The 72089-nt window shown below is 38.4% G+C and overlaps 1 long non-coding RNA gene across 1 annotated transcript; it reads right to left on the reverse strand.

Annotated features, from left to right (window-relative positions):
- Positions 1–17935: 17935 nt before the first annotated feature.
- On the reverse strand, positions 17936–29605 carry LOC309879969. Its single transcript, XR_014317875.1, has 3 exons — positions 29432–29605; positions 28791–29169; positions 17936–28444 (listed from the first exon to the last, which is right to left on the reverse strand). It is a non-coding gene; the product is annotated as an uncharacterized lncRNA (long non-coding RNA).
- Between the last annotated feature and the right edge of the window lie 42484 nt (positions 29606–72089).

Raw genomic sequence — 72089 nt, forward strand, 5'->3', positions numbered from 1 at the left:
CCTCTTTGGAACAATTATAACATGGCCTTTAAATTATGGCATCACAAAAGCTGACACTAGAATTATTTAAGAATAGAAAGTGTGAACAGATTAAGTGGAGCATTAAAAAAGAGAACAATCTGATCTGTCAAAGTACAATGACAAATTCTATGTTTAGGAACAATAAGCATATTATAGATGTGCTACACATTTGTTTGACTGTGCATGGTTTATATAAACATTCTTAGCTCATTTAAATAGAAGTTCTAGCTTTGTCTGCATGACACTTTTGTTTCTGACAGCCTAAAAAGAGACCATTAAATAAAGCAGAAATTAAAAGGGAAAACCATGACCTTGATTGTGATATAATTTGGTAGACAGTTAATTGGTAATTGAAGACTGGGTTTGACTTAGTCAGAGTTTCTTATTTCTTAATATTTATCTGATAGTAGGTATTTGACCAGCTGCTTAGAAAGAAGAAACACTTTCAAAAGTACTGAGTGTTCTTGGAGGCAGAAGTGGGAGTAAAATAGAACTTCTGTATTTTGATATTTCATCCCTTGTTTTATTCTATTTTGGGACAAAATACCCTAAAGTGCAAATGCTCTGTTATGGAAAAAAAATTGTTTAAATTATATATTAACATATCAGTTTTGAGATCAGAATAAAATAAGTTTTGAGATCAGAATAGCATCTCTGGACAGCGAATCTCTACCGAGATATGTAATTGAGATCCTGTATTTCCCTGTAACTTTGCTATCCAGCTGTGCTATAGATCCTTTATAAACTATTTGGTCTTCACATATTGTTGAGACACTGCAGCACCTCATGAAAACTGATTTATTTGATTTTTTTTGCCCTGATCTTAAAATGTTGTCAATTAATTCAGAAATCTTGCAGATTCTCATAACAAAAATCAGTCTTTTATCTTATTTGTCCAGGTAGTCTATGTTGTGTTTGCAGCTTGAATTCACGACACATTTTTGAACTGCAATAACTTTTTAAACCTACCTGTAGAGATGAAAAGTAGGAATAAAATGATATTTTGTAGAAATTTAATATATATAATTTATATATTTATGCATAAATATAAGTGGGGACATACTCAGGAACATGCAAGCAGTATGCTGTGCTCTTCCAGCCTGGAAAGGGATGGAGCTCATGTCCCACCCACATCCAGACTACTGCTGCAGATAGGATGGTGGGACCTGCACATCCTTCCCTCCCACTGCAGGGTCTGATCCTGCACTAACTCAGCAGCAAGGCTTTCACACGCTGCAGTGGGTGTGGAGCCAAGCGGTGTCTGTGCCATTAAACCATGCCATGATTTGCCCCTGAACACCCAAGTTTGTTTAATTTCTAGCTTTTCTGTGTTCTGAGTCCTACTTTTGTTCAGCTTCTCCGTTGTTCTGGCAGGAAGAGCGTTGCTCTGTGAGGGTCCTACCCGCTGGCTGGGGAGCTCTTGTGGGTCATTTTACACATTAACTTTGAGTTTGGCTGTGGAAAGTTAGACAGCTTTTGTATTTAAAGAAGTGAACGTCCTGATGTCTGACCGCTCACTGGGATGGAAAACCTGGTGCTGCAGAAATGTCATCCTGCTTTTTATTGGTTTATTTATTTAATTTTTCACTCTTTGCAGAGATAACTTTTCTCTTTCCCAAAATGAGAAGTAGGAAACATTTACTTATTTGCCATCTGTTCTGGCTGAGGGATAGAGAGTGACCTGTTCAGTCAAGTTTTAACAGGATAGGTAACAGTGATATCTACAGGTTATGGAGAAAGTCATCAAAATAGATGGAAAGACGGAGAAAACACAAATGTAGGCTATACCAGTACTGAGAGACATTGATGTTGTAGCTGACATGATCTGACATGTTTGCAGTGCCATTTTTTGTTTGAATTGTTGCTTTTCTTCCTGAAAGTATTTTCTTTTCTTTTGTAACATGTTCACAACAGCACACATTAAAAAAAAACACAGACCAACTGTAGAAATTGCTGCTGGGCTGTGGACCTGTGGCTCTTTGAAATACTGAGGCACTAACATATTTCTGAACCTAGACATTCAATCTTAGATCTGCAATTCATTTTTGGCATACCATGCGATAAAGTGAACTTGATCTGATTAGAGGAAGATTGGTCATCATGCTGAGGCTGAGCTCTCCCATGTTCTTGTGAGCTGAGGTTCACGTTTGGAGCAGGTCCAAGCAAAGCCATCATGCCTCAGTGAGTCTGTAGATCTCACCAGACTGCCTATCTATTATGAACCTTGTCTTTGAAAAATATTGGGCGTGGTGGAAAACATTTTGATGTGTAGTTAAATTCTCATTGTAGAGTCACTCAAAAATATGCTACTTCTTGTGAATAAGAAAAGGAGGATTAGACCTGCAGTCATGGCCTGTACAGCACTAATATTAGTGCAAGAGTAGATGGGATAGCATAGAATACAAGATAGATTTGAGAAATCTGGTATCATTGAAAAACAGGTTCCTGCTGTGTTTTTACCTTTTAATTTCAGTACTACAGCAATGCCAGGTAGTTAAGAACAGAAACGTGGTGTAGAAGCAAAAATTTATATACACCTGGAGTGTGGGGTTATGGAAGAAATGGCTTGTGTTTCAAAATTGAATTCAGTTCGGTATACATGATATACATATGGTATCTGTTTGTTTGAGAGTACCAAGTTCCCTGTCATTTGGTCTTTGGCTGCTCTTTTTATTGTTTCTTGTAATGATAAGGAAATGGATCGTCTCAGAATAAATGAATGCCATATGTACTGAATGTACATGAAAATGTCAGCTTTTGTGTTGCATATTGTTAAAACCCCAATATGAATCCATGTTTGAGAAGCTCAGAGATTTTCTTCATATTAGCCAGCAGCTACTCTCCAGCCTCTGTACCAACAGTAGTCAAACCTCCTTTGCTGAAGCAAAAGTTTCTGTGACTCAGTGACAGAGCCTGCACTGAATGCGCACCACTGTTTTATTGGTTACAGAAAAATAAGTGAACGGATCATTAAGTTTCCAGGGTATGCTATTTCTGTTTGGACTGAAACTGCTTGGATGTGCTTTAAAGCAAGTAATGGAGCATTAATCTTTCTATTTCCCGTATATTTTTTCTGTGCATTTTGTTGCTAGGTAACATTAGATTTTTTATTTTATTTTTTATTTTTTTATTTTTTCCCGTCATGTTTCCATGTTGATATGCCATGTATTTTTTTGAAATATATGTTAGAGTGTAAGGTATGGATCTTACTGATTCTTTTTTCAAATGTCAGCACGGGAATTGGTTGTAATTAAATACAGTTAGTAATTCAAACTAAAAAAAAATTACTGAAAAATTAAAATCTAATGAATATATAATTTAAAGTATGTATTATTGTCACTTTACAGTTTATGCTATTAGGCACCCCCCAGAAATGAATTTAATTATGAATTTAATTAACAGTGCAATGTGGATACAGTTTTCTTCAAATGTTGACAAAGAAGAGATTTCAGATGGTCTATGGACTTGGGAAACGGTGTTGTAATTTTGAATAATGATTAAATATAAGAACTTTTTAAACCAACTGCAAAGATGGAGTAGGTGGATTATTATCTAACCTTATGTGAAAATCACTTTCTCAGCTTTCTCACAGGTAAAATAAGATAATGATTAAAGACGTTGAAGGGATTTTTAAGGACTTTTAGATGCTTAACTCCAAATGAGTTGAGGCATTTCTTCAAGCTTCAAAAAATCCTGGACTCTGAATGCACCTTTAACTCCAGTCCTAAGTAAACTTTTGCTATTTCAGTACCCCTTGCTGATGTCTGTTTCCTGTCTTGTATCATGAATCACATCTTATACCTCAGCTGAATATGAAAGGTACTACACTGCAGTAATGATTAGAAATTGTTGAAAAATTGAAGCTGAAAAAAAAAAACGAAAAGGAAAGTTTAACTCCTTTAGCAATACTGGTAACTACTTTAAAGCTCTCACTGATTTTGTACTCACGGATTTTATGGTAGCATCCCAACTTCATTGTGCCAGAAGCTGAATAAACATAACCAAAAGATGGCTGTGCCCCAAAGTGATTATCTTCTATTCAGAGAGGTGATTATGTCTTTCATACTTCTCACCTGTGCCAAGAGACAGCTATCTTTAACCTCAGCTCTGCAAAGCAGTTGTGCCTGCACCATCCTGGTCCTTCCCCTTTGCAGCCTTCTGCTCTGTCCCATCCCTGCTTGGGGTCACTGTGTTACAAGGTGATTCTGTGATTTTAGAAATGAAACAAACATATCCAGAGAGGATAGGCTGAGATGTTGAAATATCTGTATTAACCCAAATAGCATGCTCTAGATTTACATGCAGTTGAAGCTCAAATGAAAAATTCCTAATAAATATGGCATACATTAAACCAACAAGGCTGTACAGATATTTAATAGGGTTATGTCTACATTGCTTTGTAAGCCTCCAGGATTTAGCAGAGAGGGGTCATCTTTTCAGAAGAATTTTAGAACCATGCACTAGGATAACGCATCCTTTTGTACTGCCGTGCAAAATTATTAAAATTTTGCTCTTTGTTGTTAAATACCTCAGGATGTTTCTCTGCAGGAAGAACAGCTCTGCCTCTCTGTACATCTTGCAGATATCTTATCTGTAGGAACAAAGGTTCCCTAGAATTTGTATATGTTCTTTGAGAAACTGTGCCACCACTTTTCAGAGAGAGCACCAGGGCTTTGTGTGTTTCATTGCACGAGGGCTTTGCCAGCTTGTTTACCAGAGAGGTTACAGCAGCAGATGCTGTAAACAGGCATACATTTTCCAGAACAGGAAGAAGAAACCCAGAAGGAAATCAAGATTACACTAGAATACTGTAAGTAATTTTAGAAAGCTGAATGAACGTCCAAAGCCTGACGAGCATTAGACCTTTATTTTCACAAAGCTTTTAAGCACAGGCCTAATTATAAACACATGCTTATATATGTTGCTAACCAACAAAGTACTTGCACGAAAAAGTAATTTAACAATAATATAATAGCTTCACAATAATAGTATCTTGTGCTTTTCCACTTATAAATCTGTAGCTAATGTAAAAGTAAATAGCACAAAGGAAATGTATATGGCTTTGCCTTTCCATGGCAAAAAGAGCCATAAAATAGCAGAGGTCATGTGGTAAGTGTGATTTACCTGAACTTTAAGTACTTTGAAAATGAAACACCAGGAGCAGCATAATCAGTCAGGAGAGCAATTAGGGACTCCATTACCACTCAAGAGAAGCAGCAGAGACCATAATCACTTGCCCGAGGAAACAGTTTTCACATACACACTGAATTCAGCGTGTTTTCTCTGTGTATCAGCAGTGTGTAAGTAAGGGAGTGTCTTAAGCTCTTGACAAGAGTAAGAATAATACATAGGGAATGGCGCTGTTATTTGGGGAATCTGTCTAGTCGTAATTTATTCGTTCTGCTTCGTATCTGGAAGTAGTTGCTAAATACATCCAAAGTCTGGACTTGCTCAAGGTATGTGGAATGCTACTTTTGCTGACAAGGTTTGCTATGTGTCCAGCAGACAGGGGACACTGAGGAACCTTTTACTCCATTGCACTCTAAACAACAGGAATTGCTATAGTGGTTTGCTTAAAGGACTGCTTCTCTCCCAAACACTCTCTATAAGGGGCAGCAGAAAGACCAACAAGGACAAAGATGACAAACCAGGGATTGTAAAAGCATTTATTTAATGGAAACGTGGTGTGGGAAAACAAAGAGGTGACTCTCGTGTGCCTGATATGAACCCCAATGTGCACACAGGAGATGGTGAATACAGCCTTAACTCCAGGCAAAACATATTGCTCAATGGCAGAACAATATAATAAAATGGCTTGACTTGGAAGAGGATTAAGACTACCCCAAATGCCATTTATAAAAGTGTAAAATGTTTAGAAAGTGTATTCAAGGCTCTGCTTCTTTGTTTACTGTGTATCTCTTGTGTTGACATACAAATTTCCATAGTATTTTAGGCTTCTCTATAAAATTCAGTCCAAATGAAGCATTTTAATAACTAGAATTTGGGGAACAGATTAACAGAACAGAAGGTCAAGATAGGTTTTCTTTTGGCGTACGTTCTGAAGGGCACTTACATAATCTCTGAGAAGAGCCCAACTGTTTTAGGATCATAAAACCAACAGTTAATGGGAATTGTGAAGCTAGATATGTTTTAGGATAGGTTGCATGTGACTGAAGGCAATGTCTGCTTGCAACTGGTGTGTTAGTTTTGTATTTTTATTTACAGAAATGAATGTTAGAGAAAAAATCAACACAAAATAATGATAGTGTTCTGTAACAGCAAAACACTTGAAAAAGGGTCTGTATCTCATGGAGAAATTAGTATGAGTAACAGGAAAAAAACAGCCAAATATGTACAAAGGCAACGACTTTGGTATCTCAAGTTAGGAGGCTTGAATGCTTTCTCTTTTCAACCCTTTTTCATTTTTGATAAAGCAAAATGCCTTTTTAATGCCCATGGGGAAAAAAAAAAAAAGAAAAAAGAAAAAAGAAAAACAAACAAACAAAAAAAACCAAACAACTAAAAATGGCTCAATGCTTGTGCTCTGGTGTGCTGATACTACTCAATATTTAGAGAGGACTTATATGGTAGATAGACTGAGAGCAACTACAGTTCTGTGATTCTCTTAGAATGCCCTGCTTTTTGGCTTATATATATATATATATATATATATATATATATATATATATATTATTTTTTTCACTTTGGATTTTGTGCATTCATCCAAGATATTCAGCCATCTAGTAGTCATACTGTTCCAACAGGGTTTCTGGACATCTGGAAATGTGGACTTGCCAAGTGCATTAGCATACAAGAGCTCCACAGTTCATGCACAGTAAATCTGGACCATGCAGGAAGTCTTTTCTCAGGTCCCATACAGTGATCTGTACATGTGCACAACAGCTGTTTGTGCATCCCTGGCTTCCTGGTAGCTTCCTGGAAATCTCTTGGAGAAATATGAGAAAACTGCATACACCTCACTACAACTGTGGTATAAGAAACTCATTTTGCTGTTGCATGCATGTGTTAAGAGTAGTATATCGCAATTTTCAGGACTGAGTTTATAGTAAAGGAGAGTTAGTTATGCATTTTCTATTTCTGGGCAGCAACAGTTAAAGGAGATTTGAAAGCCAAATTATAACTAGAGCTGACTGCCTGTGTATAAATTTTGAGACTGAGTTTTAATCTAATGGTATTCCTCAGCACAGGCTCAACTGTAAGCTCATAAGTGGTTTCCTTGACAGAGGTAAGCACACATTAAGTCATTCAGCAGCAGGCAAGATTAAGTTAATAAGACTAATTACAGACACCCACACTCTTAAAATTAATCAATATATAAAAATAAATACACACACATATATATTTGAATGGGTGATGTAGTGACTATGTTATTCATTTCTTCTGAAAAATATGATCCAGATTGTTTGTGCTGGTGATGACTGATGAATATTAGCTCCATTGCTTGTTTTATTCATAATGCTTTCAAACTGCATTCATGTTCTTCCAAAACAGCCTTATGTTATGATGGAAGACAATTCCTTTATCTCCATACTTCCAGTGCAATTTTTGTTTACTGATCTTCACAGAATCACAGAATGGTTGAGGTTGAAGTTGGAGCTCTGGATGTCATCTGGTCCAAGCCACCAGCACAAGCAGGGCACTCAGAGCAGCTTGACCAGGAAAAACTGGGAGAAAGAGAAGTATGTGCTAAATATTGATCTGTCCCTTGGGAGAATTACATTTTTGTCATAATTGCAAGACAGGAGAATGTTTCGGGATGACCACACTTAGCGCTTGGGTTAATAATTAAAGCAGTGGGAATGGTGGGGTATTTGCTTTGTGTCCAGCCTTGACCTATTATAAAACAAGGTTCTTTATGGTGCTCATCCTGATTGTACCAGAGTATATCCCTGATAGGGCCCTTTATTTGTCCTTCTATCATGAATGAGTTTGCTCAAAAGGTCCTATTCTAATGTACACATATTATTGTCTGATATATGATATTTTTAATGCACTTCTTGGGTCACTTTTTTTTTTCTTTCTTTCTTTTTTCTTTGTGTTTAGCATGATCTTATTGAATCAAGTTTTGTAACTGGCTCTCAGCAGATTCAATGTGCTGCAGCTTGAAGTGTCAGATTGTGGGTGGTCTGTTTCATTTGAGGCATTTTAAGCCAAATGTGAATAGAAAACAGCTTTTGTTCTGCAATTTTGGACTTTACCCTTAAATACCTACCAGACTGTAATCATCCACACATCACCCACTGCCAATAAATAACCTATTTTATTATCCAAGTCTCTAGATGGAGAGGAACATTTTTCCTGAAATCAGCTAGAGGCAAGTAATGTAGAGGGCCATCTTTTTTTTTTTTTTTTTTTTTTTTTTTTTTTTAATGAAAATGAGTTAGATATTTTATTAGAGTGTCAGTGATGTGATTATTTCTTCTGTTAAATAAGAGCACTGATACTGAAGTTAAGAACAGAAAGGGCAGTTTATTTTTTTTCTATGCTGCACACTGATATAAAAGAGAGCAGAATCTGGCCAACAGAGCTTTTATATGTATGGGGCCAGAATATATGAGCAGCACAGAGGTTAAGAAAGCACCAAGTTTGATAACTGTGATGATATAATTTTACAAGAGCCCTGAGGAATCTTGGTCAAATCTTAGGCTGCGTGGGCAAGGCACAGTAAAGGTGCTAAAAATAGAAAAGCTCCCTAGCTCTCCAAAAGCTCATAATCTAGGTGTCAGGTAAAGTCAAACAGGTGGATAAAAGAGGTAAGCAGTGCAGACAAAGCTGGCAGATGAATTAATGCTGCAACATGCGCAACTTAACAGAAAAGCAGATGCTTTAGACAGATTTTCCCCTAATCAAAGTTCAGCAGGACTAATATATAGGCCATTCTAGCAGAGCTAAGTTTAAGGAAAAAATAAAAAAAGGAGTATAAATGTGAATTTAACCTTCAAGTTTTCCTCTCACCTTGTTCAAATATTTGGAAAGTGCTTGTCTTCCCATCTTCTTGAATTCCCCAAAGGATGCTGACAGGGTTGTGTGCGGTAGCTTGTCCACACTGCTACAACAACAACTGATTTGAAAGGGTTCGACTGGATCCAGTCAAAACTTTTCACTCCCAAGGGGCTTTTCTATTATTTTTATGATACATCAGAGTTATACTTGTGATGCTGTTCCCTTTCACATAATCTCACAGCTATGATTTGTGGCTCCCAAGAGAGTACTTAAAGCACAGATGAAGGGCACTGGGTTAAATCTTGTTTTACTAGGCAACCTGCTTTGTATCATTTTCCTTTTCCTTTTTTTTTTTTTTCTTTTTTCATAGACCAAGAACAATTTTTTGGTGTACTGTATGCAAACAAATTCTGTCTATCAAATAGTTAAAGCAAAGGATTGTGATTCTGTGAGTGATTGAGTCAGCCTCTGGATTCCTTGTTGAGATTTTCTATTGATTTATTTTGTGGCCTCAGACAACTAGCTAATATCTTTGTCTCAGTCGATTCTCCCTCTTACTCGAAAGCCTATCCCAAGAGAACTGCTCTTCCTAAAGGAAAATCCCAGGAAACACAGTTTAAAGCAAATTTCCTGGTTGTGTTAAAGGAGGTTGAAGTCGAGGGTCACTGGACCTGCTGTGTGCCTAGCACTAAGCTGACCTGTGCATCTGCAGAGGTTACAATGTCATATGTTCAGGGTGACCTGGTGGCAGGTACATGCAGTGCTCAGATCCTCATCCACTTAAGACAGCCCTAAAATGAGGTATCTCTGGGTCTGCCCTCTGGGTCACACCTGGTGGCTACCTCTCACAAAAGTGCAGAAATATGCCAGGTCATTCTTCATGCAGATGAGGGGTGATAGATCAACTTGTAGCTCGGGGACAGCTATTAGAAAGCCAGGTTTTCCACTTGCTACAAATCTTTCTGTAGACCCTTTAATTGCAAGACAAAATCATTGCTTTTTGATAGCTACTCTGAACTGATGTGCTGTCAAAATGAAACAAGCCTTTTCAGGCAGACTGCAGGTGTGATTGCTTACCTCAGACTTGTGCATGTAAAAGTAATTTTCATGACCCTTAAGAGCCTTATTTGATTGGCCTTTGAACTAATCTTTCCCCTCTTAGGATATGGATGGCACTGAGCTGTAGGAAACTGAAGGTGTCTTAGAAGTGTTGGCAAGTCTTAGATATGCTGAAGTTGCTGCCTGCTGCAAGGGCTTTCTTCTTCATCAAATCCTGTTGCTTGTTCCTGAGACGTGACACACTGAGCTGTGTCACACTGTTTTGGCCAAATGCTTGAAAGTACATCGAGTTAAGGGCAGTTTTGGCCTAACAGATTTGGGCGAGGGAGGTGCTTCGTCGTTAGAGGAGCCAGATCATGAGGCAATGAGGCAAATCCCCAGTGTCATGCTGCCCCCACAAAGCTGCTCAGAACTGTGTGCGTACAAGCCCCTTGAAGTCAACAGCAGCATGCTCAGTGGCTTCAGCAGGCGTTGTACAAAGTCTGTGAGTCACTGTAAAACTAGTGGAAATATTCTGTCATGGCAACGTTTGCCATTAAAAATACATGACTTTTTTTTTTCTTTTCTTTTCTTTTCTTTTCTTTTTTTTTTCCTCTCCCTAGTTTAATTAAAGTGGTTGTGTGGTAGTAGACACTGACAAAGTCCAAACATTTGGGAACTAATATCAGATAATGCTTTCATGGTCAGGTTAAATGTGCATGTTTTGAGGCTCCACATCTTTCAAAACTGTGTTTCCCATTCAACCCTTGAATCTGAATTAAAATGCAAAATCAGGCAGTGACTAGTGGTTCCTGTCTCAGATTCCACTTGTCTTGCAATTTGAAGGTAATTTCTAAAGCAAAGAGCCTAAAATGCTAAATCACATTTTAAACTTTTATCCTATCCCAAGCATAGCACTTCTAGATAGTTTCTTCTGTAGCTACAAGAATAATAGTGCAATAACTGATCTCCCACTTCACTTAAGAAAACTACATATTGTTTTTCAGAAAACACTAGAGATATATGTTGAATAAATCAAGAGAAATTCATTTCAGTGTTATCTTTAAAAAAGTAATCTGGATAGTTTAAAAGCTATGAATCATTGACTGTGTCAAGAGGTTGATGTTCACAAGTAGTGCCTTAGTTATAGTACTTGGAGAAAATAGCTTTGAGATAAGACTGCGTTATACCATGCACCAAAACCAGCTTTCTTTGAGAGCTACGTACCTAAGTCTGATTTGAGAATTTTCTGTCTTTGCTAAGCCTTAGTGGTTGATACCTTGAAAATATCAATTAAGAGAGAATAGTTTTAAGGAACATGTTAGTTAATAGAAAATTGTTCACATTAAAATGTTGCATTTTGGGGGCATTTTAAAAATGGAAACCTGTTAGATTTATGCAGCTTCAAACTATTTACTATGACACCAGTCTGCTAACTTTAAAAATTCACATTTTTTCCTGTGCAATAAAGATACTGCCTATTCTAAATCATAAAAGCATTTGCCTCTTCAATTTAAAGCCACACCTCTCTCTCACTAAAATCAATATAATTTAAACAAGTACTTAAGCTTTTGATCAATAGTGTTTAAAGACTGAAGGAAGTATTAGTATGCATAGTGTGACCTTATGTACACTACGGATTCGTAAGATTTCTCCATAAGGCAGTAAATTCCTCTTTAGCTAAACGTCTCCAGGAAGGGTATTTCATCTTGATTTGAAGATTTGAAGGCTAGCACTCCCTTCAAAAGCATGCTTCAATTATTATTAATCTGAAGAGTTTGAAATTCATTACTCTCTCATTTTGCGTCTGGGTTCATCTCCCTATTATCACTTTTCCTTATTTTTCTCCCTCATTAAACTAGGAAAAGGATATTTGCTCTTTCTGGCATAAATGCACATTGTAATAAACTAGTCTTGACTTTACCTTTGGTAAGTTAAGCCTGAGTCTCATTTTAAGTACCTGAGCCTGCTGCACAGCTTTTTTTTTCTCTTCCTGTTCACAAGTAAGGATACCTGTTCTTACCAGAGGTCCCATCCTGGGCATGTTGTGGTATAGCAGTCAAAATTGTTGTGGGTAAAGAAAGGATTCCTAGTTAAAGACAAGGAATTGTAAATATCTTGTGCAATAATGCAGCCTTTTGATATTGTTTAAAAGCTTTTTGATAGCTAATAAGCTCTGACTGAAAACCCTCACAGGTTGGTTCTTCTATGGCTATGTATGCTTTTTCCATGCAAACCTATTTGAGTCCCACAGACGCTCCAATAATTGTCAAATAGAGCATTTCCATGTGACTCCTCAGTCCTGGCCAGCCTTCTGTAACCTCATTGCTTGGCTGCGGGTACACTGCATGGTGCGGTGCTGTCCTTCAGTGCTCAACTTCCCTTCCATCTCCCTGCTGTGCAGCACTGCTGTTTTGCTTATGTTCTGAAAATGAACTTTAAGATTGTGAAGAGAACATGCTTACATATAATGGAGTCCAGTTTTAATATTAATATATATATATATTTGAAGCAGAGTTTGTATGCAGAGGAGCAGACAGACTTCACAGTTTGCCTGACAGCACGTCACAGCAGGATGGATCGGGTGGGCCCTTGGGTGTTTTGTTGGCACTCAAACTAGCCCTGTCTGCAGTGTGGATCTTCTGTCATCTGTCATGTGTCGGTCTGAAAGGGCTCCAGTAGGAGGATCAGTGAGATATAAGAGTATTTTGAGAGTACCATTACATGGCACTCCCAAACGCTGGAGCATTACATGGTGACTGATGTCTTGATTAGCCCTGTAGGAAAGCTCTGCCCTTTCTTCCCCCAAGTGGTTCTCCCTCAGAGAGACTCCTTGGGAGGAGAAGGAAGAAAACTAAACATAAACTCTTAAACAGGGAAGTGAACTCAGCTCCATGTCAGGTAATTGGCTTTAATTATGAAAACTGTAAATCAGTGATACACTGAGGGACATATAAAGCATTTTTAATGGTGATGTGTGTGTTCCCCCTGTCCGCCCAGACAAGGTTGTGTAGCAAGCACAGCCAGACTGTACATCTAATCAAAGGAAAGCTGTCTTTGGCTATCAGAAAAGCAAATATTTTTACAGTGGTCCTTCAGCCTATTCTTCAAAACAAGCGTGGAACAACGTGACGGTTCCTGCCTTAATCAGCTTGCAATGAGTGAGATGTTACTCCACAAATCATTTAGCAGAGCTGCATGTGAATAAATCAAGGATCAGTGTGGAGGAGTCATGAGGTGAAAATGAATCCATGAGCATTCTAATGCACAAATATTTATTAGGTGTATCAGGCTGGAAAGAAATCATGGAAGTGCCTAAATTGTGGCTCTGGAAGTTGTCCAGTGTGACCTGTCTCCATTGGAAAGCTCGTGTGCTTGAGTGTGCTTTCAGATTCCTGTATCTAGTCAGGGCTGAGGTTTGCATCTAGTTGATGGGATATCTGCCAGTGATACAAACACTGTTCAGCAGACAGCCATGGAAATGTCTCATGGGGTCTTATTATGAATATTAATGTCATTACAAATTCTGTGGAAAGCTTTCCGAAGTTCACTAACATTTTAAGTGAAGCTGTGCCCAGTTGTGAGCTTGCATAGGTCAAGAAATGTTTCTGTTTTCTGTTCGGTGGCCATTTAATGCAACGTGCAGTAATAGTCCTGGGAGCAGGGATGAGAACCTATTATTCCCTCTGAGGACTGGCCTTACAGATGCAGCCCACTGTCTTTTGTAATAAGGGTTATTTTATTTTTATTTTATTTTATTTTATTTTATTTTATTTTATTTTATTTTATTTTATTTTATTTTATTTTATTTTATTTTATTTTATTTTATTTGTGCAGTCTTAGCTTTATTTTTTTAATAGGATGGAAGAAAAATAGTTGGTAGACAAAATTTTTCCTATCCCATTTCCCACTTCTATATTATACAGAAGAACCACTTTAACATGACAGCCCTAGATACTAGGCAGTAGGGAGCCAGGTCTGGCTTCTATGTGCGAGGTGTGTCCGAGGGTAAATTTTCTGGACTGACCCTTCTATGTCTGGTTAGGGGAACGTACCTACTGGTATATTCCTCTCCTAATTGCATTTGGGAACTAGCCAAGGGGTGGAGGAACACGACTGGCCATGTCCCTGGGCAATATATAGCATGCCTGGAAACACCAGTAAAATAGCAAACATTATTGAAAAAGGAAGAAACTTCTGAAGGTCATATTACCCCAAGAGCAGCTGATTACAAGCTTGTAGGTTTGGATTTAAGATCCTGTGTTCTGTGTAGATTCTATGTGAATTTCAGTCCTATTTTAGAAAGTTCAACTCCAGTGTTACCAGATAAATCTCCTGTGCAATCAATGCTTAAAAGTAAAGAGGGTAATTCCATAGATTTTAGTAACTTTCTGGAAGTTTCAAACCACTTAATTAGCTCTGCTAGAAATTCAGCTTCTCTCTTCTCAAAATTACTCATTTTACCTCACACCTAACTAAAATCTTTTAAAATTCGTTAATCTCATATGTATGCTCAATATCACAAAGTTTCCTCTGTTATAGAGGTACTGTATCCATTTTCCTGATGTCTTTCTCTTCCAAGTGATTAAACACTATTGCTGCAAGTGATAAATGTGAAGCAAATTCTATGGAAAGGGCATCAAACACAATAGTAGCACACTATGTATGAAGTGACAATTTCAGTAGTGTCACAAAATCCCAATTGTCACCCTTAAGCATTCAAAAATCCTAAGACCAGAAAAAAATCTAGAGCAAAACCTGTAAGATTTTTAAACCTGTAAGATTTATTTTATTTTTCTTTCTTTATTCTTTTTGACATTCTTGTAAATTATGTGTATTTGGGTTATTTTCTTTCCCCCCAGTTTCTGAACTTGTAGCATTAGCTTCACATTGCTGAGTTTTCTGAGTGACTATTGTGAAAGCTTACTTTTATAATGGAAGTTAAAAATGGAAATTGCCTGAGATATTATTCAGGCAATCACATGAAATCTGAGAGTATCACAAGGGCTGTGATGGGCAGTGGTTGACAATGGACGTTATCTGCTGAAAGGTGCTGTGATTGGCAGAGCTTTTTCTCTGGCATCAGCATTTCTGTGTCTTCATTTAGAAGGAACCAAATTTAGAAGGAACCAAGAGTGTCCAAAAGATGAGTGAAGCTGAGGCCTCTTTTTCAGATTCGAAAGGAAAAAAAGGAGGAGAGTGTGCAGGAATCCATAACCTCTGTTTTATTCTTTCTACTTTCTCCTCACCTCCCTCTCAGCTGGCTGGGGAAAAGCTGGTCGGCAGTAGAGATGTGCCTGGTCCCTACCAAGAAGCCAACACAGTAACTGAGTGTCTGTAAAGGGAAGCCCTTCTCCAAACCTTGGGCTAGGAAAGTGATTTCCACCTAAGGGGTTGAAACAAAGTCCTGATGATCCCTTTCTCTAAAAACAGACAAAGATACTTTCCATTACAGCTCACAAACAAAACCATCTCCAAAAGTTTGGCATCTGGTTTAGAATGTCCACAGAGCAACACTAACATGACGAGAGCTGAACATCCATGTACACATTCTCCATGCCACACACCTGCTCACTCCGCTTTTCCAATAGGTCTTCACCTCCAACAAACAAAAAGACACCCCCCCACCCAACCCCCATTTTGATATACAAAAACCACTGTGAGAGGTATCCAAGAGTGATAGGAGGGACAAAAGGAAAATGCCCATTAGAATGACTTGTGTGGACTGTATGTACTCAAAAGGTTAAAACATAATCCCTAAAAAAAATGGTCACTTCCAGCAGTTAATGACCTGCTAGTCTGCTAACCATCAGGAAAGGAAGCCAGGAGCAGTTAACACTTTCAGAAACACAGTTGTTGCTAACAATAGTAATGAACCATATCTTGGACTTGTTATGGTACACGGTGTAGGATTAACATAATAAGTGCTTTGGAATGACAGTAAATAATTGAAATATTAAGGCATAGAGGTGAGGAGAGCTACGGATGCGACTCAGGAATGGAAGTGTAGTGCTTACAAGATACACTGGGCAAGCAGAATACTGCCAGTGTAACCCAGGGTTAATTTTAAAGCTGGGGACTGAACGTTTCCTTCCTGCAGTAAACACATGGGAGGGGAAGGAAGAAGGTAGAGGGAATGAAAATGAGTGCTGGCAGTCTCTTTATGGGGTTGCTATTTGCTTGTCCATCTGGCTGTCAGAGCAAAAGCTATGGTGCCCCAGGAAGGCAGGTCACAACAATTTATTCCTCATGAAATTCTCCATCCAGCAGCTCCCCTTTCTCTGCTTCCCGGCTAATAGAAACAGTGACAGAATGCAGGCACTGGGGGTTACTTCCCCAAAAGAGAGAGAGAACATCACCACTATAGAAACACTTGCAGATTTCAGTGGGGAATCTACTGGGTGTTGAGAAAGGATTTTTGGTGGGAGAACAAACAGCATGAGACCCACAAGGCTTCTTGCTGTCACTTGCTGAGCAGGTCTGGCTGATGTTTTTCTGGGAGTTTTATCTCCTTGGGGGTCACTAAGAGATCTACCAGCCAGCACAGCTTGGTGGAAAGCCGATGGTCCTTTGGGAAATCTTGTAGCACATCTGTCCCCATGGGAACAAGTTGTCTTTGGTGTGTGTCAGCTGTATACGGTTGTCAAAACCAATTTATTCTAGCAAGGTAGAGGTTTAAGAGGATTTGGAAACATCATAGAAGGTTAAAACAGTCAGACTTCATAGTCTCCACATGAAAACTGAATTCTGCTTGGAGCAGGCTGTTCAGGATTTTCTGTTGCCTGTTGCTAAAGCGGAGGATGTACTGGAGACACCACTCACCTTGACATAGTGAAGCTTCAGAGCTATTCATGCTCTGCTTTCCTCGGTTATTTGTTTTCTTATTTTATGAAAACAAACATAGGATGCAAAGGGAGTTTCAAAGGATGGCTTTGGGGTTTCTGTGGCTGCTTGTGAAGTTTCAAGGACAGACTCTTCCTTCTTGTTGACAGTTTTTTTGGTCATCTATGTGCAGTGACCTGACCTCTCACTGCTCAGTATTTGTGATTGCAAGCTGAATGTTTTCATACTTTTCAAAAATAGGTCTCTTTGATGACTAAGCTAGGACCTTGAATGCCCTTGTTTCCATTTACCTCTCCTTTCACAAAGTCAATTCAATTTTATTTAAAAACTTAAAATGCAATGTTTTTTAAATCTTGGCATGGAAATTTCTCTGTTTTGCCCTTCCCACACAGCATGATGGCCAACATGAGCCTTATTGCTTTGCTATAACTTCTCTTCCTTTCCCTCTGTCATGTGCCAAAACAACAACAACAAAGCAAAAACAAAGCCAAACAAAAATAAACAGACAAAAAGACTTTTTGCTATTGCATGGTAGATCCATTGTTACCAGCTGCCATTGGGATGGGGACAGCAGGCGCAAGGGGAATCCACTCGAGTTGTTGTGGAGTCCAGCCTGGCCGCATGCAAGTTTTTCTGTACCGAAGCTTCAGAAATTAAAAGTGGTGATTTACAAGCTTTTGACAAATTTCCATCTGCTTTCATTCCCTGTAGTTTTTTTTTCCCCTCAGAGTTCAAAGGCTGTCTGCTGCAGAGCTGTGCTGCCTTTGTGATATATAACTGTCTCTGAGGCTGTCATACATTCTAATTTTAACACTGATGGAGCTCTATGCCTTAATTCAAGACCCACCCTGAATAGCTCCCACAAGCAGGAAATCTATTCTGCAAAAATCCAGCCAGCTGATCAGTTTATGAACTACGATGCCAGACAGCATTTGTGAAAATAAACCTCACAACATTCAGAAAACATTCAGAGATGATTGTTGTTGGAGTTTGGAGAGAAATTAATGCTGATGTCATGTTGTATATTTATTTTTCTCTGACTGCTACCTTCTGCTGCAAAAGGGTTTTATTTTTTTGACTGTGACAATCAGCATTTAGCAAAGAAAAAAGCATGTTTTTTTTTTTTTTTTTTTTTTTTTTTTTCTGACTCCACATTTTTGAGGTTTGTATAAATACATATTCCTCAATTTTTCACTCTTTTATTGTGGAAAGTTACAAATGCAGACATGGAAAAGTAACAGAAGTTAGTAACTTGTTCCACCTTTATTGGCTGAACATTCATTATAGTGGTGATTATATAACACATTAAAAGAAAAGAAAAAGAAACAGCAGATTCTAAAAATCTAATAACAAGACATTAACTAACATTGCTAATGCTGAACCCAGTTCCTCCCTCAATTACAAATATGAAATTCCCAGTGGGACAATAAGGGGCAAATATAGGAAAAAAATCATTGTAGTCAGCCATTAAGCTCAGTTTTCACACCTCTCTAACATTTTAGAAAAATAGCCTGTATTCTTATGTTTTAGGGAAGAAATGTGCATCATTCTGTTAATCCTGCAAATGCATTAAAATACATTTTTAGATTTTTTCAATATTTTTCAAATAAAACCTTATTTCATAGTAAATTACTTTTACTTTTTTTTTTTTTTTTTTTTTTTTTTTTTTTTTTTAAACAAGGATGCACAACAGATACTAGTTATTTTGAAAATGAAGTTTTTATTCTTCATAGCTAGAGAGGAGAAGGGGGCATACAGAAGAAAACAATAAAACCATGTAATGTTATTTCCCTCTTCTCTTCCTCCTTTTTTGCACTCCAACCCCACAATGAATTTTTCTGTTTATGTTTTCCTATGTTTCTGCAGGGGAAAACAACTTCCAAATTGCTGAACAAAAAGCCTTTTCCAAGCCTAGACCAGACTTCACTGGTCTTCAGTCCCACAGGACTGCCAGCTATAATTTCCTTCCCCCCTCTGTTTCTGATGCCTGCTGAGAAAGTCGTTAGCAGCATGTTCTCTTTTAGGTGCAAAATGCAGAAAAGATCTCAAACACACTGACATGTTGTGCAGCCCTGTTTTCCAAGAGGATTGCTCCTACCTTCCTTCTCTTGCCAAGGGATGAATGAAGCCAGGAGAGCAATGTTTAGAAACTGGAAAAAGAGCCAGTCACAAGGTGCATGAAGTGAGAATTTGCAGTTAAACTGAATTGCTCAAAGGGCAGTGATGAGGAAGCAGACCTTTTTGTGAGATAAGTCATGTCAGATATGGAAATACTTTGAACTTTCTGAAGAGAGCATGGGCTGGATGTAAAACGGATGAGGGCTACCAAAGCTGACCTTTTTTGAATTATGACGATCCTAACAGAGAGTGTTAAGTGAAAACTGATGGAGGGAAAGCAGGACTGCAGTTAACTCAAAAAGAGTGCATTTGGTTGTTTGAAGGTCCATATGTAAAAGCAGAAAATTTCAGTGGAGATCCACAAATAATGAGTGGCATAATTTATTTGAGAAACCATCCTTTTAGTTGACAGACACAAGTGTAGTACTGCGGTCTTTCTTTTCCTAAGATAGTCTCTGCTCCTATTTTTTTTTTTCTTTTCTTATTTCTTACTATAACACAGTTTTTTCATTCACAGCTTCATTGTAATATTAGAGCTTCAAAAACCTAATAGAAAAAGTCAGAAGCAAAAAATGAACCCTTCTTTATCCTTCATTTTCATGGCTTTGCATTTCATTTCCAGAAGGTGTTATAGAATTTATCACTGCACTCCCAAGTGCTACTGGGGAGGTTATTACTACAGTTATTCTGACAGCATTGCTTCATAATTATGGTATCAAAAAGATTCAGTTACAATCCTTTTATTATACATATCTTATGAATGAAAAGAGTTTTTATTATCTATGAGTAATACTACAACCAGCAGCTACTTTGAAGGGCAACTTAGAGGCCAAAGGTTAACAACAACAACAAACAAACAGAAAAACAAGGAAAAAAATCAAGTGAGATTCCTAAAAGATTCCCAACAGCAGCTGAAATTATTTTATATTTTAACGCTTGTTTGTTACCTAAAACAGCAGGAGTCAGCTTTAAATTAAAAGCTGCTTAATGCTTTTTAATTGCCTATTAAACAGTGCATTTTTTTACTAACACGACTAAATGTTTTTACTAAGTGTTTCACAAAATGATATTCTGACCATCTGAAATACTTTATTTAATAAGGTTCCACTGATTTTCTCTTTTATATGCTGCAAACAAAGTGCTCTGCTGCTAAGCTGGACAGAATTATGCACAAGCTCTACAGAATTCCAGAATTAGTTCCACTGCACGACATATGTTTTCAGAAATGGAAAAGCACAGCATGCAACAACATGCATGTGATTTCTAGGAAACTCAGAAAAGACTTGAGAAAGTTTGGATTGCAGTCATTATTCACATAGTTCTAGCTTCTGCCGGAGAGAAAGCTTTTGTGAAAGAATTTTTATGTACAGCCTGTCAGTTTTAGTACATCTAAATAATTTATAAAACTCTAGGAGGTAATCTCTGTCCAGGCTTAGCCATTAGAGCGATCATAATATTCTGGAGCAGGTCAGGTTTCCATATTGTAAAGGGAGACCTGATTTGTCAGACGTTAGTTCTTCAAGACCAGACTTTGCCTATGAACTTCAAGTGTGTTGTAATTTATTGCTTGCCCGATGCAGCTAATACAAGTCTTCTCTATTTTGACTCAAGGCCGATATTAGGCTAACGAGCAAGGGCTTTGCCCATCTGCCCTTGTGCTTATGTATATTAACTTCCTTATCCTTGCAAGTGTTCAAGGAGTTTTATTGGGAAAAGGCAAATGTCAAAAGTGTAAAGTTACTTTAATAAAACTGACCGAGATCAAGTTTCCTTGCTGGCTGCCTGCCACTGAAAATCCCTTTGTTAGCTTTTTAAAATTTCCTGTGACAAATAGAACCCTTTTCATTCTTTGGATCAGACTGAACTTATTTAATTAAAATATGAAAAAAAAATCATTAAAAAATTTCATAGTATAGAAACCTTGGGGGTTTCTCTTGAACCTGCCTGGTTTTGGGGTTACCATTATTTCAAGAACAGCTTCACAACACATGGATGTGTGAAACATTAACTAACTATATTACTGTATTTTAGAGTGATCGTATGCTCTCATTTTCTATGGGTTGCTTACAGAAATTGCATGAAAAAAAAATCACAAAAAACAAATAGCACAAATTGCTGGGGGGGAGAAGGAGAAGAAATATGGTAAACGTGAACACAATGAAATGATTAAAGTAAATGAAAGCATTACTGTGCAGCTGGAACAAACGATTGATATACTGTGCACTGGACTGATAGTTGTAGGAAACATTCATTGTGCCCATAGCTGCTTTGATTGGCAATATTAAAGTTAGCATTAGGAGCTAGCAAGATCAAATGTAGCGGACAAAAAAATGTTCCAGAATTTGACTGGGAAAAAATAGCAGTTATGGTTTTGGAAATCAACTGTTTCAATTGAAGTGGGTTACTATGACTTGGCATGAACTTGGCAAATACTGGGCATGAACAACTACTTTTTACTGAAATAATTAGTCTTCATTAGGAAGGTTGTCTTTTAAAATGGTTGACGTACTTTAATATTTTGTGCACAAAAAGAGATGTGATGAGGAGAGTAAATACAATTTTGGAATCATATACAAATTAGAAATGTATTTATATATTATAAATGAATATTTTATAATACAAAATCTTAAAGTGCATGTCAAATTTCAGAGAAAAATTACTTTCCTTCTGGAAAGAAGGCAGTGTGTTTAATTTCACTTAATAATGTAGTGCATAGAAAGGCAGGCTGTAGAAATCCTGAGAGGGCTGACATGAGGTCTCCTTAGCTTACATCCTGAATTTTTCTGTTCAGTTGACAAGTATTGCACAGTCACATTTCAAAAGGAGCACAACTGCCAGATAAAACTTGTTCTGGCATCCCCGTCGTCTTGATAATGGTCAGCACTCTCATGTGTTCTTCATTTTTGACTGGTTGAACCTATTCACAGTGGCTCCCTGTGCTCAGGAAGAATAGATCAGTGGTGAAAATGATGCCTGGTCTCAGTGCTGTCATTATGTCAGATAAGAACTGAGGCCCCAGAGTGATAAGGTACTTTACAAATCGTACCTCAAGAAGTAGGAGATAGAGGCAAGCTGAACACCAGCAAGAGTGGACTCATTCCAAACATACTTTCTTTTTATCCTCTAATCACCCTTATTTGATTCTCTTTGTTCCTCTCTCCTCCAAGGAAACAAAATGTCAGTGTGGTCCTTTCCAAACTAGGAACAAATAAGGTTCAATTGAATGTTTTGCCAGAACCAATAAACAGCAGTGACAGAAGCTGTGTTAAAATCCTATCTTTTTTAAAAACACAAAAGGAGAATTAGTATGGCCTAGCTTATGGTGAAATCTGTTAATTTTCTGAAGTATGGTGTCATGAAAAATTTTAGAAGGATCCCAGGAGTTGATACAAACCATCTGAGCTCAGAGCTGCAGATTTACAAAGGCATTCCACTGTCTCTGATGAAAGGAATTAACAGTATGGAGATGGAAAGAACAATAATGTGGGTAATAGAAATAAATCTGTTGCAAGTACAAGTAGAACCAGAGATTTTTCCCAATTTAGTGAGTATTTTTACCCTACAAAAGAGACAAACTCCTATCCACTGCTCAAAACATAAAGAAAGAAACCAGGGCAGATGCTGATGAGAAAACTTCAGTGATGATTTACTTGTTTTTGAATCCTAAAGCATTTGTAACTCAAAGTATCTTGAAGCTTGAGAACAGCTGTACTTGGAAAAAAAAATGGTCATAGGTGAGTCAAAGAGATTTTAATGTGATTTCTGCCTTTGGTTTTAAAAAGGTGAGGTCTAGGTGAGGTCTAAGGTCAAAAAGTTGCTGGTACTTTGAAACGAGCAGCCACCCAATGTGAATCACCGGCTCTTGCATGGAAAAATTGTGATGATAGGGGATGTGGGCATCAGATTAAATACATTGCTCAGTTCCATCTCTAGGTTTAACAGGTTTTGCTATGACCTCCCAATTAAAATCAAATAAACAGGTGTATCTCTTTAGTGTAAGCAACAGACCAAAGTCCTGAATTACACAGAAATGGAAAATAGGCTAAAAACATACTTTGTTTTGGCAACACTATTTTTTATGTTATATACAGCAAGGCAAAATAAAGTATTCATGTGAATCAGACTTGCTTTGAAAACAGTGGTGTTTTTAATGTAGATGCCTAAAATAAGATTGTTCAAAGCAGATTGGATGCCTCAATATTTTACTTCGTTTAACCCATGGGAGACCTGCCAAATAAATGTGGCTTTCTCCATGTTTATTTTTCCTGGCTTATTTGGTGTACAGGTCTAATAGGTATTTTGTATTTATTTTCCCTTATCTGTGCCAACTTACACTCTTGCCTCTCCTTTTTGTTCTTTACAGAGAAGTCCAGACCAATTACTCCTAGCTGATGCAAAAAACAGAATATAGGAAAAAGCCTTCTCACATTTTTATCTGATAATGAAATAATTGCAAGTAGTGAGAAGGAGCCTAAAATGTAAAAGTTGTATGACTGGATGTGGAACATATGGGTCAATTTGTGAACAAAGAGCAGAAATTCTACAAAACAAACAAACAAAACAACAATAACGACAATACATAACAAACAAAAACCACATCATGTTGATGTTCTGCATAGTAAGAAAACTCTAAGGCTGCTGTATAATACAAATCGTTCAAATCATTACAAACAGATTTATGTAGATTTCCAGTACAAGAGGCAGTATATCTTCAACATTCTTTTTTTTTTTTTTTTTTCTATTTTTTTTTCTTTTTATGGATATTCAATAAAATTCACAGAGAAGCTGAATGCAAATGAATGGATGGGAATTGATGTGAATCTGAGTGTTGGCAAAGCAGATTAAGTTATTCTCAAACCACCAGTGAGGCATACACTTGTACTTTTAGCCCTGAGGATCTCCAGTAAGTGTGACAACATTTTTGGGGGAATTATAGTTCTCTTCATTCTTGGAAGAACCTGGTCTTTGGGTCCAATCAAACAAAACAGCTATAATATTGTGGGGCTTCCCTAAGTGCAAGGGTATTTCAATAGATATGGGATGCGGGATAAATCCTGCAGGGGCTCCTAAAGTTATGAACCTTATTATCAGTCTTCTGTCCAGCAACATGGCCATACCTCTGCCAGATTTAGCTTAGTCCCCCATGACAAGAGGCTAACATAGGTAAAAACACAACTCCAGCAAAGGATTTGATTTTCCAGCTACAAATCATGTGTCCTCAACAAATAATCAAAAAAATGTAATCCTATTTTTAAACTTTTTAACCACTGCAATGTTTTTGCTTGCTTTGAAATGAAGTTATCTCAAAAGGTCATACTATTTCCAAGCCTACTGTGAACTCTGGAAATAGATCCAGAATCAGAAAGTATGGATATGTCAGGTCTCATCCTTTTATGATTATAACATTCTAAGAGTAAGTGAAGTTTAGCAAAATTTGGAATCTAGTCAAAATACATTATAACTTTAGCCCAAACTTAATTTAAAGACCAGCATTTTATATTCCCTCTTGGGAATCTAACTATCAATTACTTTCATTGGGTGATTTTTCAAGGCTCTCTTCTCTCTGGTGACTGGTGGTGATAGGACCCAATGGAATGGCATGAAGCTGTGTCAGGGGAGGTTCAGCCTGGATATTAGAAGGTTCTTCACTGAGAGGGGTGGTCGGGCACTGGAATAAGCTCCCCCGGGTATGTGGTCATGGCACTGAGACCACAGGAGTTCAGGAAGTGTTTGGACAACACTCTCAAATGCATGGTTTGATTTTTAGGTAGTCCTGTGGGGAGTGAGGAATTGGACCCTGTGATCCTTGTGGATCCTTTCCAACTTGATATATTTTATATTTCTATGAAAGTACTGTTCTCTGTGTTCTGTGGATGTTAAACAAATGAAGTTCTACCTTTAGCTGCAATGTCACTGAATATATCCAAGGATATCACTCTGTCTTAGATATTTAAAAAATAAAATAGATATGTATTGAGTTCAGGAATATATTCCTAGATAGGATATTGCTGCTACTTTTACAACAATTTAATTCACAATTTCTTTTTAAACTACCTCTATTATTTCATTACAGATGAAAATCATAAAAGTAGGATAAGTAGAAGGTATTTTTTCTCTGTTATGTGAGAAAAATCTCAATAATTTTCTTCAGACAGGAAAGAGGGAGAGAACTATGTGCAAATAATATCGTGTTTAATTTTAACTAAGTTAGGGCAAGCTTCACCATCTCAGTTAAAATTAAGAATGAAACACCCTATGTGTACACAGAGTGTTTCACCTTCAAGAATCTCAGAACACTTTAAATAAACTGAAAACTCTTCACCCCATGTAGTCGCAGTGCTGCTCAAAGATACAATGAAGCTGTTGTTCAGCTGCATGTAGAAACGCTACATACCAGGGGAGGGTAGGAAGTTAAGAATAATACAGTATATTCAAATATAACTTTTAGGAGTATTTAGGTAGGCTGAATGTAGCTACCTGGAATTTGGCCACAAAACTCAGCTTAACAGCCCTGCTCTTGTGAAAAGTGGAATAAGATCTTTAATTTTTCCATTCCATTTCCATTAATCACCCCAAGTGGTCATGAGGTTTTCCATCTCAGCCAGCAGTCAAGCTTTCCAGCAGCATGCTTCCTTTTGACAATACACATTACCAGGGTGCTAGATCAATGCTGCTTCAGTTCACAGTGCCTCCTACTGTATCCCTAACCCAATTTCCCTTCAAGTCATGACTCTCCGTCTAAATATTGACCAGCTCTCCTGACCACCTAGACGATGATCTAAGGGTCCAAAAAATGATGATACGAGCTGAGAGCCTGTATCATCTTAGAGAGGCCTTTAATTCATCTTCAGGAAATCTTTTAGAAAGATTTTACTTTTCTGACAAGCTAGGTTTGACATAAAACAACAACTACCCCAATATATAGTAATTTACTATTTGAAACATGCAGCAAATTTAGATAATAGAGAAGAGCTGAAACTAGGAAGGCTGATGTTCTTTTACCAAAAGACCCTAGGTTCTTGGGGGTCTTTGCTGGGTTCTGAATCCAATTAGTGTCTGTACATAAAGAAAAAAAAAAGCCAAAGAAAAGTGATAAAGTCCTCTAATTACTTAACCAAAAATAGCTAGTGCATAGTATACAGAGGCAAGAAGACAAAAAATTGATGGTATATGGCATAATAGGGGAAGAGTTCTGTAGTTGAAGGCACAAAGATATATTGAGAGAAATATGGAAATATGTTGCTGTGAAATTAAAATTCATGCTATCTAAATATCTTCCTTGTCCAATAATACATTGATACAGGTTAAACTTTTTTTTTTTTTTTTTAATTAAGTAAGTAATTAGAGGCCAATATTTACATTTCTGTTCAGAGACTGATGTTTCAAAATATTCGGAATAGTTGCGTGTGCCTGATTTAAGGCATGTTCCTAATTGGACAGTCATGTACTCTTGGTTAAAAAATTATCTTTTGTATCTTGCATTTGTTTCAGTCACAGGATGTTATGGTCCCTGTGTATCCTAAACTGGCATTTGTTTAAGTGTCATCTCTTCAGGCTGCTTTACTTTGTAGCAACACACACAAGTGAAATCCCATATTTACAACCAGATACTTTGCATCTGGAACTAGAAAGGGGCACTGTAAGAACTGTGCAAATACAACATTTTGCAGATAAAGATTAATTTCATACAATTCATAATAGCTTATACTTGTAAAAAAAAGTTTTGTTTTTTTTATTTTTTTTTTATTTTTTATTTTCAGTAATTCTAAGCAATTTACTATCGGTCTTTGCATCACTTGGAAAAGAAAAAGAAGAAATCCAACTTTTCATTTCTGAAAGAGGCTCTTATTCAGGTTTTTTCCTCCCCCATCTCTATTTATATTTGAATAGTATCTTGACATCTACCATAAGAACAGGACTTTGTTCACTAACCGTTACACATACTTAAACTCAGGAAAACTTTAAAAACCTCAGCTAAGCTTGGTAAAATTCAGTTTTGATGCAAATTCACTGCTCTGAGACTGAGGCTATTGCTGCCTGGTATTGGAATACACTAGCCTGTGCGGAGCCCCGTGGACTTTTGTTTCTTGTATATAAGGCTGGGAGTTAATAATAAGTAACACAAACTTGAGACAACTTGAAATTTTCCTGAGTTGGAATTTCTTCTACATTTTTTGAGCATCTCAAGAGAGATGGAAGAATGGCAATGATTTACTCTTCAAGGAGAGTTGACTTCAATGGATATTTGCCTCCAACATCCCAGAATGCTTGGCTTTAGGGTATGATAAATCCAAGACAAACATTAAAAGTGATGGGTAAGCCTGCCTGGCATTTCTCTTTTCTAAAGGCACTTCAGTAATAAAGTTTATTGGTAAACAGTGTTAGTAATAAAGTTTTCAAGTCAAAGTCCACGTTTGCTTCATTCTGTAAAAAAGAATATGTAACAAGCCACCTTGAAACAAGGAACACTAATGTCACTTTTTCTGGACACTTTATAAAAATATGAACAGATGGAGTTACTAAGGCTGGACAGAACTTAACCACTTAACCACCCTTTAACCACTGGAGAAAATGACTGCTCACCTTTCTGTTACATGATTTCTTTATGTGGTTTAATGCAGTTTAATGTAGTTCATGTAGTCTAATTCATCTGCATTTGTTCATGGAAGAGCAGACTTTCACTCTGATGAAGGCTATCTATGCATGTATTTAAATGATTAAAACAAACATTTTCAAGCTATAGTGCCAGGAATGAACCTCAGTAGACCATGTGAGAGCTCAGCTCACTGTCTTAATGCCTAGCACTTCTGAAGATGAAATATTTATGCTGAATATGGATTACAAACAGCTGTGGTTGGGAAGTTCAAAAATGTGCGCACAAAATTTCGCTTCTAGTCTGTACTTTTTTGGAAGTCCCAGTATATTTGCCATCTGATCCTACCTCTTGGAGGTCAGTGGAAATGTTCTTGTTGACCTTTGTGGGCACTCTTGAGTTACCTACCAAGCAATCATTTAAAATAATCATCTAAAAATATTCTGCTTCATCAAATGTTTTTTTCCAAATAATTTCCCATCCATTAATAATAGTTTTCAAGCTCTTCTTTCATTGGGCCACTTTTATGTTGCTGAGTCATAACACTCAAGCTTTCCTCTTTATGGCTGCATTTCCTTAAAGCATACTCGTGGTGACATTTGTGCCAAGAGGCAAAAAGGTCTGTGACAGGATCTGACCTTATGTAAATACCCGGAAGAGCCACTTCCCTTGAGGCAAATACTGAAGTGCACTTAAATAAGACTTGAAAAAGATGTTTTCCATCTGATGTAGCTCAACACAAGTATTTAGTGGTAGCCAGCTCAGATGAACTCTTTACATAGACCTGTAGCTCATGTCTCAGCATGGGTTTGTAGTTTCTTGTCCCATTAACATCATCCTGGTGTACATGCCTTTTTCAACGGTTTCCTGGGAAGAAAAATATTCAAACAGATGTAGCCAGGAAACCAACTACTAGCAAAGGTAGAGACCAGTGCCTACTCCTCCTTCTGCTACACCTTCCCCACCAACAGGAGGGAAGATGGGGCAGCTTAACCTCAGCTGGAGAGCAAGGTGAGGAAAAAGCTCTTGCACAGGCAGACACTGGCTGCATCTGTGCTACTGGAGATCATGTTCCAGCAGAGACCATCACTTCTCCATTGTGGCTCAATGTGTAACAGGTTATTATCAACAATAATGATGTATAAAGGGTTACCTGCTCAAGGATACATAAGTCTGTTACCTTACTCACACTGCAGCGAACTTAGGCTCATACCTTGTGCACTCCGAAGTAACACGTGCCTCTTATAAAATCATGTTCTCTGTCACAGGTGCTCAAATTCACTTTTCTCTGTTTCAAGGGCACCAGTGGTAGGAAATCAAAACTTTGCAGAAGTGTGTTTTTCCCAGTTCTCTGTTATTCCCAGAAGTTACCGTCTTCCTTCTGTTGTGTCTAACTTAAAGAAGCAGGTTGATCACTGCACAAGCATAGACTTGTAACAGGAAAAAGAGTCAGTGCAATGCCTTATCTCCCACATTATCTTGCAGCAAGCTGCTCTCAAAGGGCAGTCAGCCTGAACAGCTCGCTTTGTTGTCCGCAGAACAGAATCACTCTTCGTTCCACTGTCTGCATGCAAAGATGAGGCTTCCAATTGCTTTGACAGTTTGGAGAAGATAAAAAAAATAAAATAAAATAAAGGAAAACCAGAAAAAAGTAAAGAGTATATATTTCTGATGACTGGGGCATTAGTAAAAAGAAGATGAAGTATGTTCAAAATTTTCCTTGAAACATTGAGACACTACTGAATATTCTTCTTTTATAAAAAGGCAAAAGAAAAACAAAAAAACAAACCCCCCACAACCAGTATCATTAGGTGATGGTTTAAATTTGAGACACTATTCTATAGCTGTTCTTACCTGCTGTGCTCTTAAAGTGTCTGAATCTCCACTGCTGTTCTTTGGTTAAAGGGAATAAAATAATTTCAAACCTGGGTAATTGTTAGTTCCATTTAAGACATGGTTGTCAAAGCATCAGTTGCTTTTCTTGGAGCACCACAGACTTTTAAACTGAATCCAAGGTTCTGCCCATATCAGGCCGTTTACGTAGCTGTGTGAGACATTTGCAGTGAACCCTTGAACCAGTTGAGGCTTAGCTCAGGGTCAGTGCTTGCTGTGAATGTGAACGTCAGCCTGGGCTGGCATGGTACCCGAGCACAGGCTAGGGTTTTTCTTCAGGTGTATGCACAGGCTTCTTATGTGTATGCCAAACATGTCCTGTAGGTTGTGTGGGTCCCTAGGGCTTGTTAATACCCTGGGGGATTGGAGTCTTTGACACCTTGGGTTTTTTTTCCATTTTTAAGGCAAAGTGTACTTTTCTGTATGTTATCCCAGACAAATATTGTTAATGCCAGAGAGGGAGAAAGAAGGGATCCTTGCCAGTTTCTTCACTGTTGAATTTCTTGCATATCAGCATGTAGTTTCAGAGGCAGACAAGTGGGAATATGTACATACCTAGAATATGTATATATGCTATTTTCATTTACAGTCTCACCTGGCTGCCGCAGCTTCTGGAGTTTCACCTCTCATTGTGCTGGGTGCAAAAACTGTGGTGAGAGAGACACCACATAGACCTAAAGTGCTAAGGACCAAACTTGAGCTCAGATTTTAATTTCTCCACTTCCTCTAGCCTTGAAACCAATTACCTGTCTGTTTTTAGGGCCAAAAGTATCCTGGCTGATCCCTAGTGCAAGTCCATTGGTTTTAATAACTAAGGTCATCGTAAATACTTTTGCAAAGTTCCTGGTGTCATCTGCTGCATCTATCAGTGCTGCCAACACAGAAGTTATTTCAGTTTACTCTCAGGTTCTCCACAGCTTCAGGCTTCATCATGTCTTCTCAAGCCCTGCCCATACACCCAGTAACACTAATGGTGCAGAGTTCATGCACATTTTATCGTGATCTAATCTTCAAGTTGTTTGAATATGCATCACCGTGTTCAATCTCATTACGGGAATCTGAGGCTGGGGAACATGGTGGAGGTTTTTGGGAGCACAAGTTTTGCTGGGCCCCTGGCAGGCATTTTAATCTCTCCAGGCTTGAAGCCAGCTGGGTTCTTTGAGGCTCTGCCTCAGCTTGCTCCTTGCCTAGACAAGGTGGGGTCTGGATCACATTACGAGCACTGAAAGCTGACATCTGCTTGCCTTGGGCTTGGGGAGCTGCTTGCTGCTGTTTGCTGGGGCTTCTGTGGCTGGCCTGGGGGCTGCATAACTCTGCACACAGGTCTGGCTGCTCCTGGCTGGGCTGCAGCACTCTTTGGCAGCAAGCACTGCCCTGGGCATCGCCCAGCACCCTGCAATGCTGCTGGGAGCTGTGGCTGCAGCGATGCTGGAGACGTGCTCAGCTGGGTCTCAGCGGTGAGGCAGGACCAAGCCCACAGCCCTGCCACACGGACAGAGCTTTGGGTTCTTGTATATGAACTGCCCGTAATCGACAGCTTCTGGGGTTGGGAAATTTTGGGTGATCAGTGGGAGGGGGCTGAAGACTCAGGCCTCAAACCAAACTCATCTTTCCCCAGGCTGCCAAGGGAGAGGTCTAACAGAGCATAGGAACATGGAGGGAAGAGTCGTCTCACCCAAATGATTTCAGCTCATAGGGTATCTCCAGGGGATCATAGCTTGATACACCTCCAAATAATGACAGCTCTTCTCTCTGTGTATCTTCTTCTTGGTCTTCTACCCAGATTTCTTGCTTCCCAAATCCCCCATTTATCTCTGCAGGAAATTCATGATCAGAGTTGATTTTTTAGTTCTATGGAAATTGCAAATTAAGCTCCCTTTTCCTTCACATCTGCTGAATTCTTATTTCTTACCTCTAAATGGGACCACACCCTTTAGCAGCAATTCTCATGATAAAAGCTTTCATACTGGATATTTTTAGACAGAACTGAGCAAGATACTCTGAAAAAGACAGGACAAGTATCTACTACATTTCTGATTGCACGTGTTCCAGAGGAGGGCTATACGTATCGCTGACTTTGCCAAGAACAAGCATACCTTTTCAGAGAAGCTTGGCAGAGAATGCATGCATTGAGAAGGGAACAAGCAGACCCAATGTGCTTTGCTGTCCTTTTGCATGTCACCAATGAACTCACACCATTCAGCATGAGTTTTAATAGGAATGCTCTGGTACAGCGAACAAAGGAAAAAGCAGGGATGTAATATGAGGGCTCATACACGCTAGACCTGGCTTTGTAGCACTGCGAGATGGCACCAGGTGCTGCCAAACCAAATCGCTCTTTTTACACCTCTTAATATTTTGCTTTGGAAAGCTGTTTTGCACAATGTGCTGGCTTTAAAGTCTTGGTGCAGATGGTGGTAAACAACAGAGTTTTTCCTGCAAATGGATTTGTCTCAAGGAGGGCTGGGCTCTAGTAGGTGTTGTCTGTCTGGTGTCTGTGGAAACCAAACACATCAGGAAGGAGGATACCCGGGATATTAGGTGTGCCACTCACCTAGACATACCTCAGTCACCACGAAGTCTGGAAGACTTCAGCCCTTGCTATGTAAGAAATGTCTGGTGCCTTGCCACACACACTGGAACTAATTTTTAGTCTTGCTGGCAGTCTTGCAAGTACATCAGTAGCTGAAGGGGTGTGGAGATGAAATCCGACCGAGATGTCTCAGTACACAAAGTAAAAGCTTGGGGCTGGCTGTGCAGCTCAGACTCCAAAAGCAGTGATTTCTGGCAGTTGGTACCCGGTGAGCAGGACTGTTAGTTGAGTCACAATGACTGATAGTTGGATGGAGCTATGCTCCTGGCTGTGCTCAAACATAAAACTACTGTTCTGCTAGAACTACTCGTGGTCATTAAAGACCCCCACAAGCATGTTTTGCAAGAGCTTGGGTGATAGTCCCCGTGTTCTGGCTGGGTTCCCCCAGTGCCTTTACCTCAACTCCCGCTGCATTTTCAACTGCATACATTATTGCTTATTCCACTCTTTACAAATGCAGTGCTGCAGTTAATAAGGGCTGCGTTGGCTCCTGTGGGATCAACACGTATCAGTGCTGGGTGAAGTCATCCTCATAAGTGCAGTCTTTAAAGTGCATTAAGACCCTCCAAGAAGCAAGTGAGACATAATGTAAGGAGGCCTTATTATTTTTGTCTACCCTTTGCCATTTGGAAGAATCAAAATACCCCCTACAATAACAATGCTATATCGTCCCTTCACTTAGCACGTTTAATGGAGCACATTTTACTCTAGAAAACATAAAACCTAGGCTTAACACTGCCAAAACCTGGCATGGTTTATTTTCTCCTCTTATGCTTCAGATAGATCCAATACAGCATATGTAAAACAAGAAAGCTTAAAATAAACAACCTGATTCATTTTACTTGCTTTTAAAAATATGTAAAGACTTTTTTTTTTTTTGTTTTTTTTTTTTTTTTGGATTTATAACTGTAGCAGTAATGATTTCTGCCTTCTGTTGTAACAGGTAAAGTTATGGTCTCATTTGAAAAGAGCAGCCCTGCAAAAGGAGCATCACCGAATGAGACGTTTGCATCAGGCATTGGCCCTGGCCAGTGTTTATTCACTGAAACATGCCACTGCATTGATCTAGGCCAAGAAGTCTAAAGAGTGGTACTTTTTAAACATAACTGTGTGATTTAGGGGAGGAGCTTTTCAGTGGGATGTGTCCTCCAACTAACTTGTGAGATTTGACAGGCATTAAACACCTAAAATGTCAGAAATTTCTGAAAGGCTATGTGCCAGAAGTTCTCCAGGAGTAGTCTGATAAGCAGCTTTGGAAATCATCTCCCTTTTTTAGGGATCTAGACCTGCTTTTGGGAAACTCAGTCTCAGTTTCTGTTTTTCATAAATGTGGCCCTAGCTTTCATCTTCAAAATTTACTGGGATGCATGCTCTTTTTACGTCGTAGTGGCATGGGTCAGGATGAAAAGGGGAAGAATCAAAGAGAAGTAGAATCTCAACTTGCATTGGTGAAACCTTATCCTGTTTATTAACTCTGGTCTGTGAGCCACAGTATATTGTGCTTGGATCTCGTAACACTCCATTTTAGAAAATAATAGTCAAAGTGAGTGTTTTAACCAGAGTATGAGGGTTTTAATATAAAATGTGCCTTTCCTTTAAATTGATTGCAAATGTACTTTCCAAATATTTTACTTTGTAAAAAGAATTCTTGGAGGAATTCCAGTGACTGGTACTTTCCAGCTAGCTAAATGCAGATAATTCCCCTTTTAAATATGCTTTGAAAGGTTTTGCAAATCCTGGCTGTATCGTTTGGAACAATGGCTTGTATAAAATAGTGCAAGCTAATCCAAGCAGCTTTTACCCCTGTGTGAAAGGCAAGGTTCCCATGTTGGAAGCAAGGCAGATGATCTTTCCTTGGCATTGCCTGCAGGGAACACACATGCTGTGGATGTCTCGCACAGGTAGTGCTGGTTATGGCAGTACCTGGAAGGTGAAAGCTCTAGCTGCATTTCAGTGCTGGTGGTGTGATGCCAGAGAGCTCCAAATCCTTTACAATGTGCCCAGCACAACTTCTGGACTGTAATGCTTCCATTGGTGTCCGTTGGCCCAGGTTTTTTGTTTGGTATAGGCAAGAGAATTCAAGTGATTTGTCATAGGCCATTCAGAAAAGCAGAGGAAGATAGGGACCTGGATTTCAGCTGGCTCAAAGGATAAATGAACCCATATTTGATATAGGCATTTCACAAGGTGAACTGAAAGTTGCATTTATTTCATGCTATTTGAATCTAAGGGGAAAACTGGGGGTAGCAATCCACAAAAATAATTTTCTGTAGCACCTGCTCTTGACTAAGTCTCCCTAATGGTGTTGAAAGAACCCAATTTCTCCTTCTTGAAATATTCATCAAAAACTTCATCAAACAGATGGGTGAATATAGGCATGATTTCCATCTTCATTAAATTAACGTCAGGTATTTGAAAAATCAGTCCTTTAATAATGTATAAATATTTTCTTCTTGAAGTAACTGCCTGATTTTCCCCACAAGGACTAGTTTCTACTTTTTGTAATAAGACCAACTTATGATGGAAGAGCTGCCAGTGCATGTATACTTGCAGATGTGTTCTTTGATAAAACTTAATTAGCTACCTCAGTAATTTTCTGCTTAATGTGTTTTTAGCATTCTTTAGAGCTTGAAGTGAGATGTGTCTGAGTTAAAGAAAATGAACCAGCTATCCATGATTTTACCTTGATCATCATGTATTTTTTTTTAGGCTAAATGCAATACAGGACATATTTTTCCCAAGCCTGCCTCCTCTTAGTCCTGTAAAGGAAAGAGTATTTTTCAGGTTCAGTTCTGTCAGCTCTAGGAAATAAGTGCTTATTTTAAAACAACAACAAAAAACCTTATTGAGCCAATCTCCCATTTTTACTAAAGACAGTAGTAAAAAAATGTTGATGAGGTGGGCACACTGAAACAGATCAGTTTAGAAAATATATATTTTCTTGTGACTTCATTTAGAGGCTCAAGCACTGTGCCACCATTTCAGGCAGAGTAAGGAAAAGCAGCTTTCTGTCTGACCACGCACCACGCCCAGCCAGCAGCTGCTTCACACTGCTGTTGTGCAGAAGGGGAAGAGTTGTCAACAGCAGTGACTCTGTGCAGAGCCTGGGAATTTCACACATTTGCCCTCTCAGGATGCAGCATGGCATGTTGACTTTATACATCTTTTTGCTGCTGGGAGGAACAGAAGAGAAGTGCATAAAACTGAGTGGCACAAAACCAAATGAGCGGTGGGAACCGTTAGACCTGTGTGCTGGGGCTACATGCCTGGCCCCTGCTGACTTCTTCCCTCAACCAAATCATTATGGTTCATTAAAGCTTTCTAGTTAACACTTGCTTGTGGTTTATCCAGTAAAAAACAAAACAAAACAAAAAAAAAATCTGATTACGAACACATGATATTAATTTTCATGCAGGTTATGTATTTGCTCTGGGTGCAGGTGGGTCATTCTATAAATCTAATTCAGTTGTACCAGGGAATATATTTCTTATTTTCTATTTTAGAGATGAAGCCCAGGCCTATGTTTCCATATTGTTCAAAGACTTCCCCACCCACCTTTCTAACAAACCTGGGGAAAGCTTCATCAGTAGGGACAGGTTGTCAAGAGCAGGTGAAGGACGTAAGTGATGAGGCAAAACTTGGAGGCAGTGGCTTGTGTGCATGTGTTGCTGTTCCAACCATATGTTCCATGTAATGGAGGTGAAAAAGATAAAGAGTCTGATGGACTCTTCCTCCCCAGTGGGTTGGTCATTGCCTGCCAGGCAGGTGGTTTCAGCTGAGATGTCTGCCATCCTACTGAGTAAGTTTCAGCAGCACATGGAGCTATTGGCTTCTATACAGCCCGATGGAGAGACCAGAATGTTCTTCATTAATCACATTTGATGATGCACAATTCTATTACCTATGAATTGTGTTCCCTAACTACTTAAATTGTTTTTAGGTCACAAGGCTGTACTGCTTACCGTGCTTACTCTGAGGAGGGATGAATGAGACAGATAGATGCCTGATGCCCTTTGTGTTGCTTCTCTAGAGTAACAGCCTTGATGTGGCTCATGACCCTCACCCATCTGTGTCACAAGGAGACAGGGTCCAGATGAGAAACATGGGCATTAATGTTTGGAATTGCTTTTGAACTTGCCACCTGAAAGGCTGTGATTTCTCAAGAGATCTGTGGCAATGTATGAAGTGTCATTATATCTGTGTTTCTATACTGTCTTTCAGATCCTTACATATACCAGACCCAATCACATTAACAGATCTTGAAAAGACAGCTTTGCATGTTTTCTCAGCTTTCTGACTTGACTGATCATTTTTGCACTGCAGTTTGCTTTCTTTGACCAGAAATCACTCCTCTTTTGCCACAGTTCTACTTTTAGCCCATTTCTTCAATATAGCCCTGCAAAACTGTCCCAAGGAAACAATGGGAATCATTGATTTTTCATTTTTGTTGTTTGTGATAGATGCATACACCAAAATTCCTTTGATAAAGGCTCTGGGGAAGCCAGAAAATATGGGGGAAACAGTTCTGCCTCCAGAGCCTCAGGACGATACTAGTAAACTCTTCTCCAAACCAGATCAGATTGATCTTCCAGTGCCCACCCCTGAACTGGAAAGGTGTTAAAATGTTACTCAACAAGAACAGTTGTAAGAGGAAATAGGCAAAGATTGCTTACATATACACAGTAAAAACTTCTACCATGAGAAATTTAAATAGGTCTCTTTTCTCTTTCTTCAAATGATAAATGAGAATAATTTCAGGTTAACAGCTGTGGGGTCTGTTCTACTGTAGATATTCCTGCATAGCTTCCATTAGCTACTTCAGTAGGAGCAGCATGTGTATATTGAAGACAATAAAACCTTTAAAGCCTGCCATAATCTGCCTTTTTCTGTTCCTTATGCACAAACTTGCATCATCAGCACTACTGAAAATCATGCATATTATTGAAACAAGGAGACCTGTATGTATATGGGTGATTATATACAGGAATGAAGAAAAAATCTAATTCTAGGGAAAATGTACCAATTTTAAATAAGAACTAACTGCTAAATCTCTTTTTAGATAATCCATAGCATTAATAATACGTATTACAAAATTGTTGGGGCCTATATAAATTAAAATACTTTAAATTGATTGTAATAAGGATTTATCGAAAGATGTTGTGTTAGGTATAGGAGAACCTGACTGTAGAAAAAAAAGTCTGTTTCTCAGTATGTTTTCTACCTTTTAAGATATTTCCTAAATATTCTAAATATTTAATTGCAGCTTCTAGGTAGTAGTATAAAATCTCAGAAATACTCTGTAATAAGTCTCATTTGTTAGCCAAACAATTGTTGGTCAAAGGATTACTAGATGAATTATGTAAGTTTTCAATAGTCAATGAACAAAAAATGGGATGTTTCATAATGATAAATCATCATTGGAGACAAATATAAACAGGTAATACTATTTATCAGAGCCGTGTGATTCTGTCCATTGTAATATTTTTAAATGATAAATTTCACAAATAGTTGGAAAAATCTTTAAACATGGCCTTATGATATATTTCATACACAAAAAGTTCTGTTAATTTCTGGGAGATGTAAAAATATACAAAGAAGAAAAAATAATAGGTGATATCTTTGTCCTTTTAACTCTGTAAAATTAACTTTTCAGTGGAAAATTATGGCATATTATTCTTGGAAATAAGGATCATGTTCACACAGGTAGGAAAAATTATTTCAAAGGGAAGCATCATTTGTTATGAACAAAATATATTTTCTTTCCCATTTTATCATTTGATCTGGCCTGGTCTCTCATCATGCAAATTGCAAAAACTGTCAGAATAAACTGGGAGATGTTCTGTAAATTTTCCTAATGTCACTAGTCAGCTGGATAGTTTACAGAAAGAACAATAGCCTAGCTAGATCGTATCTGCATGTATGGACTGTCCTTGTTTCTTGTGGGTGACTGGGACTCCCAATTAGACCAAACTAAACCAAAACACCCCAATGGCTCTTGTGGCAGCACAGCCCCTACAGGAACCAGAGGTGTCCCAGGCTCTATGTGCCCTGACTGAGTGACAGAGCAGGTTTTCAGAGATGAGACATTCCTTCTTAGAGAGATAAATCCCTGCTATATGTATGCACACCCACATGCCCTTCTATACATATTATCCCTAAAGCAACTGCACTAGGGTTCTGAACATGCAGCAGTGTGAGAGGTTCTAAAGTTATGTATCTTTACACTTTAGTTTGGCCTATATGCCCCTTTGGCAGATTTGGTTACATTGTTCAAGAGATTTAAAAGGTATTAGATAAGGAGTGAGGTGATGAGGTGAAGAGTTGTGCAGATGTTATAATTCTGAATATTAGAAGGAAATTGTATGGGGTAAAAATGAGAACTCTAAACTGCTAGTATTTAGGTTGCTTTTAAGGCCAGCAAAGCATCATTTCTAGGATAGCTGTTGAGGCTGCCAATTGCTGCTTTTGGTTGCAAGGGAACGTTTCCTTCATCTGAGGACCACACAGTATATTATAATGAACCCATAATGTGAGAAACATTTTGGAGAACTCAAACACAGAACCAGGTAATTAATTACACAGTGTAGTGGGCCCTTTGTCTGTGTGTGTTGTTTAAAGCTCCTAAAACTGCTCTTCAAAGCCAGACTAACCCACGGAGACAGCATTGGAGCCATCCCTGGCTAATGCAAGACCACTCAGACTTATTGCTAACCTCCACTAGGGTAGGGTACAGGGGAAAAGGAGCCAAGATGATGAGAGCTATTAAATTCTTCTGTGGAGCCCTAGAAGGCAAGTAGAAGGACTCAAGTTGGCTCTAACTTTCTCCAAGGAGGTTGGTAGGCCTCCAGCTGCCCAGAGCAGGATGACAGGTAGCTTAAAGTTGCTGCCGGTCCTGCATAGTCCTCACCCACCCACAAATGTGAGTCATCATAAATGGGAACAAGTATGAATTTAATTTAAAATTAATATTTAAGTTGTGCAAGGCATAATGATATTTAAAACAAAAGAATTGCTGATGACTACAAAGAAAACAAAAGTAATTTGCTTGATTTCAACACAGGTTCAACTTGATTATGTTTCTTCTATTTAGCACACAGTTTGCCAGTGGATATTTTGTGTGGCATGAGACACAGGGAGAGCTGTTTGATCAGCAGTGTTTCAGGTGCTGTATAATGAGGCACAATTCTTGTTTGTCTCAGGCAGGCTTTTTCCACAAGAAAATTTTATGACTGGTTTTGTTTGCATTGCTTACAAGGAAGCAGCCTATTGTTTTCTCATCAATAATAATATTATTAGCGTTTTTCACTGGAGATCCAAAACAGCTTGAATAACTTTCAGGAAAGGAAAGGAAAGGAAAGGAAAGGAAAGGAAAGGAAAGGAAAGGAAAGGAAAGGAAAGGAAAGGAAAGGAAAGGAAAGGAAAGGAAAGGAAAGGAAAGGAAAGGAAAGGAAAGGAAAGGAAAGGAAAGGAAAGGAAAGGAAAGGAAAGGAAAGGAAAGGAAAGGAAAGGAAAGGAAAGGAAAGGAAAGGAAAGGAGGAGAGAGAAATGCTGAATCCTATTCACGGATTAGGATAAATTGCAGACTAGTGTATTCCTTGTTTGTTGGTCTATTTTTTTCTCCTTTCTATGAGTGCTACTTGAGCTACCTTCTCTTCATTTAGAAAGTCATTGCCTATATTCTGCTGTATTTTCACTTCTGGAATAATAAATCCGACTCAGTCACAGTAATGTGTCTGGGATATTTCCCAAGAATAATGTTTTCTGGAGAGTAACGAAAGAATGACCAGTGAGCCAACACAGTGTCCTTTCACTGTTGTGTCCTTTCACAATTAGGAGTAGCAGTCCAGCAGAACAGATTGAAGCAGGTGTTCAAATCATCCTGCTGAGCAAAACAGACACATCCAATGCCAAACATGTTTAAATCTTATTGAACCCAAAATTAAGCCGCTCCTTGCTCTATTAAGACTTATAGATACAGGCTTAATTCCCCAAAGAATACATTTAGCAATGGGCAGAAGAAAATCAGCAATCAAAAGGCAAAACTGGGGGTATGAAGAAGCTTAGTAGAATGCTAACACTCTGCTTTTCTTCATAGGTTCTTCAGAGTGATAGATAAAACTGGAGAAAGCTGGCACATAAAGGAACTTGTAATTGAATCAGACCCCATGCATAATATCCAAGAGAAGGGTTATATTTTTAGGAGAACTAGGTCTGTTCAATGGTATTTCACCAGTGTAAGAGGTGGAGGATGGTTTTGGAAGGATTTAAATATGAAAAATGGACAACAATGATATGTGAATCCTTGACAGCAATGGCAGCATCGGAGCACTCAGGGCTCACTTCATCCTCTTGCCCAGGAAGCTCTGCTCTGCCTGGCCACTGCCTTTCCTTGCACCTCCCCAGACCTCATGTTTCTTTTATCCCATCCGTGGCCACATTCTAGGTTTCTATTTGCCAAGCCACATTCTCTTTCAGATAATCCTGCCTTCCCTCCATGTTCCCCCTGTCCTGTTTCTACCCAGCTTCTCTGCTTTGCTTTCTTCTTTTCTAAATGTAGCCTTCTAAGGTCACGGTTGCTTCACAGATCCTTGCCACTTCCTCCTCCCTTTTTACCATATCACAGTATGCTGCTGGTTTTATTATTTCTGAGGGCTGCAGATGCCTGTGAGGTGGTTTTGACTTTAAAACACAAACACAAACAATTTACTCAGACGTTTCATTCAGCTCCAGCTGGAGAAAGCTGTGGTTATTTGCTCTGTCACAGAGTGTCTCCATGATGCCCCTAAAGGCCGGTTTGCTCATTTTCATCTGTTTTATAGGGTGGCTTTGTCATCTCATTCACAGGTAGGCAGGACTATCAGTTGTGACTGACATAAGGTACACCTGAACATGGGGCAAGAGGATTCATTGGTTCCTGGAGTTCACTGAGGAGGTGAATTTGGGACCTGGGCTCAATAAATTCCCAGACCCTTGCAGCCTGTTGCTCCTTCCCTTCTATGGTTTCCATCCGCTGTGGCTGAAGTCAGCCCACAGGCACACACACACACTGGTCCTGCTGCTTCCAGCCCCATCTGGAGGAAGAACTAGCCTCACGTTCACAGTGAATTTGGTTTCAGCATAGCTCCAACACATTGTGCATGCATGTGTCCCTTATTACCTCCCTCCAGTTGGCACATGTCCTTTATTTCTTCCTTTCTTAGGAGGAATAATGCAAGATGAATCACTGATGAAATGGTATTTTAGGAAAGAATATGAGAAGCAAACTCAAACCAATTTGTTGGATAAGGAGAACAGACGCTGCTTCCTGACAGGACCAATGTGGAACTGGTTTGTTTTTCACAGGTGATCTAATAAGCAATGTCACAAAATGGCTAGCAACACATCAGAAAACGTCTTCTGGAAAGGAAACACATTGCTTAGCTGAGTTGCAAGCAGGTATTAAGGGCAGAACATCATTTTAAAATACATTTCAGTAATCTGGAAGGCATCACTTAATTTGTTGATGATAAGACATTCATATGCATGCTCATCCACTAAACTTATGCTACAGAGAAAGCAAGGACAGCTGCTGAAACACATCTGTTCCCTTTGGAGCTGAGGAAGGGTTATTAAGTAAAACTGAAGAGACAAAATATGCACAAATTTGATGCAGTGGTTATGTGTTCGTAATTTAGCCCTTCCAAATGCCCGCAATACGAGTTAGGTATTTAACACTGGATGTATTGTATGAGAAACACACACATATTATAAATCCTAACACAATTGCCTTTGTTTTTAAAGGAATTATTTCCTTATTCACGGTTTGTTTTCATTTACTTGCTTGTAAAATATTTTGGCAGGGTCCGGTGAAATGTAGTAAGGGAAACCATGCATTTCCATGCATGTAAAGCAGGAAAAATAGTGTGGTTGTGGACAAACAATGTCCTCCATTGTTAGCAGTTTATTTTTCTCACTGTTATTAATCCCTTTGTAACTACAACAGGCATTGTGATCTGAGGGCAATTTGGTGCCAGTGGTGCATTTTAATGTTAGAAGCAACTCTTAACAGTTTGCCCCTGTCACAAATCAGCTTTGAGGCTGTCAGGGTAGCTGGAGATTTTCCTGACCTGGAAATCTTTGGACAGACCAGCTCTTTGTGGAGCAAGCTGAGAAAAGAGGGAATATCGGTGGTGGAAGGGGCAGATCAAGCATGTAACATGACTCTGATCTCTAGTCTTATTGAAATTGTCATTGCCAGCATAAATTACAGCTTCCTGGAGGCTGCTTCAAGTTGCACTGGGATGGTGGGAGTATAGCATCAAGTTGGTTTGGCTCTTCCTTCCCACTGTGCTTTTCTCAGCTGCCAGACCCGTAACAGTCTTAGTTACAGAAAGCATTTAGCATTGCTACCAATGCAATAAAATGCGTTCACATGAATTCATTAGCAAGTGATATTGTTTAAAATCACGTTTTTAGTATTTTACTATGGTTTTCAAAAGATCTTTATTACCTGTGCAAGTGCAAGTAGACCAATTGCAATAACAAAATACCTGTGCATATGCCTGCTCTAACAGTTGGGTAAATACAGACAAAATTAAATGACTTGTCCATAGACACGCATGGAGCAATATATCTTTATTTATACCGTGTATATTTATAGAGTGTGATGCATAGATAGATGAGTATGTCTGTGCAGATATACATCTCCTTTGCTCTCATTCCCTCTTTTATCTATAAATATATATTTAAAAGGAAATAGATTTTGAAAGGGGCAAGAGGCTCTAGTAAAGAATTTAAATATGTTGAACTCTTTTTCTTCCTCTTTGAATGGAGTAGTCAGTCAGTCAGGGCTCTTGTTTAAAGTTAAGCTAAGAAATGTCTCTGAGGAGAATTTCAAACTCTCTTTCCAAACACCACTGAGCCAAGTATGGTTATTATCTGAATTTAATTCAAATCATATGAACCATCATAGTTTTTGCCATACTGAAGATTTTTTCCTTTTCAATCTGGCAATGCATTCATCAAGTTATGGGCAGACCCCACTCACATAAAGGAACAGTTTTGTTAACTTTATAGCTTACAGGGTTTTCCAGGTTCAATACACATTTATGATTTTTTATTTTTCCCCAAAAAAACACACTGAACAGTCCTGTAACTATATAGCAGAACATCACCATGCAATTATCTTTGCTTGAGTCATAAATGAGAGAAAAGGAAACAAGTTTGAAGACTTATCCCTAAATTGCTGTATCTAGACAAATATTTCTGCCTCCCCTGCAGCTCCTCTCCTTCCTTCCCCATCTCCTGGTTGGTCCAAGGGCTGGTTTGAGTGGATAAATGCAGGTGGTTCCCCACAGCCTTGGATGCTCTCTGAGGACAAGTCTACTCAATTCTCCAGTGTTTTGCAAGGGGTTGAGAGTAATAATTACCCGCCTACTTCAATACAGTCCTGTCAGGTTGAATCAATGTCTTCTCAGTGCCTGGGACATGTAAAATGCCATATAAAAATGTTAAATAATATTGCTTCCAACCATACAGCCAGAATTTTCACTACTTGGAGAAAAGAGGATGGGGGGATAATTACAGCCTGAACTTTTAAAATGAGGTACTCAGGAAGGGCACAGTCAGCAGAACAGCAGCCACATCCAGGGTCTCCAAAGACCTCTGTGTTTATGGGCACTCTCTGGTTAGAGATCCTGGAAAACTTCCAGACCTGTTCACTTCACTTCTATGAGTATGTAGAATATTTTCAATTAATACTCCTTGCGTGGAAAGTATTTTGAAAATGCCTTCTCAGCACACTGTGTATCCACAATCTACTCTATGGATTTTCCTGTTTCTCCTCTCCACATGTCCGTTTCTGTGTCAATTGGGCTTTCAGGGCTTTGGCATTGCAACCAAGTGTTCTTCCGGCGGTTTGTTCTGCCCACTGCCCTTTTCAGTGCTCCTGTGAGCCTTGTTACTTTTGATTGTTGTCATATGTATTGGTCTGGATTCATACCCTCTCATTAATTTCCAGTTTAGTATGTTTATACTGCTATTCCAGTGAAGCCAGGGTTATCCAGTTTCTAGGAAACAGACATTATTTATCCCTTTGGATACTGCCTATATTGCCATATTTCAGAATAATTTTCATCTGTGTTATATTTTATTGAAGGGATGTTTTAATAAAAATAATTTTTTTAATGTGTCATAGCAACACCCACAGCAACACAACACTGCATGGTTAGCATGTATGTAGCACAGTCTTGCAAAATACACACAGATTGCAATATATGGACAGTTAGAGAGGGTACCTAAATGCAAAGAAAAAGGACTGAAGTGGAAATGAATTTGAGCAACAGAGTTGAGAGAAACTGAGACCAGAGTAGAATGGTCAAATCTGTCTCTACTACAAGTGTGCTCATCAGATCTCTCTGAAGTTTTCTGACTATAGTTCTTTTACAGCCAGTTTAGGAGATTAGACGCCCAAATACCATAAAAATAAAAAGTCATTCTACATTTACTGTCCTTTCAGTTCCCTCCTGATGTTGTTTATGATAATGCAATCTTCAGTTTGGAGATATTCCTCTTCACATCATACAACAATGATGTATATGTCTACCTGTAGTCTAGTACTGCATTTTTGTAATATAAGAGCAGTGATATAGTGAAAATTGTCATTCTTCACATTTGAAAAATGATTTAGATTAACCTTCTCTCAATAAATGGTCTAAATACCAGCAAGAATGATATGCCCAAGAAGGATTTTAAAAGGCAATCTTTTTTATGCATTAGTCCCATAAGAAAATCATCTGGGACCCAGCAGTACATGACTGTTCAAAATGTTTCTTATTAAATTTGCCTAACACAGATTTAGCACAAACTAAAATTTGGCTTTATAGGTATTTTATAAACTTCTCAGTGGAAAGCCTGAAAGCTGACTCTTGATAATGGTAAATTCCTCTTTAAAAAGGGGCTGAAGGCTCATAATATGGGCAATTATCTAAGAGTTGGCAGTGCTTCTTTTCATCTTTCATATAAGTGTAGCTGGAAAGAAGAGGATGTTTAACACTTTTATACAATGAGCCTTCTTATTTCATTGAAGTTAAAGGATATGAAGAGTGGATCTTGTGGTCCAAGGTGGGGTTGCCTGTTCCAGGGACATGATGAGCCGAGTATTTTATAAAAGAATATTCTGCATCCTTCTATACATCCTTGGAGAAGATGGGTTCATTAAGCCTCTGATACAAGAATTGAATAGAAGTTGCTTTCACTGAACAAAACCCAAGCAATATTATATGTTCAACAGGACAATATCAGAGCTGCTGAGTTTGATGGGGTTGAAGCAGTGAGCTGAGCTCTGGGTGGGCACCCAGCAGTATGCCCACACAAGAGATAAGGCCACTCTGTTAGGAGCGGAGTCTCTTGGTATCCATTACTCAAATCATTTTGAACTTGGAGTTATTGTAAAGCATGTCTCAGAGTATTGTCAGTACTCTTTCTTTTCATTATGTTTTCACAGTAACAGTTTTTGGATGGAGAAATGAGTAAGCAACTTCTCACTTACACATAAATACTTTGATCTATGTGATAGGTGATTTCCTTGATTTCCAGGCTGTCTGTAGTCCTGCACACATTTCTCTTGTGCTTAATATACTGTTTTGAAGAGGGAAAGCAATGAGGCATGTTTTCAACAAAGAACGAAATAGCCAAAAAAAATAGCTAGCACAATTTTCTAAACAAAGTGGAAATGGACTTCAATACACTGTAAGGATAATTGTAACAGAACCTTGGGGAGACATTGCAGATTATGTCCTGCAAACAGCTATTGGGGTAAGATCCAGCAGATACAATCAAGTGTTTTATCTTACTGCAGTTTTCATACTGGTTTGGATTTTGCAACACTTGATGATGTCTGGGAATACACATACCGTCACTTTGTTTAAAGCAAGAAATCTGAATTTGCTTTTGCATTTCTCTGTTAGGCTCCCAGATTTGGTAAATCATTATTGTGAAATGGAATTCTGGCAGCACAGCCAGAACTTGGCTATTTAATGAACAGTGATCTTACAGTCTGAGGACATTTCTAATACTTCACTAGCACAAACATTGTATGCACACAAGGTATCATAACAATGCAGCTATTGTGTACTTTCAATGCACATTGCATTTTGAAGAAAAAAAGGGGGGGTCATCATAATAGTGTTTTTAATCAGCTTCCTTCAAGTGTATGCCTCCCACATGTAAATTCTAGTTACGAAGATATAAATACTCATATAAGTTATTTTATAGTCCTTGATGTAGTATCTAATTATTTCATTATCTTTAACATGTTTATTATAAGAGCACTCATGTGAAATAAAGTAGTTAGAAACAGTCCACTTTGGCAGCAATGTTGAATCAATTAAGAAGGTACACAAAACCTTCCTCCTTGTTCTGAATTAGCTACCTGTGTTACTTATAACTGGTGACAGAAGAGGTAGGAAAGCATCCCCTGCTGCCACCTGAGCAGTGAGCTCCCAAAGCAAGACTAGCATGGACTCGTAAGGGAGAAGTCAAGGGCAAGGTCCTACTGCGTGTTAAAGAGAAACCAAGAGCAGGTCTCCCCATGCCAGTCCAGATTTCCTGCTCAGGAATGGTGATGGAGCAGAAGAGGGGGAGATGAATCCTTCAACAACCATACATCTCGTCACCTGCTTAGCATTTTTTTTAGAGAGGCTCAAGAAAAGTTTTGGGTTCTAGTAAGAACTTTCCTTGTTCACAAGAGAGTGTAAAAGTTTAAAATAATTTTATGCTAGTCATATTCAGGAGAAATTAATGGAAGCGAATTAAACCTATAATTATTTTTAAGTGTTTACATTTCTTTTCAAATGTATTTTTCTTGAAACTGGTGGATTTTTTTAATAGTGAGTGTTCGAATGTAGAGTTTTTACTGTAAAGGAGTTTGCTGGGATTCTTATGGCAATTAGTGCTTTCCACACCTTCAATTCTAAACATCTACCCCACTGTTCTAAGGGAAGAAGCCATGCAAAATGCCCATTGTTAAAAATCAACAGGATGATTCAGTCTGTTGGAACTGCAGTAGGTTATATTTAACTAAGGCCAGTTAAATTAATGCACTTTATGTAGTAGAACAAAAAAACAGGAAAATGTTGTTTGCTCATTGGCTCATTTTCTTTTCCCCAAATTTCAGCCTTGGAAATAATGTATTAATGGAATCATTGTAATTTTTTGGGGTTTATTTTAGTACAGTCAGTACCAAATACAAATTATTGAGAAAGGAAAAAAAAAAAAAAAAAGCCAAAGCTGATCTGATGTACACCCACAAAGAAAGCTATGCATTCAGTAGAATTCTGGTATTCTGGTAGTACTGAGATCAATATCAAACCTTTCATTTATTTCAGGCTTTATTCTGAATTTTGCTGCTTAGTTTAATTCAAAATCCTTATTGCAGAGTGATCTTAAGGGTGGTAGAGCAATATATATACTATATATATACTAATACTGGAATAATTTATACTAATGGAATAGATATTCACTTGCAAATTTATATGCCAATGTATAACATGCAGTGTATGTGTATATAGATAGGGACATTATACACATGTTGCAAATTATGTATTTTTTTTAGAAGAAACTGGGAAAACCATAACAAAGAAAGCTGCCTAGTGAGGTGTCTCAAGATATAAATAGCTCCTGCTGAAAAGGTAACAAAGGCTGTGTTGTGTGATCGTGTGCTTGGACCAACCAGGGTATGAGAAGGAAAACAGCCATCTTATGTATGTGTGTGTATATACATATATATATAATTCTGAAATACATATTTCAAAATCTCTCTGTAAAAAAATATATATATACTTTTGCTAAAAATAACTTTTGACTGTTCTTTATGAGGAGAAATGGTTTGAAAACACGCTGAAGTGCTGTGTTGTGTTGGTAGTTGGATTTTTCATCCAAAAGTAGGAAAATATATTATCATATGTAGTATTTTTAAGCACTATGATTATGTATGTTAGTTATTGAACAGTGTTAATATTTTGAATTTGAAGTATGAATATTTTTTTTATTTTTTTTTGGATCAGAATGCATTCTATCAATTTGAGCAATTTTATTTAAAGACTGAAAAGTTATACGTTATTTTTCTTGGAACTGTATTTCAATTTCCTTGAGATCATGTTGTTAGACTCAGGTCCAAGCAAAAATCCCCAAAATACCTTACTGGAGAAAGCTCTATCTCATTTTGTCTTGTGTATCCTGTAACTGCAGGACACTCCAGCAGCTCCTTTGCAAGCTTGGATGTGTCTCCTGGTATGCTAGGAGGAGGAACTAAAATTCCACCCGTATCCTACTTCAATATCTCCCAACACCTCCTAGAGAATGAATTGCATGGTGGTGAGATAAACCATGGAGGGGCAGGGAGAGATGTGCCATTTTAATCCCCTATCAAGACTTGATTCAGAATTAACCCTGTGTATAACAAAATTTCTTCACAAGCTGTAAAAATTATAATTCGATTCATGTTTCCTCCTAGTTTGGTGCATTAAAATTAGTTTGACATGGGGTGTTCTCCATCCAGGTTCGGGACGTGTATTTTGGGACTTGTGTCTGAAGTTTTCATCTGAGTGATCTACAGGTCTGCTGCAGCCTTCAAGGAGAGCTTACACTTTTCCTTTCCTGCAAAACCAGCCACGTGGCCCTAAGCCAAGGTTTCCTTGCTAAGGGCTGAATGAGCCTTTCAGACACTTTTGGCGGACCTTACAGTAATACACACGTGTACAGGGAGGAAAAAATAATCATGAGGACATGGGGCAGATGAATGAAGCTTTGGCCAGTTCTAGCCCCCAGCTTCACAAGTGCCTTAATCATTTCCTACCCAATTATGTGGGTGTAAGCTCTGACCACTGATTTTCCTCCCTTCTCTTTGACCAAAGCTATTTTCCCTGTTTTGCTTTGATATAAATTCCTGCCTTGCTATTCCTTGCTGAAGTTACTTGCAATCCTACCCTTCCGCAGGCTGTTTTTGTACCAGTCTGCCTTCCCAGAGTCCCTTCCCATGGCAGCCTCAGACTCCCTAGGAAAACTATCCTTAAAATTGTCTCCCACCCTTTCTTGTTATTCAGAACTCACTTTATTTTAATATAGCACTTTATTTACTTATTTATTTATTTATTTATTTATTTTATTATTATTATTTTTTTTTCCCAAAGGATGAGCCTTTTTAGGTAGCCCTACAATTCTTGCCAAACAGCATCTTTTGAAAGACAAGTGTATGCTTAAAAATAGATCCTTATTAGTGTAACTTCAGTTGTCTTTCAGTCCTCCTGGATGTCTGTGCAACAGAACCACTGTGTTAAACAAATATGTGCCTTGCATATTCGAGGTCATGTTGGTTAGCTGGTTTCTAATTACATAGTCTGTTGCTGGATAAGGCTTGTATCTGCAACAAAGGAAAAGCATCTTGGTTTGTAAATATGTAAATAATTTAATGTGGTCGTGGAAAGAAAAGGAATTTAACCAAGCATGGGTTTAATAATGTTAACTAAACACCCATGAGAACAATCTGCAGCTGTAAAAAAATTTGGCTTTTGTGTTGTTTAACTAGCAGTGTTTAGGAATATATATATATATTTAATAAACTTCATTGTGTCAGCAATATATCTATTGTGCGGATGACAGTTTAGGATGAGTCCTGGACTTGGAAAACATCTCCAAATCTTGGAGCTTTGGAGAAATAGGAAAATTTGAAAATGGATGCAAGGTCAAGAGATTTCAAAGCACTTGTATCTCTGTTCCTGTCAGGCTACACATGCATGAACTTGCTTTAGTGTGTTTGCACAGCTCTGTAAAAACACATTTAATCAGTGAGCACAGGCACTGGGCTTGATGCAGCATTCTCATCTCACGCAATGCAAAGCACAGCTATGCTGCTTTCATTTCTAGAAAGACATTTTGGTGGTTAGTTAGCAATCTGTGTACTGGCCAAAAGCTATGTACTAGGAGACATTCTCTAATGGAGGTCCCAGTGGGATGACCAAGTCTAAGCCCCAGCCCATGAAGAGCAGCAGGATCACGCCATGGAGCAATTTTGTAAATAACACAGCACCTGGATAACCCTCAGCTAAAACCTCACCTAGAGACATAATGTACCTCTTCTCTCTATCCCAATCAACACCATTTATTTTTCCAGTTCGTACTTTTGTTTTGTGTATCAGGTCTTACTACGCTATTGTTTTAAACATAGTTAGTGGCATAACAGGACATCCGATTTCCATGTCTCACCTCTATTTCCTGGGGTTCTTGAACTTGAGTAGGTAGCTGTGTATGTGACACAGCCAACCAGCCACTTGTCTAAAAGCTGGTGCTTTGCTTTCAATTGAATACCTATATTCTTTTAACAACTAGATTTTTTTTTTTTTTTTTCCTACCAGAAAGGTATAAATTCAAACAGTTAAGAAACATCTTAAATGACTACCCAGTGAATTTAACCAAAGTTCTCTAGCTTCCTCCCAGGTTTTTATGGCTATCAATTAAATTTATTATGCAGTAATGAACCCTGCAGGATCTAAACTGACCCAGGATTTACTTTAATGGATCATTAACTTGTCACGTTCCCTCTTCTCGTTTCTCTCTCTTGAATTTTTGTCTTGCCAGAATTCTCATTATCCCAGTTATTAATCCATTTATTAACTTTGGACAAGGATGTATTTCATTAATGAACACTTAAAAATTAATGATCACACAAATGAAAAGTCTGCTGTAAAAGAATAGAATACAAATAGGCTTTTTAGGATATGAATTTTATTTACACTTGAAATGGATGGCACACTGACAGTGGTTAAAGCTGGTAGCAAAATCAGTCACTTGAAAGTCAGTTTGAACCATTTGAAGTTTTCTCCTGATGTCAGAAGTAGATTTAGAGAATTTAGACTGTTATGAAAGTTTATCTTTCTTTAAGGTAACTTTAGAAATAGTATTGTGGATCAACCACAAAAGTAACCTCCATTATAATATGTCAGTTGTACTTTTCATTTTTGTAGGCTTCAAAGAAACTTCTAGTTGCAGCTCTGTTGGTATAAAACACTGAAGCCAGCAGAGCTACTCCACTTTAGCAGTGTAGCTACTGACAACCTCCCATTTTGTTCCTAGTTTTCCTAGAAAGTATGACCAAATATTCAGGACGTAGTACTGCTGAATGCTTGGAAAATATATGTAATAGGAATTGCCTGCCCTGATACCAGCCCACAGTATGCAGTCAAAACAGAGGAAAATCACTAGATCAGGCTGCAATGAGTGAAATAATTTGTGGTTTTATTAAATCATATTTGTATAATCTGTAAATAATCAATTTATTTTCTCTATCTGTATGAAATCAATTTATTTTCCCTTTCTGTAAACATTTTCCAGACGACACTACTGAAAATAGCTGAACTGACACTCGCAAACATTCATTACTTTCTTATGGCTGTGGTATTCATTGTGCCTCCTATGAGACAGCTATGTCCCAAAACAGCTACCTCAGAGTCAATAATTCTGTATTAGTAACCTTTCAGGCAGGCAAAAGGAGAAACGGTCCAACTTTTTTTTCTTTTCTTCCTTTTTTTTTCCTTTTTTTTTTTTTTTCTTTCTTTTTCTATTTTGATCCATTGATAAATGTGTTGCTGTTAAAGATTGTTTTTTTTTTCACACATGTTAATGTTCATATCAGTTTACATCACAAATTATTATCACTCTTGCTCTCACAATATCAGCCCTGTACGAGTTAGGAATATCTAACAGGAGTAGATCATGTATTTTGCTATTTTGCATTCATGACAGATGTCACAGTATCTGTGCTGTACTGCAAAAGAATATGAAATGACTTTGTTTTGTGCTTGTTTGATGAGACTTGGAAAGATCAGTGCAAATCTAGTTGGTTTCAAGTTCCATGGAGTTTGAATACTGAACACTGTAGAAATGTTGGTGAATTTGTATATACTTGTTGGCCTGCACATTCCAGTCTAAGAAATTACTTTATCATCTAATTTGATAATTTGAGTGATTTTAGAATTTATAGATTTATTTTTTATAGATTAATTTAGTTTGCTTCAGATTTGATCTCCAGGTGAATTTCTTGAGTAGAAGGGTTCCACTGGCTGCTAAGATTTGTAGACCTACATCATCCCGCTGTGTCCTGACTTCTTACAAGAGCAAAATCTGGGTACAGACCAGTTTATTTTTTTACAGTATTTTGGGTTTCCAAAGGAAACCACAGCATGTGGCTTATAAATGACCTGGACATTCCCTAGTCTGACCTATTGGAGGACAAGTTTCTGTGGAGGGAACACAGCTGTGCACCCTCACTACTCAGCATGGACAAAATCTATATTATGCAATGTAGACAGCTATACTTTTAACACTATATGAAGTGCAGAGTGTTCATGAAGCACTGTCATAGCAGCCACAGCAAGAGGAAGTTATAAGAAATAAGTCATGGTTGCATTGTTTATCTGCCTTTGAGAAGAATGTCTTCTATCTCATAGGTATTCCCCAGTTTACTGACTAATAATAAAAAGGTAGAAAGTGTGTCTTGATCCAGGATATTCTAGTGCATCTTCTGATTCATTCACATCTGCACCGTGACTACTTTTCTTTTACCTTACATAGATATTCTCTCAATCATGTGTAGGTTTTATAGTTCAAAGAAGGCATATTAATTTTACTGACATCTGAACTTGCTGGATCTAGTTGCTTTCCTTGGTATTGTTTTTATGTGAACGTCTCTAATAAATTCCACCAATAAGTTTTATTCTATTCATATGATATCTGTATCTCTGAGTTAGCCTTCTAATGAACATGAAACTACCTCAGCAAGTCCATGACCTAAAAATGACCTTCAGTCATCTCATAAGCAGTTGTGCTGAACAACATTATAAGTTATTCTCCTTTTCCAACAATTTGTAGACCAGTGGGAATAAGCAAAGCACTTTTTCCCCATAATGCCTAGCATACAGGCTGGAGGCAAGCAGTCTCAAAAGGGTCCAAGGTTTCAGCGCTTTCATCTTGAGGCAACACGGAACTACTTAAGAGCGGCATCTCCATCTAACTCATTTTATTCATTTTAGGGATTTAATGCAATTTCCTGGCATCCTTTCAAAGCATATTCTTTAAGTTAATAAAATTATAATATTAAAAGAAATATAATAATGTATTCTCAGTGCTATAGTTCCATCGTGCAAATTGGTGGGCAGACCTTCTGCCAGGTCACCTTTGTTACATTTAATAGCAACCATGGGTCTCAAAACCTCATGCAAACTCTAGAAAATTAAAAGCTATAATACCAGTAAATTTTAGTTTGATGTTGTTTATTATTTTTTGTTTTCTTTGAAGAGATTTACCCCCTCTGTGAACAAACAGAAGGAACAAGTAAGAAGAGCGTTGCAACACGCCTATGCAGATTCATCATTTACCAAAGTTGCGAGTCCTGAGTTTGGGCTTCAAAGGTGGCAACCTGGAATACAGAGCTATTTTTCTCATTTGATACCCTAGGGAGCTCTACTATATTTTTCAGCTAGGTGGTGGCACCAGGTACGTTGTAGTGAGAGCTTGTGACTGACATCAGTTCCCAAATCTCTGCAGTGTTGACACAGGCAGCATTATGATGCTCAAATGTCTGGCTGTTGATGTAAGGCATAGTGTAATAACTTCTAAATACTTCTCTAGATGTCTCAATCAGTTGAGAAAGTGCACTGTTTTTCTTTAACTCCTTGATTTTTGCTGGCAATTTTCTGATGCATTAGAAACATCTGTTTATACAATGCCACTCAGAGCTCCTCAAAGGATGCTTCTTACTGGTAGACACTTCTAGAAAGGATTCCTATGCATTAGGAAGCATCTAAAGACCTTTTAGAACAATCTGGAAAAACAAAATGAAACCAACACAAACAAGCAGAAAAACAAACAGAGAACTATGGGAGTATTAGACAATTGCATTTTATTCACTAACACAAAAGCAGTTGAGAGCGTGAGGTGTTTTCAGAGATAGGCTTATCATGTCTAAATTCTTTGTTCTTGGTCTCCTCAGGTTCGAAAGTTGGCATACATGAAAGCAACTAAAGATGGTAATTTTGCTTTTTTGTCTAGTAATATCCTTGGATCTATCGAGCTTTTAAGACCCTTTAATTTGCATAGCTTTTCTTCAACAGCAGACAAAAAGAGAACAATAATGTCCTCATATAAGAGTCAACATCTATAGTATTAAAGGCAAAAGAGACTACATGATTATATTGACAAAATGGGAACTATAGCAAAATTTCCAGTTAAAAAAAGTAAATCTTCTTTCATCTTACACCATATCATCACATATACTACTGCCAGGGTGGACATTATTCTTAAACTGTTTGCATTGCTGTACCAGAACTGGCTTTAATTATTTACTGAATAAAAATATCCTCAAATGTCACTTGTCATCATGAATACAGTTTGTGGCAGTCTGATGGCTTCCTCCCTAAAAGTTTAGCTCTTTATTGCCTTACTTGTGATAAAATAGTGTTAGAAAGGATTAAAAAACCTAAAATACTAAAATGAATCTGATAATTCTATACTTTTGGGGTAGATCAGTCCTGTTCAATCAAATCAAATCAAAGAAATAGATGATAAAATTTTAGCTGATTTCGTACAATAGAACAATAGAATGTGCACATCTTATGTTGACAAAGTCATGATGGATTGTAGATAGCCAGAGATGCTTTCAAATAATTTAGTTTCTGCAACTTACGTAAGTTAAATAAGATTTTCTCCTAATAGATGGAACACCTGTTATTATTGCCTAAGATACAGATTTGTATTCCTTCCATTTAATTTCTTTCAATAGTTATTTAATCTGTGTAAATTAATTATAATCCATTATGCCTTATTTATATAACATTACTCTTTATTTATCGATTTATCCATGTGCTTAGGATTTAGATAAAGCTCTTTTCAACATATTGTTGAGAATGTTTTTCCGGGGGTGCTCCTGGTCCCAGCTGAGGCAAGAGGTATCCCAATTTGTATTTCTGAGAGGACAGGGGTTAGAAAAGATACCAGAAAAACAAATAACTCTAATATAGGCTGAAGGAAGGGTTTGCCTCCTACCGATTAGTGTCTTTTAAAGACTATTTTTACAGAAGTTTGTATATTTAAAGCTGGAAAAGGATTGATTTTTCCTTTAACTTCCAAAGGAGTCTTTGCACCTTAACTTTTTTATTTTTCTTTTTTATTTTTCTTTTTTTCTTTCTTTCTTTCTTTCTTTTTTTTTTTTTTTTTTTTTTTTTTAATGATGAAATATCTAAAATGTAAATTATTAAAGGCTAAAAATACCTTTCCAGCTAAAGTACTGAAAACATTTCAATAGCAGTAGTTCAGTAATAATCACACCGGTCATTTGGGCTTTCTCAAGCAGTGGGGTACAATGGGATCTGAACTGCCATGGTTTCCAGCAGTAGTAATGGGGAATATATTTGAAAAAATATAGTGTTAGCATAATTTTCATAATAATACAAAGAATTACCTTGCTCCTGGCCACCACATGATGGAAATCTACTTTGCATTGTAGCAATCTGTGAAGTTTCGTGGAGCTGAGGCCGTAGCCATGCCCAGTAAGGGTTTCTGCATCCCACAGCCTCACGGTAACCTTACTGGAAGTGGGACGGTCCCTAGGACTGAGCAGCAGACTTGAGAACACGCTTACACAGCAGATTGTGGGCAGACATGAACTCACTTTACCCACAGTCTGAGCTGACCAAACACCACATAGCCGTGGTCAGTGGGGTGCTGAACCCGTGCTAATGCAGTGGGGAGAGGTGAAGCAAGCTACCTCTGCTGGGCTCTGCTAGCATCGTCACAGCTTTGGGCAGCTTGCAGCATGGGAGCAACAAAGTGGTTTTAAGGTCTGAAGAAGGTGATATGCAAAGCATTAGCAAAACACTAATTGCTGGTTTTGCTTTTTCAAAGTCTTTGGTCCACAGCCTTAGCTTCACACCACTTTGTTGCAGGCATAACTGTCAGGAGGGAACTCTCCTGTCTCATGAGCTGACATATGCACAGCACGAGGACATCCCTCCCCACCTGGTTTAATCTACTCCTGGCCCTGCAAACCCTGACATGAGGACTGAAGGGGACTGAAGGCTTTGTGTTTCCCCCTGGGCGTGCTCTGAGCTCCATTGCTCCAACCCTGCTGGTGCATCCAGCACAACGAAGTGTTTGAGCCCAGAAGTAAGGCTGAGATTTCAGGGCTGCCAATCATTTTTAGAGGATCTGAGTGTCTAAATTCCTACGATTTTTTTTTCTTTTTTTTTTGGTATTGAATTTCCAGAACGATTTTTCAGTGGTTTCAGTATCAGCAGTTTATTCTGTAGGGGAAAAGAGCTGACTCCCTCAGAGATGTGTATTCTTATATTCCTTAACAAGGACATCTAGAGAGCTAAGTGTTCAAATAGGTCATCATTAGCGTGTTTGTGTGTGCGTGTGAAAATTGAATGGCTCTTTTCTTACCTGTGTGTATCAGGACATCAGGACTGTTTCTACTAGGAATAGAATATGCTTTTAATTATTGCTCTAATCTCCCTTGTGGGCAAGGGAGTGGGAGAAACTTGTTCTTACACATAAACTGTTGGAATTGTAGCACATAACACTCAATATTTACAGAATTCATCCTGTAAATTAGAGGGATTTATTCAATTCAGTTCTACACATTGTGACATTTGCAATAGTTCCTTTCTTCCTTTTATATATTTTCATATAGTCGTGTGTTCCGCTGGGGAATCTTGAACCTGAAAAAACGTACAAGGGAATATAAATGATCTGCCCTTTTCCAGCTGACTAATGTGAGCCATAAAACACTTTAAAATACAAAGGAGACTTAACATCTGGTCAAGTTTACTCATCATAAACACACCTGAATGAAAAGTACTCCTTGTTCTGCCAAATGAATGATAGACTAAGATAGACATTTCATGTTGTTATATGCAAGAGCTCTCTTCTTGCATTTCAATAGCTAAATTAGAGGTAACTCGATAGTAAAATATGCAAGTAGCCTCAGGACACATCATATATTCTTTTATTCTGAAACCTTTCTGTAATTAAAAATGAAACCTAATTGCAAATCTCCCCTTTCTTTTCTAAAACGTCAAAGAATGTCAGTGCAATACCAACACCAGGTCAGGAGCAGTGATGCAAAATTTGTTTTCATAACAAAATTAATGCCTGAGCAGCTTTTCCTTTGGGAAAAAAAAAAAAAAAAAAAAAAAAAAAAAAAAAAAAAAGTCAGTGTTTGAGATGGCTATATCGGGTGCTTTAGCCTGACTATATTAATGGCTTTCGTCTTGGTTTTCTCGGTGTTAGTTGTCCCACTGCAAAGATAGAGGTAGCCGACAAACTTTCCTCGTTTTCCTGAATCTTTTCCCCTGGGTTTGACGCTGACAGCTCCCCAACACTGCCCTCTGTGGTTGGAGAAAGCAAACAGCCTCAGGCAGCCTGGGAGGGAGGGGAGGTGCAGAGGAAAGCACCGAGGGAAAAGGCGAGCACAAAGTGAACCGGTGATTGTATCACTAGGAAGGGAGGTGTAGCAGAGAGCTGGAGTCCTCCCAACAGAGGAGACAGGTGGAAAGGCATGGACAGGATGGGGTATGTGCCAAGGTGGTTGTCCTCTGGCATTCAGGGATTTGGGTCATGGCCTCTAGTAGCCGTGCTGGGATGAAATGCATCTTTTTACTCCAGTGAGATGTCTGTAACTGGTGAGACCTCATCACGTGATTGTCTGTGGGGAAGGAAAAATGGAGAAGAAATCACCTTTTCTGGTTAGGTCTCTGAGATACCCTTCTGGAGCCAGACCCTGCTGGTGGGATTTGTGCTGCTCACCAGCAGCCCTGCTGAATTCACTGGGGCTGTTTGCAAACTGACGTGCTGCTCAACAACATGAGTAAACAAGCCCGTGTCTGGCGTTATATAAATACAAACCAGCCTGGAGACTGTAAAGTAAACATAAACAAAATTCCTTTATTCCAGCCCAGAAAAAGGAACGGAGAATGGTTCAACTGTTTTTCCCCCCACTCCTGGCGTAGGAGATGGCCAATATATAAGTACCTCTGTGGAGTTCACTGTGTTATACGGTGCTACAGGGAGTGCCTATTTCTGCTAAATCCTGCATCTATACTAGCAAGAAAGACCTTATCCTTCTTCAAAGAAAGGTTACATGCCTGCTGCTGTAACCTGTGTTTCTTCCTGCCCTTCTTGAGAATCAGTCCTGGCATTTAAATCCCAAACTCAGGCAGCTGCGCTGCTGATGTGCTGTTCCTGCCACAACGGCTTTGGGTCTGGTTCTCCCTGTTCTGCTTGTGTCATCTGCCTTTTGTCATTTCCATTACAAACTCCAGGGATGGGGGCCTTTAGTGTGTGTTTAGCAAGCCAACATAATGCAGATTTTGTCTGTGACTGAAACTTTGAGTTGTGCGAGTAAAACAGCTAAAATTAAAAAGAAAAACAAAACACAAAAAGAAAGTTGACTCTTTTTTATTATTATTATTCACAGAATAATAATAAATTCACAGAATAATAATAATAAAAAGAAAGAGCAAAAAAGTTACAACCTGTGTGCGTTTGCTAAAACCTTAAGAAAACAACCTTACATGGCCCCAACCAAGTTGAACAGTATTCTCTAAAAAAGAAAACAGCCCTAAATTAAGAGTGGAACTTTAGCCTCAGCTTTGAATTTCCTGGCTTTTGTTGGTTTCTTATATATCCTCATTATTTCAGCGGTGTGTTGTTTTTGGTCTGACTAGTATTTAGAAATTGTTCCATCCAGCCTTTAGATGTCTACTGTTTGAGAATGATTCATTTCTCTTTGACTTCAGGAACACAATTTGCACTGTGTTTTTTTTTTTTTTTTTTTTTTTTTTTTTTTTTTTTCTCCCCTGCCACTGGTGTGTCTCTCCTTGTTCCCTGCTCCAGACGCCATCTCGTTCTCTCACCATAACTTGTGTGGCTGCCTCGCAGCCCCATAGCAGTGTTCATTTCAGACCAGGGAGCTGTACCTTTACAGGGTTGTGGTTTAGGGAGGCAGACAATCCTTTTGTTGGCCCAGGATGAACTGCGTGAACGAAACGTGCCAGCACGGAGATCTGAGCTGGTGTTCAGGTGGGATGCTGGCAGCAATTTTGAACTAATACACTGAGTTATTCCAGCGAGTTTGAGTAAATTCTGGAGAGAAGAAATTCAAAAATTTGTAAAAATATAATTTAAAAACCTCTTTACAATACATCCATTTTTATATGATTATATATTTTGTCAAAGGTACTCCATAGGCTTGTACAAGAATATATTTTAAATATGACTTGGCCTTCCTGGCCCACTGAGCAGATTGCTGTCAGTGTTAGAAAAACAGCTATTGCTTCCTGGCATAACTGTCCTAACCAACACGGAGTATCCGGAGCGCTCTGTTCTTTGGCAGTAAATTATGGATAATCCTCTAATTTAACTTTGTGGATGCCAGGGATGGTTTCGCATCCAGAAGCAGAAATCTTAGTGTGCCAAGAGGTACAGCATCTTCCTGATATGCAAAACCATGCGGCAAGCCTAGCCTAGCCTTCCTTAGCCTACGCTGGGTGTGTGCAGCAGCTCCTGTCCTGGGCAGGGAGAAGGACTGGGTAGCCTCTGTCCCTGCTGCTGTCCCCAGGGGCTGCAGTGGCACCAGGATGCCACCACCAGACCTCTTTTTTTCAGGATGTGTTTGGAGTAAAGACAGCTAAAAGACAGACTGGGCAAACAAAAGCATGGTTGTCACAGATTAAGGGAATGTGCTATACCAGGAATTAATTTGATCTGTTACAAAAGCCTCAATGAATGTGTGACAGTAAAGAACAACGTAGAGGAACAGAGTGGGAGATGGGGTGGAAACAGCAGAGAAAGGAAGGCAAAGAAATATGAGCACAGTTGATGCAGACGTTTTCTTTTTTCTGATTTGAAAAGTTACATTTTCGAAGTTTCTTACAAAGAGAAAGGAGTAATTTTTCAGTGTGATTTCATTTGCACAGATATATTTCCAAAATCTTTCAGTGGCCTGATAGTAGTTTCTGAACCATAATTTTCAGAGTAACTGTCAAATGGAAAAAAAAAAAAAAATTGTTGCTGGTTAGGCAATTTATCCTGGCATTGCATAATATCAAGTCTTGTGATCTATTTACATATAAAAATTAAGGAATGAATGAACACAGAAGGCCCCTGTCTGTTTGCAGAATCTCTGAACTGCAACGATTTTCTTATTTAATTTTTAAAGACGGTAAGTGTTCACTTTTAACTGGGATTTAGTTTTCAGCAATGCAAATTTTTCTTAATACTAACAACAGATGTTAGCAATATACCCATATTCAAGAACACATTTTGTGTGTGACTGAACTCAACGTAATTGCCACATCATTTGGCAAATTGGCATTACAAACAAGTCTCAAGGGAAGTAACACGACTCCTTCTGTATGTCATCACTTTCAAAATTTCCATGGTAAAGAGTCGGTGCTTAGACCGACATCTCAAATAAGAAAGCTTATGGTTTGGACTTGCTGTTTCCCAAGAATGCGGGCTAGCTTCATTTTACTGCTACAAGTGCCCTTTTAATTTGAGACAAGCCTTTGTGTAGTGTTGCCTCAGTATCTGCCTCTTACAGAGGTGTGCTAGATTATGTATTAAATGATAGAAGCCTGTGGAGTTGTAAAAGTACAGAATTTAACTTTTTTGCCACCTCATTAGTCACAACGTAGAAGTCATGTAGTTTCATGGTAGCTGTTGGAGCTCTCCTATCACTGCAGTTATTACCCATACCACTCCAGACTGGAAATATTAAACAGGAGCTGTACTTTTAGTTTCCCTGGCTAACGTAACCCATCAAATTACCTCTATCTGCCACAGACGCTCTTCCAACTTTATTATATTACAAGTAAATGTGTTTGGAATGATGTCTGGCTATCAGCATTTTGTCATTAGAAGAGAGAAAGGAAGAACAACAGTAGACAGATATTGCTATCTAAACTGTAATGAGTCCCTAAGGTAAGTTTAAGGGGTAATCGTAACAAGCCTCTGGATGGACCAAAAAAGCATTAGTCAAATCTCGTTTGTTCTCCAACTTCCTTCTTTCTTTAAACTGTCAGCACGTTCCATGCTTTTTGGCTCAAAATGCTTGTCTTCATCTCAGCTAAGCTCCATATAGCTTTTTACTTCCTTGCAAGGTTTTTAAAAAGCTTAGGAGGCTTCTTAAAGTGTCATTTTGAATGTGGTAGTAAATTCAGCTGAACTGGATGCACTAATGAATTTGTCAGAGTATTTATATGGAAGAGATGTGGGGAAAAAGTTCACACTGTAATCTCTGCATCCCTAACATGGAAGTATCTGCCAAAACTGAGAGTCTGGTGTCATCCTAACTGAATAATGCCATTCTACAGAAAACACCTGACTGCTGACACTAGAAATGGAGTGTTTGTATAAGACAATGGATATTGAATGACACCGAGAAAAAGGGATCAAATGTATGATTTCATCACATAGAGCTCTTTTTTTTTTTTTTTTTGTTACAGGAAGACTGAAGTCTCCGTGCTCATAACTATTTAAATAACTCTGTTTCTAGTCCCAGAATATTTTCCCATTCAAACAGTCAGTGAAATAAAACTGAAAATCTCAGATGGAATAGAGACGGTTTCTTGTTCTAGGTATATTCTTCTTTTAGGTGCCTGCTAGAAAAAAGACTAAAAACAGTTTTTTGTTTTTTTTTTTGTTTGTTTTTTTTTTGTTTTTTTGTTTTTGTTTTTGTTTTTTTACAACCCAGGTTTCTAGAACTCACCTGCGGAAAGGGCTAAGGGCTAGTGGAACAGTAGAATGTCCCTTTCTTTTTCCATGTTTTTTGGCGTCGTCATGTTACTCGCAGAACTTATGACAGAGTGAGACAATAAAGTATTAGGAATACAGGAACATTGAGTAGTAAGGTGTGATAACAAATAGTAATATAAATATTCTTTGAGATAGTAGCAGGAGACATAAAGTGAGGAATGCTGTGATGATATTCAGAAAAGTTACACCGCTAGCTGTTAGACATGGCATAGTGTCCTAGCAGATGGCTGGATGATTCTTTCTTTAATGACCTGGAGGATCTACTATAATGCTGTGGCATTGTCTAAGCCCTTTGGTGAATTTATTAAGTCTTTTTTTTTTTTTGCTGCTGAGATAATATTCTGAATGTGAGCTATCGGTGCTCATTATCCATCAAGGTGTCCAAGGTACACATTGGCTCTGTGTAACTATTGGAATTCATGACCAATGCTTATTCCTTAAGTCACATGGAATAAATGCATTTTCAGAGAATTACTGGATCCTGCCCCAGTTTTCCTAGAGCAGCTCAAACCTGCTGTTGAGCAAACCCACCTGTAGGACAGCATGGAAAAGCTTGCAAATTCCTTGCCATTTTAGGCCAGTAGAGAAAGAAGCCAAGGAGCTGTCAATATTTATATTTAGATCTAGAGATGCATAGTTTATTATTATTATTATTAGTTTTTTATGAGAGGGAGCCAGACTGGGAGAGTCAAAAACTTGTTGAGGTTAGAACAAAAATAGCACATATCTCTGCATTTTCTTTTGCTTCTCTCACAGTTTCCTCCAATGACTTTGGTTCAGCTCTCACTGGACCAACAAGCTCTGAGAGCTCCTATAAAAGTCTAAAGTGAAAAAGAGAGTGCCTGCCAGGTGGGATTTTTTTTCCCAAGTGCTCACAGCTCTAATTTTCACCACATGTGAACAAGTGTTTGCAGTTTTAAAGATGTGTTGAGTAATTGCACATGCGAGACATCTTCTCTTTAATGTTCCCAGTGTGTTCAAAGCTTTTCCGTGAGAACACCCCTGTTAACAATGGAGTTGTGGCCTTTAGCTTATGCCTAAGTGGGTACTGCTTTGTGTTGAAATATAATTGGTAGCACTTGCCTATTCATACTCCCTTAGTTTAGCTAATGAAAGACACTGCTATAATTTACTTCTCTCAGGGTTGGAGTCTGAGCTTAGGAAATCTCTCTCTAGAAGGAGGTGGAAACTCTCTTGCAACTACCATTACTGTACCTACCATTTATTTTTATATCCAAATAGGAAACAAGCAGGCATCTTACCCAACCTCTGTTGGGTGAGGCTGCGAAGTGATGTGCTGCTTTTAGGTACTGATAGATGGGAAGACCACCAAGAAAGGCTACGTCATCAGCCCCAATCGTCCTCTTTCTTCATGGCCACGTTTTCCATGCACAGGTAATCTGTGGTGTTATTTCAGTGTTACACCATTCTAAAATCCCGTCTTTAAGGGAATATCTCATAACCTGGTTGAATAGCTGTCGGACTAAATCCAGGTACCATCTGCAAGACAAGAGAACAAAGCATATGCTTGGAGGGCTGATAGAGCTGTGGGAAACAAATGAAGTACAACTGATAGAAAATGAGATTTGAAAGCAAGTGGAGAACAAAATCGATTGCTTTGAGATACAGCTCAGATAACAACTGTATTTTCTTAGTTCCTGTAGGTTGCTGTTTGCTTGCCTAGTAATTGTGTGCTAGTGATACTGTACTGTACCTCCCAAATTGGCAGCCTTTAATCATTATTAACAACTGAATTAAAGGCAATATATTGTTAAACCTCATGGTAAAATAACTGAAAAGAACTTTTTTCTTTCAGTTGTTCTGAAAATGCTGTATAGTCTAGGGTTTTAATTGAAATAACACACAAGAAGCAGCCTGGTAAATGTCTGTAAATTTTAGGAACTATAATTAAAAGTCATTTACTCCTAATTATTTCTGGAAACTGGCTGACAATAGCCTGTTCTGCACTGTTTTCTGTATGGAGGAGCACAGAGCTACCTATCTCTCCTTACTATGCTTGAAGGAATATCGAGCATGCCTACAATAACAACATGGGTTTTAAATCTGAGAAAATAAGCTTCAAGCAGCACTTACATTTACATTTTTGTAGTCACCAGTGGTTCCAGTCAAGACCACCACCCTACTGTGCTGGGTGCTGTACAAGGAAGGCACAGTCCTCATCCCACAGCATGTGGACAACTTCAATCCTACACAAAATAGGAGGTGCACCACTGTGGCCAAGCAGCCATGATCGAGTAGCATCAGAGATGAGACACTCATGGAAATACCCGCTGAGGCTCCTGTCCTGCCCAATCCCCATCACCAGGAGGAGCAGCACACCCAAATCCCTATCTCTTCTTCCAGCTCTGCCTCTTCTTCCAGGCTAGGTGGCAGCAGCCATGCCCACCCCTCTACCCCGTTTTTCAGTTTTCTCAGCGCTGTTGCAAAGTCTTGGGCCCTGCCCAATAAATAGTGCCAGCTAAACCTCTCTAACGGGTCACATACACAGAAGCATGTGAGTGGGCTTTCCTTTTGAGCCAACACAGCTGCTCTTTAAGCTCCAAATGGAAATGCTCATGCTTTTCAGATCCAAAGGTCTCCGGTTCAGTCTCTATAGATAAACTCTCCAGAGATGTGCTTACACTTACAGTGTAATTCAAGGCAGGAAAAACAAGCGAGCACTTTCAGATTATCAACACCCTCAGAAAGAAATCTGTTCGTTAGAGTTATGACAGGCCCAGTGATTCATTAGTTGGAAAGAGGTTAATATGCATTTGTAGATGTAAAACAGAGCTGATCAGAACAGACTGAGTTCCCTCAGTAGTAGCTTATTACCAAAGAATTAAAGGTTGCAGTGGGATCTACATCTAAAATTGGAGGAAACTGCTTGGCCAGGAATGCCTTGGTGCTATGATTGTTTTTAACTTGAATTGCTCTTTTCCCTTGTTGGTATTTGCTCTATGATGTATGTGTGGAGCGAAACTGTAACACTTCTCCAGAAAGGTATAAACTTGTCATATTAAATTTCGCTTGGAAATTAAAAGGTTTCTAATCAGGAGAGCAGTGAAGTTCTGGAACAGCCTTCCAGGAAAAATGGAGGCTAATAAATTTAAGCATAATGAAGCTGAGCAGTTTATAAAGGGATTATATGACATAGTCCTTAGAATATTAGGGAACTGAAAGTGATGATCTGTGCGTCTCCTTTTCCGAATAGTATTCCTGTATCTGGATATTACAGCCCTTTTCTCACAGCACATTTTTGCAGATTATTCTATGATCATTTCTGTGTGAAGAATACCTGAGAGTAGATTCCCGACTACCAGTTTGTGTACCCATATTTATATCTGCTAAACTTCGGTTAAAAATATATATATGCTCTGTCAAATTATTTTAATGTTACTTCTTTCTGCAGGCAATTGAGGTGGTTGTTACAGGACTAAAGGGAATCTAATATAGCACAAGAACAGCTGTACCAAGTTAGAGGACCATTTAGCCCAATACCTTGTCTCTAACTATGGCTGAAGGAAAAGACTTAATGAGCAGAGCAAGACTGTGGTAGTAATTCTTAGATGTACTTTCCTAACGTCCAACCATTTGACGCGTAGGGACTTCCCAGAAATCAGGGGTAGTTCCTGTGGGCTTCCCAAGCTCACCTCTGATTTTTCTTCTGTGAATTCAGGCAGCCCCCTTTTTAATGCATGAAGACTTTTGACATCCTGGTGTAAGGGCTTCCACCACAGACCTGCACGCTCCATGTAGAAGCATTTGCCTTTGACTTGCTACGTGCTTGCTTAATTTCATGAACAGAGGATAAATGTTTAGTATTCAGCCTACTGCAGATGTACTTTCTCATACGTTCAGCTGTCTTCTTTTCAGATAGAACCATCCTGATCTGTCAGTGCAGAAACGAGCTTTACTTTGACTATCCCTGCTATCTTTGTAAGAACCTTTTCTGTTCTTTTATGTCTTTTCTGAGACAAGGAGACACTAAAACTGCAGATAGCATATGAGATTCATACAACCACAAACTGATATTTTGACATAAGAATGCTTTTTTTTTCTTTTTTTCCCTTTCTCTCTATTCCTTTCCTAACATTTTTTTTCAATAGCCATTAATTACCAAGCTGACATTTTCATATAACTTTATATTCTGATCCCCAAATTTCAGTTTTGAACCATGTAAAGATGACTACTTAAGCCTTTATTTTATTTTTTTAATGTAGACCTAGGTTATATTTTAGTAGGAAAGATTTCCAGTGTGCCTTACCATTAATGGAACCTGCTCTTGAGCATGATTATACACTTTTGTCCTCCTCCTTCATAAGGAGAGAGATTCAGTCTTAATTCAGCCTCCAAATTCCTAGCTGAAGTTAGCCATCTCCAATTCTAGTTTATTTCTATGTCTGTTTTCCATTATAAAACAAGATACAATCTGTAGCTGTCTACGAATTCTTGTTACCTCAACACAGCACAGCTGCATAAGGGTACAGGTCTTTTTTTTTTGTTGGAGATCCAGCTATGGAGAGTATCTTCCCAGTTACATGTAAAACTTGGGGTGTTATCAGGGCTCTGTTTACAGACCAGCTCTGAACTTAACCATTCAGTTAAGAACAACTTTTCAAAACAATTTTTTTTTTTCCCAAAGTGAAGCTGTATAATTCACTGTCTTTGTAAAAGGGGGAAAACAAAACAAAACAAAACAAAAAAACCCAACCCACTATATTTGGGGCCTTTTCTTAGATGTTTTGTGCTCATGGGAACAATGGATTTCAGTGTTTACTGTCTGTATTATTTATATTACTGTAGAATGCATTTATAAGCAAATACAGGAGTTTCCCACCAACAGTGGAGTCTGTGGGAAGTGACAGTAGTCATCCAGAATGTCAACACATTTCCTTCTTCTTGGATTTATTTAGTCTTTACCACTAATCTCAGACCATTTTTGGCTGCTAATATTAATTCTGACTGTTTTTTTTTCCCCTCTGTTCTAGTAATGCAGAGATCATTTCATATATTTAGGTCAGCAGTTTGGATATTTTATATGAATCTAGAAACTCCTGGTGTTCTTTTCTTGTTCTAAACAGCTAGTGAAGCAAAATAAGAGCTGGAGCAGAGACACATGAGAAAAGGGATTCCTCTAATTTTCTGCTTTGATAGTGTATATCAGCGTGAGTTGGTTAGCTGAAACTCTCAAGTTTTTCTCCTCACTTGTTGCATGACCTTGCAAAATCCACATGACCTCATCTGACCATCCACAGAAGGAGTTAATTAATAGGGTGTCATAAGGTTTTACTAGTGCTTGTTACAGCATCTTTAACTGTTTCAGGAAAACTGCTGTTCAGCACAGTTGTGGCTACTGACTGACACATCCATGTACATTTCTCCAGCCGGGACAATGGTGACATTTTTTTCAAAGATTTTCCAGCTATGTCTATGAAGATTAAGTATTCCCAAGTGAATACTGATTAGTGTTATTAATCACAAAGGACAGTATAAGAAAGGATAGCTTTTTTCACCACTCTGGAAAACGTGCTGCTTCATGTGACCCTGCACACCGCCTGTGGAGAGTTTACACTAGGAATGGTTCTGTCTATAGGGAAATCGAGTGCTATGAAACTAAGTTTAACTTTCAGATCCTTCTATCACCTGTGGTTATTCACACTTTTCCCTTTCTGCTTAAAAAGACATGCAACCCCCTGCTCAAGCAAGGACACTTGAAGCAGGTTGCCCAGAAGCATGTCTGGTTCTTACTGTCTTATGGGGTTTTGCTATCTTCTACATTATTCTGTATTATTTCTCCTACTAAACTTGGAACATTTAAGCTTGTAAATGCATCTATTATTGTCAAAGAGAATATATTGACCCCGTATTTAATAATAACAATAAAGTCAGTTATTGTTTTCTTTACTGGAAGAAGCATCTTGAGTACTTTGAAAGCATTATTTTATTATAATGCATAAATCTGTTTTTACAAGGAAAGAAATATTCAGTTATGGTTTATTTTTCATGTCAAAAAACAAAACAAACAAACAAAAAATCATCCCCAAAACAACAGCCTGTATACAAGCTTTTTGATTGTATTTCTATAAAAAACAAACCAGATAGCACCACAAATCCTGTGGTAGGTAGACCACCCAAATTAATGTTTGAGAAACACATTTGCAAATTCCTTTTGTAAAGCCAAAATTTTGACTGAGCTTTTAGGAACTTGACTTTTTGTTCTGCTGGGAAAAAACAGTGCAGCTCTTTGTTTGCTGCATGCTGAGGGAGAGATGCACAGATGCTCTTTCCTAGAGGATTTTCTTAACTGTCAGTGCTGTTATTTAACAGCGGTAAAAAATGGTAGCACTTTGCACTTCTGCAGTCAGTTTAATTCAGAGAGCGCCACATGTGTGCAAAGAGACTTCTCTAGGAGAAACTGTGGGTACAACAGCAAAGGGCAGGTTTTCCCCAGCTAGGACAAGCTGGCAGAAGTCCACTGGCCTCAGCAGAGAGGATGTGCTTCTGTGCAAGTGTCTCGACTTAAATCAACACAGATCCAAACCTGAGGAAAAGCAGTGGCAAAAATATGGCCTGAATTACAGAATTACTGACAGACCTATTAGAAATAAATAATTACAGCTTTATCTTGGAGACTATTTATTGTATTTTGTTATGTTTTAAAGGTTCAAAAAGGGAAAGGCTTTGAAATTTGCCAGGTAGTAGCCTACCTAACAGTTTAGAAAATTGCTATATGTCATTTCTGCAGATAAGAGAAAGGAAAGGCGAGTCTTTCAATGCAAATGAGAAAGTAGCTTGTAAACTATTTGGAACAGAACTGACATTTTCTTATCTTGGCCTGATATGCCAGGGCAATGGTGTCAAGTTTGAGGTCTCTCTGCATCACCCCATGGAGATAAATAGCATGAATAATCAAGGAGAAGGGGTAAGTGATAAGCATCACCTGTGATTTTTACTGTTAGAAAAAATGTGAATGCAAGTCTAAAAAGGCCCTGTGCTCTAAGGGACCTCTAAAGAAAACATTCACAACATAGCACAGTACCACAGCTCCTCTCTCCCATCAGACTTGCCCGTCCATCTACCACAGGACCTGACGTGATCCTGGCTCTTGTGAGAGCAGGTACCGAAAGGCCTAGGAATGTGAAATAGCTCTTTGTGTCTGGGAAAGAACAACTGTGGGGAAATTTATGTAGCCATTTCCTTAGTATTTGGGTTAGCTAGTCCAAGAGCACTTATGTGCCTGATGAGTTTTTAATACAGAGAGATTATAGGCAGGGGATTGTATGTGTGGGGATATGGGTATTTAGTGTATATGACTGCATTTTAGCATGCCATTTGCAGCATTTATACCAGAAGAATTCACAAAGCTGCTATCAATGTTCTTTGTGTGGCAAATCAAACCAAAAAGGGAGTGAGAGGCTTAGGTTTTCACTGTTTAATGCCCTGCTTTCAGTAATTGCTGTTCTCCACATTGTAGACATGCAGAATACACAAAAGCAGGCACACCCCGATGTGGCAATATTTGACCCAAAGTTATGGTGAAAGAATTGGACACAACTTTTCAGCCTGGACAGCCCCAGCTTGCAAGCCAGAAATGCACCTTGCACAGCATCTGCTCATGGCCTTGGGGCCTCTCCTGCATTTGAGATCTTTGTGTATTTGGGTGTTTCTGCTTGCCAGGCTGCATGGCTGTCTCTGGTGTCTGTGCCACACTGACAATGCATGAGTTCTCCATCTCCAGGCAAAGGAGCTGAAACTGAGAGCAGCCAAAGTCTTTGGGTTTAATATTCCTTATGATTACGGAGTTTACTGATACGCTGTTTCTAAATACACGTATTTATTTGTCAGCTTTTATTTCTTTATCTTCAAAGGTTGTTTCATGTGGATGTTACCTGTAGAAGAAACTGAAATTGTTGATGTGCATTGAAGGCTACACAAAATTATACCAAGTTTTGTGATTATAGCAGTGTTGATTGAAATGAAAACAAATATGCAGGTGAAAAAATGTGACCTAAGAGCTTGCATTATTCAAAGCATTCATTTTTTCAAATGAGCTTTAATAGGATTATATATGTATGTTTTATAATATTGAAACTGGCATACTATTCAAACCTAAAAAAACTTTGCATAGTTGTATTTAATTATTACTACTTCTTTGAAGCTTAACATATTTTCACCATATGGCAAGCATTTAATTTTTCTTATTTTTCTAGTGGAGATTAAATTAAAATTGTTATTTGGTTTAGCAAAAACCTTCAACCTATCTGTGCTGCAGGTCAAGGGTCTTGTAAGCTTGTTCTTCACCAGCATCCTGTATTTTTCCTAACGGCTTTCTCCAAAGCCTGGTGAAGTCAACAAAGCTACTGCCATCATCTTCAGTGGGCTTTGGATCAGGCTGTATGAGAACAAGTCTGTTCTCCACTCCTGCTGCGAAACCAGTGACAGAACCACAATACATCGATATTATCATAGTTTCCACAAAAAATAGTGGCCGTGTGCCACATGGTGGGTGGTCTTTTATACCAGGCAGAGAGAAATTAAGCCAGCAGGCACACAGAATGACAGTGAGACAAGAGGTCTTTTATACCCCAGTTCTCTGAGGAGGTTGTCTTGTGGCCTGCAGTGTCTTCTTTAACCCATTCCATAAGCCTGGCTTATGTGTGTCTTAGCAACTTTTACACCCGATTTCCACAAAACTGATCTGAAATAAAAGACAAAAAAAAAAAAAAAAGAAACATTTGAAGGTGTCACCTGCTGTTTACCACCATGAGACTGACATTCCTGTAGGAGGACAGTATTACAAGAAAGTAAGTAAATTCCATATCTTACTGCTAAACAAATCAGCCTTGCCCAAAGGCTCAATGGCTATTTCCCAACCAAAACCTAATAAATGTTTCCTAGAGGAAAAGGTAATAATACACAAAAGAGGCTTCACTCAACAAGACAAATGATGCCTCCTGGATACATCAAAGAACACCTGGGAACAAGCTAAAACTCAGCGTTTTTAAGCCCCTTATGGCTGTTTACAATGCCATTCTTTCTATAAACCAAATTCTCAGTGTCTTACTCTGCTCTTCCTATTGCTGTAAATATTAAATGTGCTGCTTACGCTGACCTAGGACTTGCTCTAGCTGCCTGTGCTAGGCAGTGGCAAAGACAGAAGCAACTTTTTCACAAGGAACTGTCTGTTCATCTTCTGTATCAAAATCCTGGTTGCAGTAGAGACTCCTGCTGTAAAAATGTCAAATTCCTTCATATGATGTCAAGTTGCAGGAACTTGTTGCAATATATCTCCCCAGAGAGCAGGTACATAAGCACAAGTGCTCTCATGGGTGATCACAAGGTTGTGTATGGGACCCTTCTGGTTCACAAGAAGCTTTGGACAAGGCATGCTGTTGTTCCTCTCTTTTCTTCACCAGGAGAGATAGATTAAGACATTTCCACTTACAGCCATTCGGTCATGCACTGCTCGGCTTTTCCCTCTTTGAGTTTAACTGTTTGTGAGCCTTAGTGGCACATCAGATCAATGGATTAATCCAGATAAAATATATTCCAGCTGAAACGCTTTAAGTTGGCTTTGTGGTTAGAAGAGGAACAGCCCAAAACTAAAGCCTGACTTATCTTTTCTGGTCAGGTGGTCAACAGATACAGCCTTTTATGAAATATTTGGTAGAAAAATCATAGAATGTCTGCTTGCTACTTAGAGTAGTGGTGAAATGCATTTAAATTGTTAGTTTTCTTATAGCTTAAAACAAACAAACAAACAAACAAAAACAGGAAAACTTTCATGGATTAAAAAAGTGACATACAATTCCTTTGTCTTATGTCTTTTCTTCCTGTTCCTTTTCATAGTTAGGATGGTATGAAAGCTTAGATTGTACTTGATGTAAGGGGCAAAATTATGTTTCCATTTGATTCAGTGGGAATTTTAGCATGGACTAGCCAGTGTTTCTTGCCATACCATCTTCTTGAATCCAAAGTGCAGCTGTGAATACAACATCTGTTGCTTGGTTTTGTATTGTTTTGTATCACATGTTGCACTGCTTGGTTTTGGCTGTCAAGCAGAGGGGGGAACTCGGGGTAGGAAGTTGTTGCTGTATCTGTCATCTCACCTGAAGCAGTTCTCAAGATTTCTATAAACTGTATATTCTTTGGCTCTGCTACAAAAATGTGAGAATA

The sequence above is a fragment of the Aythya marila genome, assembly GCF_965140915.1.
Source record: "Aythya marila genome assembly, chromosome: 7".
NCBI lineage: Eukaryota > Metazoa > Chordata > Aves > Anseriformes > Anatidae > Aythya > Aythya marila.